This window comes from Trichosurus vulpecula, chromosome 8, assembly GCF_011100635.1.
Source record: "Trichosurus vulpecula isolate mTriVul1 chromosome 8, mTriVul1.pri, whole genome shotgun sequence".
NCBI classification, from domain to species: domain Eukaryota; kingdom Metazoa; phylum Chordata; class Mammalia; order Diprotodontia; family Phalangeridae; genus Trichosurus; species Trichosurus vulpecula.
The window spans coordinates 172,510,872-172,582,960 of NC_050580.1; the positions used below are offsets into that span (position 1 = coordinate 172,510,872).

Here is a 72,089-nt window from a genome sequence, read left to right on the forward strand (position 1 = left end):
ACCATCCACCGCACAATTTCCAAATTGATATTAATTTTAAAATGCATATTGCTATTTTTGATTTTTATGGCATTTTCATTTCTAAATATATGCCTCTCCTCTCCTAAGAAGTTTAAAAGGAAAAAAAAGGAACAAAAGCTGAGAAAAAAGCAGTTCAGCAAAACTCTCCAGCACTTAAGTAGGACAGCACATGTGATTTTCTATACCTATAGTCCCCTATCTCTTCTACATTTTCTCATCTCTTCAGGGACGAGCTCAATAATTATGATTGTGTAGTGTTTGATTCTGTTTTTTTGTTCTTTATATTTACATCGTTGTAGTCTTTGTGTTATCCCCCCGCCAATTCTGCTTACTTAAAGCTCTGCATCATTTAGTAAAGGGAATCATATATTTCTCTGAATGATCAGAGCAATTTCTTAGAGCACAGTAATATTTTACTACATTAATGTATCACAATTTGTTTAGCCTTTCCCCAATGGATAGGCATCTACTTTGTTTCCAGTTATTTGCTACCATAGATAATTCTATAATGAATATTTTGGTACATAAAGCCTTTGTTTCTTTCTTTGGCCTTTTTGGGATATATGCCTAGTAGCAGAAACTCTGGATCAAAGGTTATGGACCATTCCTCATTGTTTTCCAGGTCAGGTAGACCAATGTGCAGGTCCACCAGAAATGTATCTGTTTTTCCGCAGCCCCGCTAACCCTATTTTCACCTTTTATAGTTTTTGTCAATTTTCTAGGTGTATGAAACCTCAGAGTTGTTTTGGCATGTATTTTTCTTGTTATTAGTGACTTGAGATCAGTCTTTCATAGAATTGTTAATGGGCCATCAGTTCCCAAGTCCTGCTTATCCTTTAGGGGATGGCTCTTGGTTTTATATATTCATGATAGTTCCATATACATTTTGGATATCAGATCCTTATTAGAGTTATTTGAGGCAAAGATTTTTTTCTCAACTGTTGGCTTTCCTTTTTGTACTAGTTGCACTGATTTTATTAGCAGGGAAAAAAAAACTTTTCATTTTTCATCCAAATAAAATAATCTAGTTTTTTTTTCTTTTCTCATCAGCTATATCCCTTGCTCAATTAAGAACTCCTTAGCCACAGCTATGAAAGCTATCTGCTCTGATTCACTGCTACTTTTTTATGTGACCTTTAATATTCTGGTCATTTAGGTATTTTGAGTTTGTTGTGTAATATATTAGTTCAAGTCTAATCTCTGCCAAACTGCTTTCCAGTTTTCCCAGCAGTTCTGATCAAAAAGGGAGTTGTTCTTCAAGTAATTTATGTTCTTACATTTGTAACGATGTGATATTCTTCAAGCACAATGTCTGACGACGTAACTCCCCTCTCCTGGAAGCTGTAGCAGTCCCTTATCGCCTCTACGATGAAATACAAACTTCTCCGTATCACATTTAAAGCAGGCCTGCATGCTTGTGGCCCATGCAAGGATTTCAGGGGGCCCATGAAAAATGGTGAGGATGTAACTATGGCTCTGGTCATCCTCAGGCCCCAAGGCTGTGCTCGGACGGAGCCAATAGGGTTCACTGGCCCTTTAAGAAGAAGTGTTTAAGAGGCCTAATACCCTTGGGAAGGCCTGCACAACATACCATTCTGTACTCCATTGCTTTGGTGGGGCTGCAAGTGCCCACGGGCCGTATATTGGGCAGGCTTGATTTAGAGCTTCTCAATCTGGCTCCAATCTGTGTCCAGATGGATTTCACATTACTCCCTCGTGAGCACTCTGTATTCCGGTAAAACTGGCCCACTTATTTACCCACATATGCCGTCTTGTAGCTAGGTGGCCCAGTGGACGGAGCACTGGGCCTGGAGTTAGGAAGAACCGAGTTCAAATCTGGACTTCGACACTTAATAGTTGTATGACCACCCTCCCCCCACGCTTCCGTTCCCTCATCTATAAAGTGGAGATAATAATCGCTCCTACCTCGTAGTGTTGTTGTAAGGATTAAATGAGTTAACATAATGTAAAAGCATATTATAAGCTATATATAATATACATATATGACTGTATATAAAATTTGTACTTATACTTTCATATATGCCATGTGAATGCTAGCTATTCATATCAGAAAATGAACTTGGAGACACCCTAAAGAACCAGTAAACAAATTGGCAGTTGATTGTGAAGAAAAAAATCTATTAAAGCTATGATATGTAAATTCTCAAAAATTGTTGAGACAAATACGTTCCAAATACCTAAACTAGGAAAAGATATATATGTTCCTAATATGTCCTAAAGAGACAAATATGTTCCTATTACCTAAACTAAGAAAAGCACAGACATATTGATCAATATCCATGATGAAAAAATTTAAATAGAATCCTACCAAATAGACTCTAGCAATATGTATATATTCATGTTTGTGTGTATACACATATATATGTATAGGTCTATGTGTGTATGCTATACACACATATATACCATACAATACTGTATACATATTCATGTATGTATACATATGTGCATATATGCATACATGTGTCTACATGTATACACATATTTGTAATCTATGTGCACATGTATGTGTGTATACATGCATGAATGTATGTATATGCATGTGTTAGGTAGATAGATGTAAATTCAGTGGGGTCAAGTTGGAATTATCCCAGGGATACAAATATGGTTCAAAATTAGGAAAACATTTAGCACAATTATTTTAAAAAACAAAATCATAGCACATAATTATATCAATTAAATAGATGTGGAAAAAGTCTTTGACAAAGAATGAAATTCATTTGCCTTAAAAACCTTTAAAAGTATATTTATAAAAATCTTATGGGGCAGCTAGATGGCGCAGTGAGTAGAGCACCGGCCCTGGAGTCAGGAGGACCTGAGTTCAAATCCGGCCTCAGACACTTGACATATGTACTAGCTGTGTGACCTTGGGCAAGTCACTTAACCCCGATTGCCCTGCCAAAAAGCAAAAAAAAAAAAAATCTTATGTAATAGGTGGCTCAAAGCCCATTTGCATAAGACTTTCCTCATTGTTGGAATTTGATTATTTAATGCTCCACGACTTTGTTGGGGACAGATTTGGTGTGAGCTGGGAAGAAGAGAGATTCTGGGTCTTCTGGGTTCCAGTTTTCAGAGAGAAAAGATATGTGGTTCCAGACCCTCTTCAAGATTTCTGAAGAGAAAGAAAGACTGAGGAGCCAGCAACCTCAATCATGTCCCTGTTCCCAGATTTCTTCACTTTCCCTTGCACAAGATCTTGGACTTTCTTGTTTGAGATGAGTTCTTTCTCTCCCCAAAAGAGACCTCATTTACTCTGTGTTTTATCTAGTAAAAATTCTCCCATATATACTTTCTCTGATATTTTTTTGCTATCAATTTAGATAAATAGTTTTTTTTTTTCTATTTGCTATGTGTGTTCATTGTGGAACAGGGATCCGGTGGAAAGGGAGTCAAACCTTGGATATATAATTTGAGGCCCTCCTTCTCTGTTAAGGGATAGTGATCAGAAGTACAGCTTCAACATTGAACCAAAATTATTTCCCCTAGACTGAAAATATTTAAGGGAGCAGATGGGTAGAATTCTAGCCCCGTAGCCCTCTCTAAGAAGAGCAGGGTGACCAACCTCTGGCACTTGCATGCTGTTTATCCCCTACTAGGAAGAATCAAAGTCTCCCTATGAGAAGGTTAAGGGGAGGAGATTCTAGAGATGACTCTTCTTGTCTCCCTTTGAGCCAAATGTAGGGCAGATGCATGTGGGCACATAAAACCTACACAGTCAAATCAATACCTACATGCCCCTTTATAGTCCAACACTTACAAAACACTTTAAAATTGAAGAATCATTCAAATAATTTGAAAGACATTCATTATTCATGACTGGAATGGATCAATATAATAATTATAACGTTGAAACTATTTAGATTGATTACTGCATCAATTAGTCTACCAAAGGGATCTAGAGAAAGACAAAGTTTATTTGGAGGAATAAAAAGTCTAGATTTTCAAAAGCAATAATGAAAATAGTAGGTATGGATGGGGAATGATCATCAAAGCTATTCAGTGGTACAGTGGTTCCCAAAGTAGGTGATACTCCCCCTGGGGTGTGCTGGAATGATCCAGGGGGATAGTAGTAGCCTCAAGTGCAATGGGAAGGCATTGAATAAAAATAAGGGGGTGGTGGAAGCATAAGGGAAGAAGAAAAGACAAGAAAATTTTGAAAAAACCTTCATACATGTTTCATTTGTTGTGTAACAGAGTTAAAGTCATAGTGATTACATTGTTTTCCAAACAAACACAAAACGCAAGTTCTAACCTATCTGGTCAAGTCTGCCAACAGGTCTTAACAAGCAGGTGTTGGCAGGTGCATGTGTCATGTATTGTTGGAAACTGCAGCATGCATTGGCAGGAATATGTGCATGTGATGACTTGTTTACAGTGTGATACTACCAAGTTACATGACACAATATTGCATCATCAAAATTTCAATGCAGGAAAAACCCCACAAATTTACATTAATTAATTAATATATTAATTTAATTAATAATTATTATTTAATTAGTAATTAATACAAATTATTAAATTTAAAATGCATTATTTAAATATATATTTCTGAAATGATGTAAATTTAAAAAAAAAACATTAAAGGGTTAAAGAAAGTAGATTTCTAGTGGAGGGGTCCTGAGTAATTTGATGAACCCTAAAACATTTGGAAATAAATTGATCTAAAAGAAAGTCACCAATAAAACTTAATTTTTACAATAATATATTTAAAGTCCTTTGCAAACTTTGAGGTGCTATATAAATTTCAATTGGTATCAAGCCACTCTAACCCTTCACCATCAGTTAAATTATGAGTAATACTTCTGATTCTCCCTAACCCACTTCTACTCCCATTGTCTCACTTCTTGGATAAAAAATCATAAATCTCTTGATTTATCATGCCAGTGTCTATATGTTCTACTGGAGTGACAGGGACAAAGGCAGAAATAAGAAAAAGTAGGGGGATAATCTATGAAGAGGAAAACATGGGGGATAAAAAAGACACACAGGATAGTCTCTTGGTAAAAGAGATTTATGCCCAGAAAACCAATGAAAATGGCAAGTGGCTCTCCGGAGGGATTTCACAGACTGCTAGACAGACCTTTAGGGAGCCCTGTAGCCCCTGACATTAAGTCTTATGTGGAGAGAAGCTTTCTACACACTTCCTCAATGATTGGAGAATCTAAGACTTGACTTTAAGTCTTAACTTTAGAAGGTTCAAATGGCAAATGTACTGAAACTGTGTTGATAAGTTCTCCTGCATACCTTTCATCTTCTCACATTCCACTGGTACTGAATTGGAAGTCCTGTTAGAAGGGCTCATAGGGGTGTTTTGTAAATATGTCTTGAGTATCTTTCCCTTAATCCAAAACTAATTTAAGACTTTTTTTATACTCGCTGGTTTTTCTTCCCCCAACATAGTAGCTTATCTTTTCTTTTCTCCTTTCTCTTTCTTTCTTCCTTTTTTTTTGGAGGAGGGAAGGCAGGGCATTTGGGGTTAAGTGAGTTGCCCAAGGTCACACAGCTTTACTAGCTATGTGTATCAAGTGTCCAAGGCTGGATTTGAACTCATGTCCTCCTGACTCCAAGGCTGGTGCTCTACTCACTGCACCACCTAGCTGGCCCTTTTTCTGTTCCACCATTCTCTAACATATACAAGATCATCTTTCTGTTTGCTGCCAAGATATTTAAGGCCATTGTTTGTTTTTATTTTATTAAACATTTCCAGCTACAGAACCACATTCTCTCGCCTTCCACTGGTCAGCTGAATGCCCTAAAATGTCCACAAGGTGTTCGGCTCACCCAGTGCCTCTTTTTACGCACTGTATGATACTTTCAGCTACAGTGTTCCAGAATTGCTGATTTGCTGAACTCCTGGGCACCTTCCTCTTCTCCTCTCCCCTGATTTATTGCCGCATAAGCTTTCTGTGGCTTCCTTTATTTTCATAGGATCATAGATTTAAAGCTAGAAGGAATATTAGAGGCCATTGAGTCCAAATCTTCATTTTACAGATGGGGAATCTGAGCCACAGAATTATGTGACTTGCTCAGGGTTATACAGTTTCCTTAGCCTAAAAGGGCCAGGGTCTCCCATTGCATCGTGGGTCGTCTCCAGTCATCTTGATGAATATCTGGTCACTGGATCCAGATGGATCTGGAGGAGAAAGTGAGGCTGGTGACCCTGCACAGCCCTCCCTCACTCAAATCATAGCCAAATGCAAGTCATGTCATCATTTCCCTGATGTCATGGTCCTCTTTGAAAACAAAGGACAAACACAACAACAGTTTGTAAGTTTCTTACTTAGGCCTTTCTGATTCTAGGGCCCTATCCATTAAGTCACTTCAATGCCCTCATTTTACATTAAAAAGAAACTGAGGCCCAAGGAGGTTAAATAACTGAGCCAACTTGACCTGAGCTGCCCAGGCTACTTCCAGAGATTCATATACTCTGTTAAAAGACGTTGAGATAATGTAAAAATTCCTTAGTCTCCATTAGGGCCTCAAGGGGCCACTGAACCAGGAAGAGTGGGTCATTCAGTAGACCTTTACAAAATGTCTTTGCCTTTTGGCACTCTTTTCCCATTTGCTAAGTGTATGGAGGTTCTTTGGAAGCTTTCTTGTATGTCCTGTAGTCATGGGAGAAGAGCTCCTTTTATTCCTACCAGCCATGTTGGTTTCTTGAATGTGGCGGTGGATAAATGTGCTCTTTAGGTGAGCCTCAGCTTAGACCTTGAGCCCTGGATGTCTCTGCTTCTTTATATTTCTTTCCCTGAGTATAGGTGACAACTTCACAGTGATCCTGAGATAGATATTCCCAGCCTTGGAGAAAACCTTCTGAGTTTGAGAGTTTGGGTGCTCCTGGCCTCCTCAGTAGAAACTTATTGGCAGCAGGCAGGGTTTTTTGCAATGATGCTTTTTTTTTTTTTGAGAAGATGACCATTAATAGGGGAATGAGCTCAAGCTAATCAGAAGACATGGACCTTGAGGGAGTTACATGGACAGCAAAGAGCTGAGGTGAAAGTGAAATGAATATTCAATAGTCCTTCACAAATATTTCATTTTTGAAAGCTTTAAGTATCAACCTATGAAGAGAGTATAATAGAGGTTATAGGCTACTATTTCATAATTAAACTTTCTCAGTGTGAGCTTATGAATCTTCTGTGTTTTAAACATTTCTTTTGTTTTTGTAAAGGAAATAAATAACTGTCCTATACCTGACCGACATTATACATTGAATACCTTTCTTGTCTCTTTTGGGGAAATCCTAGACATGATCTAAACCTAAGCTTTCAATTATATTCCCTGGGACTTGGGGATAGAGATTATAAAGAATGAGAGACAACAATAAAAAAGAGTCTGACTCTTGTCTTTAGAAGCCAGGTTGGTGGGGTGGAACCAAGATGGCGGCTGGAAAGCAGGGACTAGCATGAGCTCCCCGCCAAGTCCCTCCAAAAACCTATAAAAAATGGCTTGGAACCAATTCTAGAACTGCAGAACCCACAAAATAGCGGAGGGAAGCAGGCCTCCAGCCCAGCACAGCCTGGATGGTTGCTAGGTGAGGTCTTTCGTGCATGGAGCTGGGAGCTGGGAGTGGAGCAGAGCCCAGGATGGGCCATGTGGACCAACCAGAACAGGAGTGGGCCCTAGCACCCTGAATCAGTGAGCTGTGGCAGTTGCCAGACTTCTCAACCCACAACCACCAAAGACAACAGAGAAGAACTGTAGAACCCACAAAATAGCAGAGGGAAGCAGGGCTCTAGCCCAGGACAGCCTGGATGGTCTCTGGGTGAGGTCTATCCTGCACGGAGCTGGGAGTGGAGTAGAGTGGAGCAGAGCCCAGCGTGGGCAGCGTGGACCAACCAGACCAGGAGCCAGGAGGAGCGTGCCCTAGCTCCCTGAATCAGTGAGCTGCGGCAGTTACCAGACTTCCCAACCCACAAACACCAAAGACAACAGAGAAGGTTAGTGGGAAAAGCTGCTAGAGACAGGGGGATAGAGTTCGCACTGCCCCGGGGGCAGCAGTGGATGTGGGGCAGCTACAGAACTACATCTGCAGTTGCTTCAGGCCCCAGGCCCACCTGGTGGGAGGAATTAAGTGGTGGATCAGAGCAGGAGTGCACAGCCTGCTGAAGATCTAAGTCCAGTCCGGGTTGGGGGTTCTTGGGGAAGGAGGAGTGCTGGTGTGGCAGAGCTGGCGCATTCCCCCAAGCTTGGAACATAGGACTGTTTATTCTACAAGCAGTCATACCCTGATGAAAAACTCAAGGGTCAAGTACGTTGGCTGGGAACATGGCCAGGCAGCGAAAACGCAACCAGATTCAGTCTCAGACTTTGGAATTTTTCTTTGGTGACAAAGACCAAAACATACAGCCAGAAGAAGTCAACAAAGTCAAAGATCCTACAACAAAAAGCCTCCAAGAAAAACACGAACTGGTCTCAGGCCATGGAAGAGCTCAAAAAAGGATTTGGAAAAGCAAGTTAGAGAAGTAGAGGAAAAATTGGGAAGAGAAATGAGAAGGATGCGAGAAAACCATGAAAAACAAGTCAATGACTTGCTAAAGGAGACCCAAAAAAATACTGAAAAATATACTGAAGAAAGCAACACCTTAAAAAATAGACTATCTCAAATGGCAAAAGAGCTCCAAAAAGCCAATGAGGAGAAGAATGCCTTGAAAGGCTGAGTTAGCCAAATGGAAGAGTTAGCCAAAAGACCACTGAAGAAAATACTACCTTAAAAATTAGATTGGAGCAAGTGGAAGCTGGTGACTTGATGAGAAATCAAGATATTATAAAACAGAACCAAAGGAATGAAAAAGTGGAAGACAATGTGAAATATCTCATTGGAAAAACCACTGACCTGGAAAATAGATCCAGGAGAGATAATTTAAAAATTATTGGACTACCTGAAAGCCATGATCAAAAAAAGAGCCTAGATATCATCTTTCAAGAAATTATCAAGGAGAACTGCTCTGATATTCTAGAGCCACAGGGCAAAATAGAAATTGAAAGAATCCACTGATCGCCTCCTCAAATAGATCCCAAAAAGAAATCTCCTAGGAATATTGTCACCAAAGTCCAGAGCTCCCAGATCAAGGAGAAAATACTGCAAGCAGCCAGAAAGAAACAATTTGAGTATTGTAGAAACATAATCGGAATAATCCAAGATCTAGCAGCTTCTAGATTAAGAGATCGAAGGGCTTGGAATACGATATTCCGGAGGTCAGTGGAGCTAGGATTAAAACCTAGAATCACCTACCTAGCAAAACTGAGTATAATGCTCCAAGGCAAAATATGGATTTTCAATAAAATAGAGGACTTTCAAGCTTTCTCAGTGAAAAGACCAGAACTGAATAGAAAATTTGACTTTCAAACACAAGAATCAAGAGAAGCATGAAAAGGTAATCAAGAAAAAGAAATTGCAAGGGCCTTACTAAAGTTGAACTGTTTTGTTTACATTCCTACATGGGAAGATGATGTGTATGATTCATGAGACCTCAGTATTAGGGTAGCTGAAGGGAATATTCATATATATATATATATATGTGTTTATGTATATATATATATGTATATGTATATGTGAGTGCGTCTGTATGTAAGCCATGTTGGCCCAGGCCTGAACCAGTCTACATGAGTCCAGAACTTAGGAGTTTTTAGTGTGAGAGGCACCTGTTTCAACAATCCAGGTAGCAGCTGCTGTGGGGGTGTAAAATCAACAACAACCAGCTCACAGAATGCTGCAAAAGCCCAGGTTCTTTTGATCTGCTTTACTAAGGAGAGCAACATTAATGGGTTAACAAGCTTACTTTAATCAGGCATACAAATACCATTCACTTAGTTCAGGCGGAAAAGCCAGCACCCTGAACGTCAGATCAAATACAAACACATTACAAACATAGACAGGCCAAATACAATTCATAGTTACCAACGTCTGAGTTCAGCCAGACAAGGGCTGGCCCAGAGTCACGAGCACCACCACAGCTGTGGGTCAGAGCCCCGAAAAAGAGAAAGCCAACCTCTGGTTTTATATCTTTTTCAGGGTCAGGGGTGAGTCACACATGCGACTCACCCGTGTGACCTAAAATCTTCATAAAGAGGCGAATTAAACCCATGTGGTCTAAAAGCCTCTGATGTCACAAGCATGTCACTCAAACCCATGTAAACTAGGCTTTCCCTTGAGGCAAGAAGGTCACCAAGGACTCCTAGTTTAATCAAGGAAATAAAGGCCAAACTCTTCAAGGGCACTTGGTTGAACTAAGTGCTGAGAGCCCATTTTGATCGCCAATACAGCACCTCAAACCTCTGAGCCCAAAAGCAGTTCTGTTGCTATAATTCCACTGTGCCACCTCCTCCTTGGTTCTGTTAATGTAGAAAAATCTTTTCAATCATCTTAGATGTTATATTCCTATAAGTTTAAGTCTAATTAATCTCTGTATAATGACTAAAATTGCTTTGTATTCTCAAGAGTGAATGCAAAATACAATGCTTTGCTCTTAGGAAAAAAAAAGAAATATAATACATTAGTCTTATCCTCTGGAATACCATAATCTAGTCTGGGAAACAGAATGTACACACACACACACACTCACACACACACACAGAGGTACCGTTGGCCTTAAAGTTGGGATGGAACTCTGAGATCCTCAAGACCAATTCCTCACTTTACAGATTTGGAAACTGAAGGCAGGAGAGGCATTCATGATATTATCAGGATCTAGTGTCTGTTCCTTCTGCTACATCACTTTGCCCGATAAATTCCAACTGAATGATGTTGTGTGGTTTTTTTTTTTTTTGGAGGCAATTGGAATTAAGCAACACGGCTGGGGTTACACGGCTAGTAAGTGTCTGAGGCCGGATTTGAACTCAGGTCCTCCTAACTCCAGAGGTAGTGCTCTATCCATTGCACTATCTAGCTATTCTCCTCCCCTCCTTCCACGAAATTGAATGTTTAAAGACAGAAGGGGCCACAAAACTCACGAAGTGGCTAGAAAGAGGCAGCCACGGACGGTTTTGTGGAAAAAAAGCAGAATCAAAACTTGACCTTCAAGCATTAGAATGCCTTGTATACCTGGAGTGAGAAGGAGGAAACATTTAAGCCTGGGAGGATGGTAGGAGAAAAGAGAGGAAGTGGAAATATAGACTGACTTCTAGGAGCAATGGAGCAGCTCCCTTTGGCTAGAATTTTGGGCTGTTAGAGGTAAGTTGGGACCACAGTGATTTCCAGACTAAGGAGTCTGAACATTATTTTGTCAGCAATAGAGAGCCCTTGAAGATTTACTTAAGCAGGAAGCAACAGACTCAAAACAGTTTTGTGAAGACTCTCCAAGCTGTAATGTATAGGACATATTGGAGGAGGGGAAGACAATCTTGGTAGCTAGGTCAGTAAAAAGGCTATCGCAGCTGTGACAGATTCTCCAAAATCTTCTCCTTAATCAAGTCCCAGGTTTAGTTCCTTTTGTGATCTTCTCTGTTTTATATTAGAGAGATTCAAAATCCTGAGCATATATAGCTCAGGCTACACTTAGGCAACTACCCTACTCATCAGATCACATGACTGGGAACACCTGAGGTAGAGGTATTTTAAAAACAAACTTTCTAAAGACTGAACAAGAAGGAAAAGGATCAATAGAGGGAGTGGATTGTAGAGGAAAACCATTAGACAAGAACCAGTTCCCACTTCAGTGACTTGTGATCTTTGCAACTCCTAATTTCCCTGGGCCTCAGTTTTCTTGTCTGTTGAATGGGGACAATAAATCACACCACCACCCCTTCACAAGGGTGTTGTATCAGATGAAATAATGTATGTAAAAGTGTTTTGAGGACAGTAAATCTCAATAAAAGTCTAATCTGTGGCTGTAAAACAAAATTTTTGAAACCTGTTTTTGTTTTTTTTTTAACTGAGAGGCAGGATGATGTAGTGGGTAGAGAGTGATCCTCAGAGACAGGAAGACAAAGTTCCACGTCCTGCCTCTGAAGTATATTCAATATATTATCCCAGACAGATCACTTAACCTCTTGGTGCCTTAGGCAACTCTCTTAAGACAAAATGTTGCTAATCTGTATTAATTCTGGGAGTCTTCTCAGTGAGAAGCCACTGTACAAATGACATCACAGGTCTGAACAAATTATTTTAAGCCAGACAACTCTGATCTAGATCTCGTTGCCTCCTCCTGGATGGCACCTCCAATCTTCTCTTTCATGGAACCTCCCCCATGCTAGTTCCATTTCTGCTAATAGAATCTGTTTATCCAGTTACACAGTAAGTATCTGAGGCTGGATTTGACTATAGGTCTTGTGGACTCCAAGCTCAGCTCCCTATCCACTGTGCCACCAGCTACCTTTCAGGATCAGGAAATCAAGACACAAAGAACCCATGCTACTCTGGGGAACCATAGCATTGGGGCCAACATAACCATTTCTAGTTTTTAAAACCTAGAAAAGACCCCATCTAGGTGTAACAGGCAATAATAACAGTGTAGATGATAATTGTCAAAATGACTATGTGGTTCTGTATTACAAAGTATATGAGACTCTCCACATAGAAGGTAGAAGATGTAAACCATTTATTCAGACACCAGACAACCAGATCCCGCAAGCCATTTATCTAGTCAGTCCACTTCATCATAACAGCAAGGAACCCAAAACATTCAATACACAATACAACAGCCTGGAGTCTCACCATCCCCAAACCTCTCTGACTCCCTGCTGGGATCTTCCCCAAGATAAACTTACAGTACAGCTAAGTCAGCCTGTTCAGCTCTAACTATCATGATGGCGGCCATTAGCGGCCATCAGCAGCCATAACTGCTCTCTCCCTCTCTCAGCATTTTCCTGTGACATAACTTCCTTTTCCTTTCAGGAAGCTCCTAGGCTTCCTGTGATGTAAGCAGGTCACATGGCCTATTAAAGGGTGGGAAAGATCTTCAAATCTAAATTGTTACTATGCTAGGCTGCTGTTAATCTCTATTGAATTAGTAAGGGAACTCTGAACCCAAGGAGAGAGAAGAAGGTAGATGTTAACCGCCCCTTTCACACATGTCACTTGTGGTTCTGTTATATTGGAGCTGAATAAGATGTTTGATGTGGGGAGAAATGAAGAGAGCTGAAAAATAACTTTTACTTAATGATAGAGTAAAATATGCATTGTTTGCCTGAGTTCTTCTCCTCCTCTGTCCTTCTGAAAATGAAAAAAAAAACCCTACAAAATCAAATATTTTCTTTTTGTAGAACAGGTAAAGAAAAACTTTAGTGGTAAACCACTATTAATCTAAGCCAATGGTTCTTAGTCTGGGCTCCATTAACTTTTTTTCGTTACATTTTGATAACTGTGTTTCAATATTCTTGGTTTCCTTTGTTTCATTTTACTTGGTTTCCTTTGTAATCCTGCAAATTTTATTTTATTAATATAAAGACATCATTTGGAGGACTCCCCAGGCTTCACCAGATTTCCAAAGGGTCCATGACACAAAAAAGTTGAGAATTCTTTCTCTAAGCTAACTAGGACGTGGAAACAATTGTATAATATGATACACTTGGAGAATTTTTACTGATTCAAAGAAAATGGGGGTCCTAATCAAATTAATACTTTTTAACAAGAGTGAAAAGTGAAGAATTTTTAAAAGCAACATTCGTACTTAAAAGAGGAATCATGTCCGTCAAATATTAGTTATGTTTATTAGTTGAGGATCTGCCTGGACTACTGCAGCAGACTACAGGTTTGTCTCCCTACCTCAAGGCTCTCTGCACTTACAATCCACCCCTCACTCAGCTGTTGAAGTGATCTTCCTAAAACACAGGTCTGACCATGCTTACCCCCCTCCCTTCAAAAAACTCCAATGGCTTCTGATCACCTCCAGGATTAAATATAAAATGCTCTTTTGGCTTTCAAAATCCTTCATAACGTGCCCCTGCCCCACTTTCCCCAGCTCCTTATACCCTGCAACTCCTCATGTACTCTGCAATTCAGTGACACCAGCCTCCTTGTTGTTCCCTCTGTGAGAAACCTTCCCCGGATCCCCCTTTAATTGTAGCGCCTTACCTCTATTGATCCTAGTACCTGTGTTGATCATTTCCAATTTATCCTGTATATAGCTTAATTGTACTTGGTTCTTTACATATTGTATCCCCTATTAGACAGAGCTCCTGGAGAGCAGGGACTGTCCTATACCTTTCTTTGTATCCCAGAACTTACCACAGTGCCTGCGCATAGTAGGCACTTAATAATTGTTTATTGACTGAGAGATAATCCATTTCCTTTTCCTGCCAAATGCTATGTCAAAGTATGTCTTGAGAAAAGTGAAAGACTTTTTTGAAACATTTTCTTATCATATTTTAAACAATTTAGACAAACTCTCCCCCCAACCAATAAAGAAGCCAAATTAATACAGTAGTAGGGAACCTGCAGCCTCAAGGCCATACGTGGTCGTCTAGGTCCTTAAGTGCATCCCTTTGACTGAATCCAAACTTCATTCAGTCAAAGGGCTGTGTTTGAGGACCTAGAGGGCCACATGTGGCCTAGAAACCCCATGTTCCCCACCCCGGTCTAATATATGAAAAAAAATTGAAGCCTGAAAATAAATCCCCAACGAGTTAAAAAAAATAGACCCTGAAGATAAAATGGAGGGAGGGGAGTGGATGAGAGGAAACAAGAGTAGGAAAGGGGAAAGGAAGAAGAAGAAGACATGAAAGTTGGAAAGAAAAGAAAAAGTTAAAGGGCAGAAGTGGTAGAGGGGAAAGCCTTTCAGAGAGAGCGGATATTGGTACAGAAAGACATAGGGTCAAAAAAAAAAAGACACGGAGAAATTAAGGAGCATGTTGGAGAAAGGAAGAAGGAAGTACAGCCTAGATAAAGAATGAGGACATGAGGAAGGAAAGAGTTATCATTGAACTAGAGAGCCATATCATGTGTCTTTGTTGAGGCAAAATTTTGAAGTTGACATCCAGAATTTGGGAAACTACTCTATTCATCTCCTTTATACCTTCCACACTTCCTCAATTTTCCCCCAATTCTCATAAGCTCAGTTATTTACCAGTCTTTTATTGAAGCTTCCAGTTCATCTAGGGATAACCTAGCACTTTGTTTCTTCTTCAGGGACCAGCTACTTCTAAAAATATAATTATTAATTTCTCTAGCCATCTACCACAACAACTGAGAGTCTCAGTCCCAATTCTTTTCCCACATTACATCCTCACCTTTTTTTCACTAACATTTCCTTTTTTTGACATCTAAAGCCCCAAAGATGTCATCTAGGCAGCATGGCACCAGAAACAATAATGTAATTTCACAGAACTTACAAACATTCCATATATATATATATATATATATATATATATATATATATATATATATATATATATATATATATATATATATATATCCCACCCCCTGCTTCATTATCTAGTGCTAAGTCATTATATATATGCTAAGAGTGTCACTCACCTCTGACTACACTGTCTCTTATATCGAATTGAACTGATCCTTTTCTCCTTCCTATTCCCTAAGCACTTAGCACCCATTTCCTCATTTCTATTCTACAGTCTTGCTTCATGGACTTGTTCTTGGGAGGCCTTAAGTCTATCAGGCTTTTTTATGAAGCTCACGAGAGAGTGAGTTGTCAGGGACAATCTTGTATTACATGCGACTTTCAAAGATAAAATATTTCAAGTGTATGAGACTTTGAGAAGGTTTTTAAAAGAAGCATATACCCATTAGTTTTCTTGAACAGTACAGGTGATGTGTGAGAAATATGTTTTTTGAGGGTTTTTCTTCTATTGAGTTTGAATTTTTGAGTGAGTACAGTATCATGGTTGTAGCCACAGCCAGATTTGACACTGCTCTCTCTGTTGGTGAATTGATTCAGTATTTGTGTATAAACTGGGGAGGACCTATGAGTACTAGCATTGAAAGTTTTTGAAATGTGCTACTAGAATTTTGTAATAACTGATCTAGCCTAAAAACACTTGAACAGCAGAACAAAACTAGACGGGAATGGAGAAATTAAATATAATGGTATCCAAAGCAGAAAAACATTAGGACCATGTGTGAGCAAGAAAATATCCATACCTATGTGGGAAAATGGATCATGAAAAAAAATGCCATTGGCATTTTGGTAGGTTCACATTAGTTATGAGAAGATAGGTACTAAAAAGTGCCTTTTAAATATTTTTGTCCTTTTCCTTCCTTCCATAACTCTCGTTTTCATTAGGAACTTTGTGTTTGAGCCTAGGGGAACATCCAGCTGATATGAGCACATAGAACAAGTTGCCCTCCATCAAAGGGTGGTCACATCCCGGTAAAGGGTCAACACTGGAGATGAAGGATGAACAATACTTGAAAACGGTGTAAATAATATGACCTGGAGGGTGTTTAGGATATAACAGAAGTATAAAATCGGCATGATTTTGCAATATTTAATGTTGGCATCAAGACTGAAGTAAGAACCAGCATGCTATAATGGAAATAGCACTGGATGTGGAACAGAGGAGTCAGTTGGAATACTGGCCTATTGCTTCTTATCTGTGACAGTGGACCTCAGTTTCCTTGTCTTTAATATTAAGGGATTGGACTAGATGGCTTCTAGTTAGAAATTTAAGAGCTTATTGTTCTATGATCCCAAAATTGAGCTCTGGCAGAGGATTGTCATCTCTTGATGAGCTGGGCTCTCCAGAAGAACCTACCAACATTTTTGTCCAGTATGTGAACCATAGTAGATGTTGTGATTTGTTTCCTACAAATATAGATGTTGAATGGATTGTCCCTGAATTATTTGGCAATTTTTACAACAAAGAATCATCAGAGTTAGTGAGAAGATTTTCCTTACTGATTTAATGGTTTAGTTTTTATTTAAGCTCTTCTCTTGGCTCTTAATTGGTGCACGCTGTAATGCTGATCAGAGTGACCTTCTTTACTGATTCTGATAACAGGACCTCCTCTCTTCTCCAGCTCCTTGGAGAAAGTGTATCATTTAGCATTCAGGGTGAATTAGCCACCGGGGACTTTTAGTATATTACTTAACCTCTCTGAGTCTCTGTTTTATCAGCTATTAGATGAGATGACCTCAGTGGTCCCTTTTAGTTTTAAATATATTATCTAATAAGGCAGGGGTTTGTAACCTGGAGTATATGAACTTTAAAGAACTTGATAACTGTTTTTCTTTTTTCCCCAATATTTCTTTATTTGGGGGGAGGGAAGGCAATCGGGGTTAATAGACTTGCCCAGACTCATATAGCTAGTATGTGAGGCCAGATTTGAATTCAGACGCCCCTGACTCCAGGGCCAGCGCTTCATCCACTGTACCACTGAGCTGCCCAGATAACTATATTTCAATATAATTGGTTTCCTTTGTAATCCCTTGTATTTTATTTAAAAGCGTTATTCTGGGAAGGGATCCATAGTCTTCACCATTCTGTCAAAGGGGTCCATGATACACACACACAAAACAAGATTAAAAGCCCCAGTAATAAGACCAAGAGGAGGTCACAATCACTGGTTTTTGTTTTGTTTTTGTTTGTTTAATAATATTTTATTCTTCCAATTACATGTAAAACAATTTTTAACATCTGTTTTTAAAAATTTTGAGTTCCAAATTCTCTCCTTTCCTCCCCTAACCCCCCACAAGATATAGGTTACACATGTGTAGTCATGCAAAACATATTTTTATATTAGTCATATTGTGAAAGAAAACATAGACCAAACACACACACACACACACACACACACACACACACACATACACACACAGTTAAAAATGGAAATGCTTCTTTGATCTGCACTCAGACTCCATCAGCTCTTTCTCTAAAGGTGGATGGTATTTTTCATCATAAGACCTTAGGAATTGTCTTGGATCTTTGTATTGCTAAGAATAGCTAAATCATTCGTGGCTGGTCATTGCACAGTATTGCTGTCACTGTGTACAGTGGTCTTTTGGTTCAACTCATTTCACTTCGCGTCAGTTCATGTTGTCTTTCCAGATTTTACTGAAAGCATCTGGCTCATCGTTTCTTTGTTTTTTATCATTATAGCATTTTTTTTAATTTTTAGCTTACAACACCCGACTCCACATAATTTTGAGTTCCAGATCCTTCTCCCTCCTTCCCCTGCTCCCTCCCCAAGACGGCATGGAATCCCATATAGCTTCCACGTACAACTTCGCACTGAATCAATTTACACACTAGTCAAGTTATGGAGAAGAACCGGGATCAATGAAATGAATCATGCGAAAGAAGATACAAGACCAAAAAAAAAAACACAACAAAACCAACCCAAAAACAAAAACAAAAGAGAGAAAAAGAAAAAAAAGGGGGGGAAGGCTATCATGAAGTGTGCCTCAATCTGCATTCATACTTCATAGTTCTTTCTCTGGATGTAGACAGCACCCCCCCCCCCATCGTGAGTCCCTTGGAGCTGTCCCTGCACCCTGTGTTGCCGAGAAGAGTGAAGTCTGCCAGGACCAGTCCTCACAGAATCCATATATCTGTGGTTGTGTATAATGTTCTCCTGGCTCGCTCCACTCACTCAGCATTATGTCGTGTAGGTTTCTCCAGGTTGTTATGAAGTCCGGATCATCCCCATTTCTTATGGCACAATAGTATTCCATTACCTTCATATACCACAGCTTGTTCAGCCATTCCCCAATTGATGGACATCCCTTTGATTTCCTATTCTTGGCTACCTCAAAAAGAGCCGCTATAAATATCCTTGTACATATGGGTCCTTTTCCCGCTTGTGTGATTTCTTTGGGATACAACCCTAGAAGTGGTATTGCTGGGTCAAAGGGTATGAACATTTTTATAGCCCTTTGGGCATAGTTCCAAATTGCTCTCCAAAATGGCTGGATCAGTTCACAACTCCACCAGCAATGTAACAATGTTCCAATTTTCCCACATCCTCTCCAGCATTTATCATTTTCCTGTTTTGTTATTTTAGCCAATCTGACAGGAGAGATGTGGTATCTAAGAGTTGTTTTGATTTGCATTTCTCTAATTAGTAGTGATTTCGAGCATTTTTTCATATGCCTATAGATGTCTTTAATTTCTTCCTCTGAAAACTGTCTCTTCATATCCTTTGACCACTTTTCAGTTGGGGAATGACTTGTATTCCTATATATTTGGCTCAGTTCCCTGTATGTTTTAGAAATGAGGCCTTTATCAGAGACACTAGTTGTAAAGATTTTCTCCCAATTTTCTGCTTCCCTCCTAATTTTTGTTGCATTGGCATTTTTTTGTACAAAAACATTTCAATTTAACATAATCAAAATTATCCATTTTGCATTTTGTAATGCTCTCTATCTGTTGTTGGGTCATGAATTCTTTTCTTTTCCATAAATCTGATAAGTAAGCTATTCCTTGCTCTCCCAAATTACTTATAGTATCAGCCTTTACTCCTAAATAATGAACCCATTTTGGCTTTATTTTAGTATATGGTGTAAGATATTGGTCTATGCCCAGTTTCTGCCCTACCATTTTCCAATTTTCCCAGCAGTTTTTGTGAAATAGTGAATTATTAGCCCAGAAGCTGGCCTCTTTGGGTTTATCAAAGAGTAAATTGCTATAGTCATTGACTTCTCCACCTTGTGTACCTAACCTATTCCACTGATCCACAACTCTGTTTCTTATCCAGTACCAGGTAGTTTTGATGACTGCTGCTCTATAGTACAGTTTAATATCTGGTATGGCTAGGCCACCTTCTCTAGCATTTCTTTTCATCAATACCTTAGATATTCTAGACCTCTTGTTCTTCCAGATGAATTTTGTTATTATTTTATCCAGCTCTGTAAAATAATTTTTTGGTAGTTCAATTGGTATGGCACTGAATAGATAGATTAATTTAGGTAAAATTGTCATTTTTATTATATTAGCTCGGCCTAACCATGTGGCTCATCATTTCTGATAGCACAATAGTATTCCATCGCAATCATATACCGCAACTTGTTCAGCCATCCCCCAATTAATGGACATCTCCTCAATTTCGAATTCTTTGCCATCACAAAAAGAGCTGCTATAAATATTTTAGTACAAATTGGTCCTTTCCCCTTTTGTCTGATCTCTTTGGGATACAGGCCTAGGGCTGGATCAAATAATATGCACACTTAAAAGCCCTTTAGGCATAGTTTCAAATTGCTCTCCAGAATTGCTCTGGTCTTTTAATCAGAATGCTTAAAAGTACTCTATTTCATTAAGGATTATACTGTCTTACTGGGTAGGTGATTCTTATTTGTAATCTGATGTCTTCTGCCTTTTGGAATATCATATTCCAAGCCCTCTGATCCTGTGTTATCTTGACTATGGCTTCACAATATTTGAATTGTGTCTTTCGGGTTGCTTGCAGTATTTGTTCCTTGATCGGGAATTTGGCTGTAATATTTCTGAGAGTTTTCCTCTCTTTCAGGAGGTCAGTGGATTCTTTCAATTTCTATTTTACTCTCTGTTTCTCAGATATCAGAGCATTTTTCCTTGATAATTCCTATGATGTCAAGGCTCTTCTTTGGTCATGGTTTTCAGGTAGCCCAATAATTCCTAAATTATATCTTCTCAATCTGTTTGCCAGGACAGTAGTTTTCCCAATGAGCTATTTCACATTTTCTTCCATTTTTTCCATTCTTTTGGTTTTCTTTTATTGTTTCTTGATATCTCATGGAGTCATTAACTTCCACTTGCCCAATTCTAATTTTTAAGGAATTATTTTCTTCAGTGAGCTTTTGTACCTCCTTTCCAATTTGGCTAAGTCCACTTTTATTTTTATTTTACCAGAACACAAATACAGAATAGAGAAAAGAAACAAAAACATATCATAAACTTAAATATTGAAACTTAAATTCAAAGTAAGAAAAAAAAACATGTCATGTGCATAGCAGAACATGAGAGGATTCAAAATATATAACAATAAATTTTCATTTCAAGAAAGCCTATATGATAAATAATATACCTTGTATTGAGAATTGTCCATCTTTTCTTTGCTTCCTTGTGTTTTCTTTTGTTCTCTGCTGTGCACTTTTTAGCTTTGTTCTTTTTTGCCCTCCACCCATCCCCCAGAAGGCTACAGTATGTAGATGTTTCTTAATATATATACATACACATACAGATATATACATACCTGTACATATATACATGCGTAGACATATACTTTCCCAAACATACTCTACTCCTGATCTTTGTTTTTATGTTTGTACATATCTCTTGTTTCCTATCCCTCCTGCCTCCTCTACTTTACTTCTACCCACTACATTGCCTTCCTATTACCAACCCCTCTCCACCAACCACCCTGCCCTCTTATTACTTACCTTCCCCCCTCCAAGGATCCCTTCCCTATCCTCCCATTCCCATTAATCTAAACACCCTTTACCTATTCCCTCATTCTCCCCTTTAAAAATCCCTCGCTTGTCCTAATCCCTCTGTTGTCCTCTCCCCCTCACTATACCCCTACCATTTTATTTCTTCTAAATTTAGAAAACTTCTATACTCTTGTAAATATGTATGTATTGTTCCCTCTTAAACCCATTCCAGATGTAAGTAGGTTACCAGAACTACCAGTCTTCCTGCCCCATCTAAATCCTCTGTATCCTTTCTTCTTCTTGCACCTCTTTTGTATAAAATAGTTACTCTTTTTAGCTGTTTCTAAATGGTTTTACTTTTTAAATTCATATCATAGTCAGGTTTATCCCCCTCTTTCTTATGAGCTTGGTAATTGTTAATAAAAATCTTAGACATACATTTTGCCTTTTATGTTACATAAAATGTAAACAGTCTGTCCTTATGAATCCCTTATAGTCAGTCTTTGGTATGTATCTTATGTTTCTCTTGGTTCTTGTATGTCAAATCTTCTATTAAGTTGAGGATTTTTTAAAACAAAGTCTTGAAAGTCTGAGGGTTTGTCAAATGTCCATTTTTTTCATTCAAGATAATACTTAAATTTGAAGGGTATGATATTTTTGGCTGGAGCCCCAGATCTTTTGTTCTTTGATATATTGTGTTCCAAGACCTGCAGTCTTTTAATGTCTCTGCTGCTAGGTCTTGTGTAATTCTGATTGTGGCACCATCATATTTAAATTGTTTTAATCTTGATACTTTTAATATTTTATCCTTGAATTGGAGGTTTCAGAATTTGACTATGATATTCCTATGAGTTTTCCTCATAGGGTCTCTTTTCAGTGGTGTTCAATGGATTTTCTCTATTTCTACTTCCCTGCCTTGTTCTAATGCTTCTGGACAATTTTCTTTAATTATTTCTTTTATTATTGTATCAATATTCTTTTTTTGATCATAACTTGCAGTTACTCCAATTATTTTTATATTTTCTCTTCTTGATCTAGTCTCCAAATCTGATGTTTTTCTTATAAGATGTTTCACTTTCTCTTCTGTTTTTTTTTCATTATTCATGTTTTGTTTAATTATTTCTTGATCTCTTAGAATTTCACTGGCTTCTCTTTGCCCAATTCTAATTTTCAAGGTGTGATTTTCTTCCTGGAGATTCTGGATCTCCTTTTTTAATTGGTTGACTTTCCTTTCTTAACCTTCTTGTTTTTCTTGGATTATTTTTATTTTTAGTTTTTCCTCCATCTCTGTCAATTGATTTTTAAAGTCTTTTTAAAGATCTTCTATAAATTCTTTTTGGCAAGTGACCATTTGACATTGCTCTTTAGGGGTTTCTTTACTTCAATATCCTCCTCTGAAGATGAACCCCAGTCACACCTATTCCCATAATAGGTTTCTATGGTTGGATTCTTTTTCCTTTGCCTGTGCATTTTTTTTTTGTGGTAATAACTTGATTTTTGTAATCACCTCTAGCCTTGGGGTATGGGAAATGGTGCCTCTTGTCCCAGATCTTCAATTCTCCCCTCTAGCCTGGAACCAAAGCCAAACTTCCAACCTCCTGTAAGTGCCCACAGCCAGGTGCTTTCTGCCCCACTGCTTCTGCACTCACTGGGTGTGTGCTGGTTCCTTCTCACCCCCACTGCTTCTTACAGTACAGCTGTGTCTGGCATTCCTCATCAGTAGAGGTTCCTGCAATCTTCCTGGGCCCAAACGCACAACTCCCCTCATTGCTATCCTGGGGTACAAAGTTCCAGTGGCTGGGGCAGAGACAGCCTCTCAAACCAACTAACCCCAGGGCTTGCCTCATTGTTAAAAAGGAACCTAGCCTGGAGGTGTTTACTCCTCTCAGGGATCAAACTTGGTCCTGGGATTTTTCTTCAGATCTTCTTAAACTGTCCCAGAAAGATCCTGGTTATACCCCTATTCTTCTTTGTCTCCATCCACACTTTGTTCACCCTAATGTGATATTTTAACTCTTTTGTAGGGGGAAATCTTGACAGCTTGGAATTTTCTGACCTATTCCACCATCTTCCCAGAATCCTCTCCCTCTAAGTCTACTTTTTTTCAAAGAATTGTTTTCTTCTTTGAATTTGTGTTATATCTTTTTCCATTTTTCTGTGAACTCTTTTTTATTATTTTTATTTGCATCACTCTCATTGCTTTGCCCAGTTTTTCTCTGCTTCTCTTATTCTATTTTTTAAAGTTGTTTTTGAGCTTGTTCTGGATTTTTTTTTTGATTGACTTCAATTCACATTTTTCTTTTAGGCTTTGCTTGTAGCTGTTTTGACATTGTTGTCCTTTTTTAAGTTTGTGCTTTGATCTACCCTGTCACTATAGTAAGTTTCTATAGTCAGATTATTTTTCATTGTTTGCTCATTTCCCCAGCCTATTGCTTGACTTTTAACTTTATGTTAAGATTCGGTTCTGCTCCTGAGGTAGAGAAGACCCTGTTCCAATCTTCAAGTTTTTCATCCTGCTGTTTTCAGAGCTAATTCTGGTGACTTGTAAGTTTTCATTTCTTCCACATTGGTATGATCTAAGGAGATGTATGGTCACTGCTCTCCTGGCTTGTGCTCTGGTCTGTGAGTGACCACAAAGACTCTTTTCCACCCTGAAACTGTGATCAGGGTCTTTGCTGCCTTGCTGCTGTGAACACTCCTAGCGTGCTGGTGTTCCTCTTTGCCCTGGGACTGCAACCCTGGCCTGCAACCCAGATCTCCATTTGGATGTTGCCACTGCTGATTCAGTTACCTTCCCCCAATGCTTGCATTGGTTTTCCAGGGCATTGTCTACCGCTGGCTTGCCAGGGTACTGGCACTGGACTGTGATCCACTCTTATTCCAATAAGACAGACCTTTCCTATCAACCTTCTAAGTGTCTTGGGATGGGAAATTGTTTTACCTGTCCTTTTGTTGGTCCTGCCACTCCAGAACTCATTTTGAGGTGTTATTTTAAAGTTATTTGGATGGGAATTTGGGAGAACTAAGCTGAGCCCCTGTCTTTCCTCCACCCTCATGGCTCCACATACCGACCACCCTTCCCCACCCATCATCTCATAATCATTGTTGGTAGAGAAAATAACTACAATTTTAGAGATCCCATATCCTGGAATTACTAAAAATATTTCAACATGAGACCAAGATATGGGCTGATCAGGAAATTTTCCCAAGGAGAGTTAAGGCAGAGACAAGAGATGAGGAAGTACCCTGCCATATAGGGATTGATCAATTTTACTTCCCTCAGGTTTCCATATTTAAGCCTGGTCTCAGAAAATCTGAAGATGACTTTGGTTATCATTACCTTTGATTTCTCAACTGAGTGAATTCATGCAAAATATTTGGCATCTGTTCAATCTTGCTCCTATTCACACCACTCTTTCTTATTCACATCCTCTTTCTTCAAATCCCCAAACCGCTTTGATTTACTTTTCAATCTCAGCTTGGAAGTTGCCAGTTTCTCTGGAACTAGGACTTTGTGCCTTCTTCAGTTGCTGTAGTAATTTTGTTCCACTTACAATCCTTTAAAGATTATTATCAACCTCTCTTCTCCATAATACCCATTGAGTTTCTACCTTTCATCTTCCCCATATTTTATACACAACATTTTCTTCAGGATACTCTTGTCTCTTCCTTCAATTACCTACCACTCAAGTCACATCTCCATTTTAGTAAGAATTAAAGGAGACCGTAGGAGTCCACATTTTTTAAACATTGGTTTTACCCACCCTTTCTCAGCATGTTACCAGCTTTAATCTCCTTCCCAGTTCTACAAGACTCAAAGCTTCAGGGAGAAGATAGGACTTGAGATTTTCTGGGCTTAAGGGCCTGATAAGCAAGAATAAGCCTCCCAACAATTTCTGAAGCAAATGTTAGGGACAAAAGAATCCTCAAATGACAGCACCAACAGAGACAATTTAATTCTTACTGGAAATGAACCCTTTCTCAGCCACCAGACATGCCCTAGTCTAACAAAACAAATTTGGTTATTTGTTATTACCTTTAAAAAATATTGACTTTTTAATATTACAGTCACTTTCTATTCCATTGTCCCCATAATAAAACTCTACGTTGTAACAAAGAGCCACACAGTTAAAACAAATGACACATTGATATTGTCTGGCAACATATGCCTCATTCTGTACTTGTACTTTACCACTTATCTACCAAGAAGAGAGAAGTAAGATTTGTCATCAATTCTCTGAAGTCAGAATTGTTGATTAAATTTACCTCTGTTCTTTCAGCAGTGTTTTACATTATTGTAATCACCTTATATACTGTTGTCTTGGTTCTACCTACTTCTCTCTGGATCAGTTTGTATAATTCTTCCTCAGTTTCTTTGTTTACATATTCAAAATTTCTTAGGGCACAATAATAATATTCCGTTTCATTTATATGCCATAATTTGTTCAGCCATTCCACAACTGATGGGCGACCCTTTTGTTTATGATCTTTTGTGATTCCAAAATGTGGTATGAATATTTTTGGCATATATAGAAACTTTCACTCTATCATTTGACTTCCTTGGAGTAGATGGCTAATAGTGGTATCATGGAATCAAAGAGTACAAGCAATTTATTTCCTTTGATAGCACAATTCCAAATTGTTTCATATAAGAGTTGGACCAATGAACAGCTCCATTAGCAGTGTATTTTTGTGCCTTACTTCCTATGACCTCTCCAACATTGACTTACATATTTTATCATTTTTCCAATATGCTATCTAAGAGTTAATTTGTCTTTTCATTACCATTATTTATTTGGAATATGTTTGCATGTTATGAATAACTTACATTTCTTAATTTGAAAACTAATTGTTTATATCCTTTGACCACTTATCTATTGCTTATCTTCCCTTCAGCTACCTCCTGTCAATCACTATAAAAAAAAAACCAACCACTTCCAGAGAAGGCTCTCATGCCGCTGCTGCAGCCATGTCTCTTGTGATCCCCGAGAAGTTCCAGCACATTTTGAGAGTGCTCAACACCAACATCGATGGATGGCGGAAAATAGCTTTTGCCATCACAGCCATCAGGGGTGTGGGTTGAAGATACGCTCATGTAGTACTGAGGAAAGCAGACGTTGACCTCACCAAGAGGGCTGGTGAGCTCACTGAAGATGAGGTGGAGCGTGTGATCACCATCATGCAGAATCCCCGGCAATACAAGATTCCAGACTGGTTCCTTAACAGGCAGAAGGATGTAAAGGATGGAAAATACAGCCAGGCTCTGGCCAACGGTCCGGACAACAAGCTGCGTGAAGATCTGGAGCGACTGAAGAAGATTCAGGCACATCGTGGGCTTCGGCACTTCTGGGGTCTCTGGGTTAGAGGCCAGCACACCAAGACTACAGGCCGCAGGGGTCGCACTGTCGGTGTGTCCAAGAAGAAGTAAACAATTTCACTGGCCTTGTCTATTAATAAATAAGTTTATAACAAAAAAAAAAAAACAACCAAACTCCAGTGGCTCCCTATTGCCTCTAAGATCAAACACAAAATCCACAAAATCCCCTTTCATAATTTGGCTCCAGCCTACCTTTCCAGGCTTATTACACATTTCTTTTCCTTTATAAATATTACATTTTATACAAACTGGTCTGGTTGCTGTTCCTTCAACTTCTTTTTCATAACTGTGCATAGGCTGTCCTCCATGTAATAGGGGAATGTACTCACTCCAACCTCTTAGAATCAATAGCCTCTTTCAAAATTCATTTCAAAAATCTCTGCCTATAGCTAAACTGTGGCATATGATTATGATGGAATATTACTGTGCTACAAGAAATAACAAGTAGGATGATTTCAGAAAAACCTGAAAAGACTTACATGAACTGATGCAAAGTGAAGTGAGCAAAACCAGGAGAACATTGTAAACAGTGACAGCAGCAATATTGCATGTGAATGACTTAGCTATTCTTAGCAATACAGTGATCCGAGACATTCCCAAAGGACTCATGATGGAGCATGTGATCCTCCAGAGAAAGAACTAATATTGACAAAATACAGACTGAAGTATGCCATTTCTTTCTATCTCTCTCCTTGTACAATATGACTAATATGTAAATGTTTTACATGATTGCACATGTATAATAACCTATATTGGATTGCTTACTGTCTCAGGGAGGGAGGAGGTCAGGGAGGGAGAGAAGGATAGAATTTGGAGCTCAAAACTTTTTTTAAAAAATGTTTAAAAATTGTTTTAACATGTAATTGAGGGAAAAGAAAATATTTTTTTAAAAATCTCTGTCATATATAGCTCTTTTCAGTCTCTCCAATTGCTAGTTCCTCTCCAACCCCCATGAACTTGCAGTATTGCATATATCATATATCTGTGTGTGTGTGTGTGTGTGTTTGTTGTTTTCCAAAAGAAGCTCTTTGAGAGCAGGAATTATTTCATTTCTGTTTTTGCATCCCAATAGGGGTACTTGGCACATAAAGTCACTTAATACATTCTTCTGGATGGATTTTGTCTATAGTCACCTCATGTATTCCTCTTCTCCCCTTCCACACACCCCTCTTAGATCCTTCCCTCTTCTCCCCCCCCCCCACCTCGCCATCGCCATCTCATTGTATAGAGTTGGAGTAGTGACAAGGAGGGATTGAAAAACCAGAGCTCTGGAGAAGAGTTTAGACATTATGAAGTTCAGCTTGTGCTTTTTTACACATGAGGAATCTGAATCTTGGAGAAATTGGTTGATATTCTCTAGATACCACACGTTGTCAGTGGTAAGCCCCAAGCTAGAAAAAAGATCTCTTAAAGTCATCCTACGCTACTTCTATTTTTACTGTACAGTGTTTGCAATTTTTGAAAGTCTACATCAGGTACGAATTTGAGATGTCCTTCACATTGATCACCATTATCAAAATATTTTTAATCATTTCTCAAAGAAAAGATTTGAATCATTGAAAGGCAAGTCTGTTGATTGCTTTGGGCAGGTCATTAGATTCTCAGTGAAATCCAACAGGCATCATACAAAGGTTTCTTTAATTACAGTGGAATTCTTTGATGATTACCAGATTTTAGGGCTGGAAGTGGCCTTGACCGTAAAGTCCAAGCTCCTAGTCCAGTTGAGGAAATCAAGGCTGAGATGACAGAAATGACTTGCTTGCGGTCACATCTAACAAGTGAAAGAGGAGGTTTTCAAACCCAGGCTTTTGTACTCCCAAGTTCAGTGTTCTTTCCACTATCCATTTTACCTGTTTCCTTTGTAAAAGTTCATGCTTACCTTTACACACAGGACCAAAGAAGAATCTGGGCTTTGACCAAGGGAAAAAAAATGTAAGGACTGTCAACTGGATCACAGCCAGGAGTACCATAAAAATCCTTCAGGAATCTCAGATAATTAGGAAATTTTGAATTTTTCATGAATGTAACTTTATTCCCACTTAAAAAACAGCTTTCATTGTCACAGAGGTAAAATTCAGTAGGACAAATAGAAACCCAAAAGGAAATATGAATTGTATAAAATTCCATATTTATTTCCATTGTGGCTGAATGAGTTGTCCTTGGTCTTTGGAAACCTTGTCCTGGGTCAGATGAGATGAGCAAAAAATGGAAAGACAAGGAATTTCTCTGGAACAAACTACCTTCTTCCTCTACTCCTGCACAATCTAAATAGAAATGTCTTTCCCCCTACAGAATTCTTACCATGCAGACCTTAGAGGATCTTCTTGGATGAATATGCCCTTGAAATTGTACTTTTACTTCCATTTGACCAAATAACGACATCTGTCCTCATCCATTCGTTCTCTACCTGCTACCTGTCTTTGTCATCACTCAGAATCATTAGTTGACTTGAGTTCTGTCACTCAAAGGTCAAAGACTTAGAGCTGGAAGGGACCTCAGATGCCATCTACTTCAACCAGATCATTTTACAGATACAGATACTAAGGCTTAGCATGGTTAAGTCACTTCCTAGGGTCATTAAATGACTTGTCCAGGGTTATACAGATAATATGTGTCAGAAATAAACTAGGTCATAGGATCATGTGTAGCAAGGTGCATGGTGGACAAAGTGCTGGGCCTGGAGTCAGGGAGACTCTTCTTCCTGCGTTCAAATCTGACCTCAGTCACTTACCAGTTATATGACCGTGGAAAAGTTACTTAACCCTGTTTGCCTCAATTTCCTTATCTGTAAAATAAGCTTGAGAAGTAAACTATTCCTTGCTCTCCCAAATTACTTATAGTATCAGCCTTTACTCCTAAATCATGAACCCATTTTGACTTTATTTTGGTATATGGTGTAAGATATTGGTCTATGCCCAGTTTCTGTCCTACCATTTTCCAATTTTCCCAGCAGTTTTTGTGAAATAGTGAATTATTAGCCCAGAAGCTGGCCTCTTTGGGTTTATCAAAGAGTAGATTACTATAGTTGTTGACTTCTCCGTCTTGTATTCCTATCCTATTCCACTGATCCACACCTCTGTTTTTTAGCCAGTACCAGGTAGTTTTGATGACTGCTGCTCTGTAGTACAGTTTAATATCTGGTATGGCTAGGCCACCTTCTCTAGAATGTCTTTTCATTAATACCCTAGATATTCTAGACCTCTTGTTTTTCCAGATGAATTTTGTTATTATTTTGTCCAGCTCAGTAAAATAATTTTTTGGTAGTCAATTGGTATGGCACTGAATAAATAGATTAATTTAGGTAAAATTGTCATTTTTATTATATTAGCGCGGCCTAACCATGAGCAACTGATATCTTTCCATTTATTCAGATCTGACTTTATTCGCGTGAAAAGTGTTTCATAGTTATGTTCATATAGGCCCTGGGTTTGTCTTGGCAAATAGACTCCCAAATATTTTATAGTGTCTACAGTAACTTTGAATGGAATTTCTCTTTCTAACAAGAGAAAGAGAGCATTACAAAATGCAAAATGGATAATTTTGATTATGTCAAATTTAAAGGTTTTTGTACAAAAAAAGCCAATGCAACAAAAATTAGGAGGGAAGCAGAAAATTGGGAGAAAATCTTTATAACTAGTATCTCTGATAAAGGCCTCATTTCTAAAATATACAGGGAACTGAGCCAAATATATAGGAATACAAGCCATTCCCCAATTGAGAAATGGTCAAAGGATATGAAGAGACAGTTTTCAGAGGAAGAAATTAAAGATATCTATAGGCATATGAAAAAATGCTCTAAATCACTGATTAGAGAAATGCAAATCAAAACAACTCTTAGATACCACACCTCTCCTGTCAGATTGGCTAAAATAACAAAACAGGAAAATGATGAATGCTGGAAAGGATGTGGGAAAATTGGAACATTGTTACATTGCTGGTGGAGTTGTGAACTGATCCAGCCATTTTGGAGAGCAATTTGGAACTATGCCCAAAGGGCTACAAAAATGTTCATACCCTTTGACCCAGCAATACCACTTCTAGGGTTGTATCCCAAAGAAATCACACAAGCGGGAAAAGGACCCATATGTACAAGGATATTTATAGCGGCTCTTTTTGAGGTAGCCAAGAATAGGAAATCAAAGGGATGCCCATCAATTGGGGAATGGCTGAACAAGCTGTGGTATATGAAGGTAATGGAATACTATTGTGCCATAAGAAATGGGTATGATACGAACTTCATAACAACCTGGAAAAACCTATATGACATAATGCTGAGTGAGCGGAGCGGAGCCAGGAGAACACTGTACACAGCCACAGATATATGGATTCCGTGAGGACCAACCCTGACAGACTTCGCTCCTCTCAGTAACACAAAGTGCAGGCACAACTCCAAAGGACTCACAATGGAGAATGCTATCTACATGCAGAGAAAGAACTATGAAGTTTGAATGCAGATTGAGGCACAGTTCATGCTCGTCTTTTTCTCTTGTCTTTTGTTTTTGTTTTTGGGTTGTTTTTTTATTTATTTATTTTTTTTGGTTCTGTTTCTGCTCTCTCATTATTTATTCCATTGGTCGTAATTCTTCTCCTCAACTTGACTAGTGTATAAATTAATTCAACGCGAAGTCATTCGTGGTAGTTATATGAGATTCCATGCCGTCTTGGGGAGGGAGGGGGGAGGGAGGAGAGAAAATCTGGAACTCAAAATTATGTAGAACCATCTGTTGTAAACTAAAAATAAAAATAAATTAAAAAAATAAGCTTGAGAAGGAAATGGCAAACTACTCCAATATCTTTGCCAAGAAAACCCCAAATGGGTCACAAAGTGTCAGACATAACTGAAGCAACTCAACAACAACACCAACAACATAGAATCATAGTTCTACCATATTGTTCAGTAATTTGGATCCATTTTTGTTTAGTTTTTTTTTCATTCATTTAATAAATCAATGTGCTGTAGTAGAAATCAAAGCAGCATGGTACAGTCAAAGGATCTATGTCCAAATCCTGCCTCCGATGCTTACTATCTAGGCCACTTGGGTAAGTCATGTAATCTCCCTGGGTCTCCGTTTCCTCTTCTATAAAATGTGGGTATTGGACTACATAGCATCTAATACCCATTTGTAGATCACTGATGATATGATTTTTGGATCTGAGTTATCAAAGCGATGAAGAATTGGAATGCTAAAATATAGTCCAAGCAATGGTACTCTGTTGCTCAGGAGAATGATTGCTCAGGGGTCATAATAAAAATAATGACAGTAGTTTTGTGGTTAGGGCATGAAGCCCTATAAACCCCCAGATTAGTTCAATCTAGGGTTTTGAAATATGATAAAAATAAAATATCACCATGTGAAAAATGAAAACTGATTAAAATCAATATGAGGTTGATGAAATCAGCCAGCTAGAGCAGTGACCTTCCCCGAAGGATTATTTATATAAAAGTCCTCAATTGTCCTAAGTTGTCTCCAGAAATTATAATAGGGAGGCACCTAAAGCATGCTAACCTAAAATATGTAATAATCTACTGTGAGCTACTCAATTGTGTTATAATATACACAGGATAATGTTATAACAGTAGAGATTCAGCTTGAACCATGTCTAAAAAAAAAGGAGAGTCTTCAAGTGGGAATTTTTCGTTTTTAGCCAGCATTGATTCTGGATTACGAAAATCAGTTTTGGGGAGAGAAATAACTCAGAATGGGAAAGAGCAATTTATCAAGCTCCTCAAGTTTGATGGAAACATGGGAAGATCAAATGTCTTGCATTCTCAGGATATACTCCTCCAGCAATCTAATTCTTATATTTTGGTCTCATGAGTGGCTTTACTCTCATGAAGGAATGCCCTGTGCAAGCAACTGTTACCACGAATTCTTTTGACAGACGTATATTTGAATAAACTGGCACCCAGGTTTATCAGTTGGATTCTTATGTATTTGGCCAGTGTAAATTTGTTCCCCAAACCCTGAGAACTTTTGATTTGACAAAAGGGAATTCCTCAGTATTTAGGCAACTAGCATTTATTAAGTGCCTACTATATACCAGACACTGTGCTAAGTGCCAAGGGTACAAAGAAGAGCAAAACCAGTCCCAGTTCTCAAAGAGTTCATAGTCTAATGGTGGCTGCAGAGTTCAAGGTCAGGCCTTCAACCTGAAGTGAACCCCATTAGACTTCTGCCACTAGAAGAGGCTTAGCTGGAGCCAGCTTCTTACTGCAGAGCAGGCCTCTTAGTTTCAACACCAAACATTTATGTAGTGAGATGGTTGAAAGCATATTGACAAACATTATCACACATGAGATCCCAGATTTAGAAATGCAAGGGGCCTTGAATGTCACTGAGTCCAAGTTCCTTATTAATTGACTTGGTTCAGCCATGTAATTTCTCTGAGCCTCAGTTTCCTCATCTCTAAAAGGAACCAAGTGGTTGTGGTCATTTGGTTCACTGTACAGATGAGGGCACTGAGGCTTAACGAGATTAAATTACTTAGCCATGCTCAAACAGGTATTAAGTAACAGAGCCAGGATTAGAACTTGGATCCCCTGACTCCAAACCCAGCTGCTCTTTCCTGTGTATTACAATGTCTGTCACCCAAGTGTTCCTCATGCTATCCATGTGAAATAGGTTTTCTACAGAAAATGAAACGGAATCTTAGTGACTTGTCATTTAGGATATGATAATTGGGAGAATAGGGGAAAATCATCTTCTCACCACTGTTCAATACTTGTATGCATAAAATTATGCATAAAATTAATGGGTTAAGACTTGAATATATCTTGGCCCTAGGTCAGATGAGACAGGAAGAAAAATGGAAAGACAAGGAATTAACTTGGAACAAATTCTCACCCCCAGCACAGTTTAATGGTGATGTCTACAGCCCTCCAGAAACGGGGAAATGAAGAGGATTTTCAAAGACAGATAATTGACAGAAACTTGGCAACACCGAAATTGTTTAATATTAAAGGCCCAGCTTCTGATCTCTTTTGTTTACTTTTGCTTCTGACACCAGAAAATACCCAAGGAATGGACACTTTATGTTTCTTCCAGCTGACTTCCTCCTAGCCTCCAGGCCTGAAATGATTGTTAATGATTAAAAACACACATGCGTTCACCAAGTATATATATTATATTTACACGTGTATATATTTACTATGTCTAGGTCATATAAACGCAGATTACCCTGGAGCCCACTGCCCAGAGGCCAGGTAGGTTACATTTCACTCTTCTCCCAGGAATTCTCCAGTACCCGTAAGGAGGTTTGAGGTATGTCTAAGGCTCTCTGCAAGTGACTCTAGCCCCTACCAATGGTATTTCTCCCAATTATAGGCAATGGTCCCTTGCACCCCAATTCCATTTATCCCCTAACAGATTAACTCTTACACAGAAATATTTACTTCAGAACACGTAATTACAAATGTATAAACTTACTCTTCCAACATATGATAGGTATGCCACTTCAGTCTCTGGAAAGGGGAAGGGATTACATAGAGATCCTAGTTTGGTTTCCATAGTTAGTTCAAATCTGCCTCATGCTCAAGTTCTAGGCACCCTAGCTTCTTAGGGCTTCCATGTTGGGCGGGCTGGCTGGCTGTACTATTCCACCTTTAATCCCAGCTCCATTGTTTCCATTGTTTGAACTCCTATGCCCAGTGGGGATAACCAAGGGCACCTGAAACTGAAGAGGACAAACAAAACAGAGACAAACACCCCCAGACCCATTAAAAGAAAGGGAAGAGGGGAAAGAAATCCTTCCCTCTCTTTAGTTCAATTCATGGCACCCCTATGGTCCTCACCCTCTGGCCTCAGTACATGAGTGCCCAAAAATCACAGCAGAAAAAGAGAGTGAGTGTCTCAGTTTCACCAATTTTAAAGACATAGGTAGACAAACAAAAGAAGCTATCCCTACCTATGTAGTAGGATACTCACAGAGCTCTAGTTAAGCAAATTGGGCAAGCTCATAAGTCTCCTTAAGGGCATCTCCGTGTTAAAAGAGCAGGGGATGCCCACAGAAGCCTGCGTTACACATGTGTATATGTGTATGTGTTTATATACATGAATATATGCATGTGTATATACACACACGTACATTTATAACACAAGCCCTTTGGTATGAGACTCTCTCCTCATTGGTGATAATGCCCTGCACCTGGATGAAGGATGGAGCAGAGCTGATGGGATCAAGAGAGAAGAGAGGCTCGCATTCTTCATGCTAAAGAGACAATAGATATAAATATCTACATATACATATACACACACATAAATAATATGCAAACCCTATTCCACTGACTAGGCCAAACCTGGAGAGCATCAGGGGTTCTCAAGGGCATGTCCTTGGTCTGCAAAATCTGGTAGCACTTCACAAGCTGTAAGGGCATAATTTAGGGGTGTGGTAATGGAATAAAATCACAGGTCCAGTCTCTCTCTCTCCTCTCTTTTCTTTTCTCTTCTCTCTGTTTCTCCTCTCCTCATACATAACACACGGTTTAATATCACTATATGTCAATACATCAATCACTATATCTCTCTCTACAGACATTACACCCATATACATAGAATTGTGTGTATATATTTATATATTCATATATGTACATACATTTGTACATATGGAGAGAGAGTCCCAAAAATTTTAGAGCAATTTTCAATTTTAACTGCTTAAAACTGCCCTGAAACTTTTGGGAAACTCTGTGTTTGTGGGAGATGTATTGTGTGTCTGTATATATGTACACACATATATGCTATATGTTATATATATATATATATATTGCATATATATGTATATATATATATATAGGGAGTAATACTTTGAGGAGAAAGGGGGATAGGCCAGCCAAATCATATAGTACCAAAGCCAGGAATGTTTTAAAAAAATTTTCCAGTATTTGTTTCATATGTGTGGGTATATGCACATGGACACAAATATGTATATGTGCAAATAATCCTATGTGTATTGAGTATATACATGAATGTACACATACACAAATATAGTTTTGGACTTATAATTTAATTGGGGGTAATATAGCTACTCTTGGTATGGAAATGTCTTCTAATGATGCAGATTGGCAACTCATTTCTAACTCTTGGTTTCCCAGGGCACTGAGAAGGTAAGAGAAGGATCCAACATCACACAACCAGTATGTTTTAGTGGCCCAGGCAACTCTCAAAGACCAAATATTGTAGATGATCTGCCAATATGCATTACTAGAGGGCATTTCCATATTAGGAGTGGCTTGTTACATTGGTTAATTTTTATCTTATTACTTTTATGTTTAGTTCATTTTTCCATTTGAAGTAGAAGGTTAATGGCAAGTAATTAAGGTGCAAAAACAAAATATATGTTGCAGCAATAGGTAGGTGGTGTAGTGGATAGAATACTCAACTTGGAGTCACGAAGATCTGTGTCCAAATCCTGCTTCACACCCTCATTGGGTCACCCTGGGTAAATCACTTAACTGCTGTCTGCCTCTGTTTTCTCATCTGTTAGATGGGGATAATGATAATGCCTACCTCATATTTAAAGTGCTTTGCAAACTTTAAGAGCTATATAAATATTATACTAGCCAGTTAACTCCTAGCTAGACTGCTTTCTAGTTTGATAAGAAATTCTTATTGAATCCAGGGTTCCTTCCCAATACTTTGTGTTTTGGTGTTTATCAAATAGAATGCTGTTATGGCTATTTGTTTCTGGATGTTACTTATCCTGTAGGATCTGGGGCAGTTTCTTCAAATTCCTTTAGGGCTCTTTAGTGAAAGATCTCCACAGGGAAGGAGAAGAAGTGAATGGAGCAGCCTGCTCCCAATGTGGACACTTAGACAGAGGGAGATGGGTATTTTATAATCCCTATGGCCCAAGATGCTGTCTTAGAGAAAGTCTTCTTCTTTCCCTTCACAATTCTCCTATCGAGTACTCAGGACTGAGGGAGAGGTAGGGGAGAGTTGCGACTGAGAGACTATCACTGTTGGTTTGGACAACGATGATCAAGCCCTCTCCTAAATGTAATTAGTTACTGGAAAATTTCATTAATTCTGAAATTTGTCTCCCTTAGAAGACAAATTAGCAAAATGAGGTTCCTTGTGTGGACCTTGCAGAAAGAGATTGAGAACAATGAGAAGGAAAGGGAAAAAACAGGGCCAAGGAGAGGTAGAGGAATAGAAACAAGGAGTAGGAAGTGGTGAAAGTGAAATTTTCAAAGAAAAATCCGGAAGAGGAACAGAGCAGGTTTTCAGAGAGAAGATTGGAGTAGAAATGTAAGGAGGCAGATAAGGAGACAGAGGGGACTAAGGATAAGGATGTAGAATCAGGAATGTAGAAGAAATAGGTGAAGAATGGGCAGCTGGGAAGGGGTAGGACCAAAAAAAAAAAGCCAAACTAGGAAGCCGGACATACTATATGCTTCAGTTAAAGCTTAAGTGAAAAGACCCTTATAATGGAAATATTATAATATGAGGAGGGCAAATAGGATTAGAAAAGGAGGTATAAAAATAAGATCTACCAAAGAGATACTATGTCCCTTAAACACATATGGGTATAAACTTATTTGCTTTCAAACATCCCTGAAGCTTTCCATTTTCTACTCTTAACACTCTTCTTTCTTAGGCTCAGAAAATCCCTAAAACCAATATTAATCTTTCTTAGTCTCCATACTCACCCACTGAATCTCTATCTACTTTCTTCTCTTTTGTCTAAAGCTTTTCTGTGGGATTCTCCCATCTATCTATACCTTGAATAAGCCCCAAGAATCACTAGGATTGAGATACCCTTCAGGATGGCAGTTGATGGGAATCTCAGAATTCTACGTTTTTGAAATGTTGATTTCCAACCCTTTTCCCAGTACATTCCAGATTCAGATCTCTTCTTCAGTCTCTGAAGGGAGGGAAGAGGGGGTTAGACCAGGAAAGGCAGCATGTCCCAGGCTCTGCTTGGTGTCTCTGTCCCCTTCCTATAACAGAAGAAATCTGTTAACGTGTGTGCTTGGCCATGTGACTGAGTGTTCAAATGATCAGAATGATATCCTTTTAGAGCTACTGAAAGGGAGCTTACAGAAAATCTATCAATCTTATTAATGAGGCAAGAGATTCAGAGATCAACTGATTTCCCTAAGGTCATTCAGCTATTTATTGACCCAAAGTTCCCTCTTTTCTCAAAAACACAGGCTCTTTTTTCCCCCTCTCCCAGTTACATTCTCCATCTCCTAGTGCTCGTGGCTCTACTCATTCCTTTCAGCCAGATCATATTGCCCTTGGACTCTGAGATTGTGGCTATCTCCTGATCCTCTTCCTGTCACTGTGGTTGTTGGCCCGTTTTGTTGCTTCAGCTGCAATGTGTGTTGCATTAACAATCCTCTTTGGGCGGTGATGGTGGATTGAAGTGGGTGTTGTCATGGGATGGGTGAATCTGCCCACTGGGCTAACCAGCTGAGATTGTTTCAAGGGTGAGTCACCTCGAGGTGATTCCTAGTGTCTTCTGTACTCTGGGTTGGGATTTGACAACAAGTTCCCTGTTGATGACCAAAATCTCCTCTTGGCTTATCTCTTTGAGAGGTCATTTTCTGTAGTCCTCAATGGCAGTTCTAATACTGATGACTGGGCCTTGGTTTGACAATACCCTCTTTTGGTTTCCTTTTCTTTGGGCTTCTCACAGAACTCTTCCTTTGGGGGTGATTAAAGTGGTCAATTTCTCCTCTTTGGAAATCTGCACAAATAGTCTTTTTAGCAGGTTAGGTGTCCATTTCCTGTCCCATGGTGGTAATGCTACTGCTGGGGACAGCCCCCATAGCAATTTTTCCTGATAGCTCTGATTCCTAGATCCAGGGCTTCTCTGAATAGGCCCAAATCAGCTTCCAACTTCACAGCTGCATCTATCATAGCATGACATAGGTGTAGTATGGACACCTGACCCATTTGTCCTCCCTGAGACAACCTTCTGATTGGAGGAGACACAGGGCTTCTTGTACACAAATAAGGAGAGGCTGAGAAAGAATCTTCCTTCATTCTCGCTTCTGCTTCAAAGGGGTAGTAACTGGCAGGGCTATCCTTAGGGGACTCTGTGCTCGGAGGGTCAAGACAAGAGCGAAGAAGGTAACTTTGTTCCTATGCTCCTGACAACTCTCCCCTCCCCCACCCCATCAGTTTGTTTCACCAACAGTTGCTCATCTTTCTTCTGCCTGGAAAACGTGAGAGCCAGGGCAGAGAAGACAAGATCAAGGCAGAGCGGAGGCTCAAGATTCTATTGAACCAATCTGCAAGAACAGATTGTACCAGAAGCACCAGGGCTCAACCAATCCCAGTTTGCCTTTCCAGCATTAGTAAGGGAATTCTGAATTCAAGCGAGGAGAGAGGGAACAAAATACCAACAAAATTTACGTGTCTTTCATATCCATGAATTCTGGTTCATTTGGTCCTTCCTTGCAATGAGATTTGTCGTGACCCTTCTTGGAGTGTTTGTTGTGGGGAAGTAGAAGGAAAATTGAAAGGTAATTACTACCTAGTGACAGAACAAGAAACCTGTAAAACTTAGCTCAGTTCTCTTCTCTTTTTATTTTGAATTACTCTTCAAAAACTCATTTCATACTTGACCAGAATATCATTGCACTTTTTGTGTCTGAAGAGTACATATAGCTACCAAATCCCAAAGATTAGATTTTACAACCTCTTGCCTTCCACCACTACTGGGTCCTTGCCTATCTTCTCCTTTGTGCCCACAGCTTTTTCTTGGGACCCCCCCCCCCCCATATGCACTTAACTCAACTCAATTACCTCTGGAGTTCTGATCCTATCTCTAGGTGGCAGAAAATCTCAGGATTCTACCATTTTGAAACACTGATTTATAAACCTTTCCTAGTATATTCCATATTTAGGTCTCTTTGCAAGAAATTTTGGGAGTCCCTAGGTTCATGGCCCTTTTGGATTTGCTCTAGTCTCTTAGGAGTTACAATTGAGGATTTTTTGAAGAATACCAACTCTTGGGAGGGGTTTGGGTGGGCAGCTCTAGAGGTACAGTAATTTTTAACAGTTCCCTTATCCTCCCTCTGAGCCAGACATTCCCTGGTCCTCCAAACTCCACCCTCCACCCCAGCTTTTCTTTTCCACATCTTCCTTCTCCAGCTTCTCTTCCATTCCATTCCAATCCATAATAGTCTTTGACTACATGTATTTCACTCTGCTCATTCACTCTTGTCTCATAGCTTTTTCCTTTCCTATGTTCCCAACACACAGAGCTCTTAATAACAGAGGTTATAAAATCACTAAGTTCATGGAAACTTTAAGGGTTGCCTGGCCAACCCTTATTTTCTCATTGAGGACACTGAATTAGTAAAAAAAAAAAAGTTAATTTAGCCAATATCATAGATGTAGTGTCAAAGCCAAGACCAGACCAGAATTCAAGTTTCTCAATGTCTACCTCCTCCATTTCTCTCTCTCTCTCTCTCTCTCTCTCTCTCTCTCTCTCTCTCTCTCTCTCTCTCTCAATCTCTCTCTCCCTCTCTCTCTCTCTCAATCTCTCTCTCTCACACACACACATATGCACACACACAATTTTAATTTTAAAAGTTTAAATTCTGTATGGATTTTAGGTATTCTTTTTTAAGTATTCTTTTCATCACTGACAATGTTTTAAAATATATATTCTGTTGTGCCCAGCATTTTTGAGTTTAGCCTCCCAGTTCTTGAAAAGAATATCTTTTGACTGCCTTGTGGGGCTGATTAGATTCATTATTAATGCCATCAAACAGAAACTACAGAAAGATACCCCATCTTCTTGTTAACTTAATTCAGTCCACACTCCCTCTGCTCTGTTCACTCAGCATGAACCAAATGCGTTTCTTTTCCTGTTGGGTTCCTTAGGAAAGGATCTCTCTTCCTGCATCTCACCTGAAGTTCTTGGGGGTGATCATAAGGATGGAAGGGAAAGGCCAGGGATGGTAAAAGGAAGAAGTTAGAAAAGCAAGAAACTAGAACAAAAGGTCAGAATAAGAATCATAGAATTTCAGAGTTGGAAGGGAACTCAGTGGCCATCAAGTCCAACTCCTAACTGAAAAAGAATCCTGTCTACAACATACCTAGTCTTTGTTGACTTCTGATGGTGGGGAACTCACTCCTTCCAGAGGGAGCCCATTCTTGGATAGTTTTAATCACCAGGAAGCTTTTCTTAATATCAAGACCAAATTTTACCTCTTTGTAATTTCTACTCTTTGCTCTCCTACCCTTCTGCCCCCTGGGGCCAAGAATAACACTGTATAATCTGTATTCTCTGTGGAAACCCATTAAATGCAATTGTGTCACCGATAAGTCTTGTTCTAGGGATTGCTAGATGTCCATAAGCCACACAAAGCTCTCCACCCTAGTTGCTTTCTTTGGAGTACAGAACTGAACCCAATACTCCAGATGTAATCAAGATAAAAAGGAAATCTAGGACTGTGGAATGCTGATTGCACAGCGGAAGAGAAGGAAGACACCGAAGAAAAGTCAGGTGTACGTAAGGATCGTTGAAGTAATAAGTCACACTCCTTACCTCTGACATTCAAAATAAATCTCCATTCTGATATCTCATCATGACATGGTGTTTTGAAGGCTCTGCCAGTGGAGAATGAGATGGACAGGCAGCACTAAAAGCTGGAAAGGATTTTGAGTATGAGTCAGGTAATGTCTGTCCTTCAGAGAATGATGGAGTTAAGTTCAGAGAAGTGTTCATTTCCAGAGAGCTGGATAAGAGATGAATTTTTCAGGCCACAGAAACTCATGAAGACCATCCACTAAGGAGCAGAGAGGGCTGCTGTTTGCACTGATAGAGTACTCAAACAGATAAGATCACAGATGAAATTATGAGAAGAGAGTAGAGCGGTGCGAAAGAGATCTGGATTTCAAGTCAAAAGATCTGGGTTCAGATTGAGACTTTACTATTTACTACTCCTTGTATGGCTTGAGCAAGACACTTAACCTCTTTTGGCTTCAGATAGGTTAAGATGACCTCAGTGCTCCCTTTCTGTTTTTAATCTATGGTCTGCGAAGGCCAAAAGTAGTTCAAAATGCTATTGGTGCAGGGATAAAATCATAAATCTCTGAAGTAATTAAAATAACATTTTGAAAGTGGAATACAGATATAGACTGATTAATGAAGTTTTCCAGAGTGTGTAAGGTAAAAAGTAAGGAATATAAAGCCAGAGGGAAAGGAGTTTGAAGGAGTCCCACCAAAACAAATCTCGCTTCTTTCCTCTTTCTGCCTTAGCCCAAGCCTGCCCCACTCCACCCCGGCAAACTCAAAAAATACTTTTGCTATTATTTGCTGTGGATACTAGAGTGAAGAATCAATGTAAAACATTTAAATCGATTTAATTCTGCTCCGACTCCAGAACTCTACCTCCCAATGCCCAAATCTCAACCTCTTCATGAATTTTTCAACCTTGGACTCAGTCTTCTAGTTTCTTTATGGATATCCTTGAATTTTGTGTCTTTTGGGGACCTGGCAAACAGTAAGTTCCAAAGATTGCAATTTCTAACCTCTCATTATACACCACATCCAAAGAACATCTACAATTCCCTTTCTATACCCTTTATATAAAGTTTTTTTTCTTCTTCTGAGATACCTCCTAAGAACCAAGGATTCACTTCTCTGCTGGAATAACAGTTAATGGAAACCTTAATGTTCCTTCTTTTTAAAGCATTACTTTGCAAATCCATATCTTCAACACATTCCTGATTTAGACTTTTCCTTCTTAACTCTATACTCAATGCCTCAAGTAAGAGACAAGACTTTTGATTTTCTAGATATATGAGAACAAGCCTCTCAGTATTTTCTACTGCAGATATTGTGGACAATGAAAGAGCTTGGGGAAATGACTCTTGCTAATTGTACCATCCATACTCTGCCTAAAGATGTGGCATGCTCCAACAAAACATGGGTCCTCTTCTTCCTTATCTTCCTTCCTCTTTTTTGCTAACCTTTTGTTCATCTGACATTACTCTCATCCAGATACGATCTTGTAAGGTCTCAACTCTGACCAATTACCTCATCTACTTCCCTTGCCACATGCTGCCTCCCACTCTTCTCTTTCTACCTCCTTTTTCCATCACTTGAAGTAGGAGTAATTAGTAACGAAGAGAGGTCATAATCATAGAATAAGAGATGGTCACCAAATCCAAACTGTTCTTTAATGCATGAGAAAACAGAGGACTGGAGAAGTTCATTGACATCATCCTCCAAGTAAGTCAGTGGTACAGACAAGACTAGTAACTAGCTTTTCTACTTCTCTTATATCACTGTGCTTTCCACTACTCAAATAAGAGTTTGCAATTTAAAAAAAATCTAAGTCCAGTACTATTTGGGATATCCTTTCCGTTGGGGAGGATCATAAAACATTCCATTTAAGCCATTGCTTAGAGCAAAAATCTAAGCCACTGAAAATCACATCAATTGACTGTTCTGTATGGCCCAATAGATTCTCAATAAAAATGGTATCAGACATTCATCAAAACCAAATCTCCCCTCATAATGGTCCTGGAATTCACAGCTAATGATCAGATTTTATATCTGAAAGGGACTTTAGAGATCATCTAGTACCAGTGTTCTTTTACATATTAAGAAATTGAGACCCAGACAGGGGAAGTACTAATGAGTATAACTATTAAGTAGTACAACAGTAACTCAAACCAAGGTCTTTGAACTCCAAGACCAATTTTCTTTCCACTTCACACTCTTATCTGACTCCTTTGCAAATGTTGATAGCTGCCATGCCTCACAGGATCAGAGAAATTGACTATGTCCAGTAAGGACAAATAGAGACTGGCAGCTGGATTGCATCCCGTGGCAATGCAAAAACTTCAGGATTCTTTAATGAGATAATTCTGGAATTCTGATTTGTTCATTACAATGAATTTGTCAAAAATGTCTTTGGTTCTGGAGTAAAATTCAGTCTGACACATGAAAGAGTGCTTTCGAAACAGGACTTCAGGAGCCACTTAGTTTATAAGACTTCTTGTGTATTTCTGTCAGAGTCAAATGACATACTCCTGTCTTTGAAAACTTGGCCTAGGTCAAATCAGGGGAGAAAGAAATATCAAAGACAATAGATATCCCTATAATGAACTTCCACTGAATAATACAGTCCAAAAGGAGGTTCCCAGAATGCTTCAGAATTCTCACAGTTCAGGTGAAAGATGATCCTGGATTGAATCATCCCTGTATTTACATTTCTTCAAATCTTTCTCTAACAGAATAATCACATGCATCCTCATCTATTTGTCCTTCATTCTCTCTCTCTCATCTTCATCATTTCTCAAAACCATAAGTTCTTTTATGCCTAGTCATTTAGTTAGCTCCAAAAAGGAGATTTCTACATCCACAGGTTGACTCCAACTATAGAAAAATATGGAGTCAAACTGATATTTGTATTTGGGGAGCCAAAGTAATGGGGAGCTTATTATCAGAAAAATACCTTTTAGAATGGAAAACACTGTTGCTCAGAAAGAGTTCTCAGAAATTAAAACATTAACTCTAATTTAAATGTAGTTAGAATGTCAGCTTCTTGAGGGTAGAGACTGTTGCATTCACGTCTTTGTATCCCTAGAGCTTAGCACTATGCCTGGTTCTTGGTATGAGATTAATTCTATTTCTATTGACTAAAAAATTCTTGTTGATTGGTCAATGAATAAAGTCCAGTAAACTACAAAGCAGGTATCTCCAAGTGTTTCAGAACTTGGTAAAAATAAAAGTCACACTATGTACAAAATGAAAGCTAATATAAATCAATATAAAATTATTGACATTAACAAGAATGGAGCATTGACCCTGCCTAAAATCACAGAATCCCATAGTTGGAAAGAGGCCTCAGATGCCATCCAGGCCAAGTCATATATGAGAAAATAACCCCATTTATAACATTCCTCACAAGTAACTGCCTAAGCCTTCCCTTGAAGACCTCTAGTAAGTAAGAAGACTTTTGCCTCCTGTGATAGTCCATTCTGCTTTTGAAATTAGCCTCTACATTTCACATTAGCTTCAGCTCATCATTCTACCCTTTTGAAACCCTTTTGGATTCCAATCCAGTCATCCTAACATTCTCAATATCCTCCCTCTCCAAGCTCTGCATCCTCTGTAATTATGATAAGCATATAAGCATATTTCTATGTCTTACTCTAGGTCTTAGATAAAAATATTAAACAACTTAGAACCAAAGTTATATCCTTGGGGAACTCCACTTTCAGGGTCTAGGATTTCAAATAGGTCTAAATCTACCTAACTACTTCCTGAATTCTCTCATCTCCCCTCCACACATCAATATCTTTTACGTCTTCACCAATGCTTTACTCCTTTGTTTCAGTCTTGGAGGTTAAAGTGGCTCTTCTGGACAAAGCTAATGTGTTTCTTCTCTTTGCCAAGGCTAACCCCCTGTGTCTTGTCACCTTTGCACCATTCCCTCTGGCTTCCTTTGGTAGTTTACCCTATCTAATCTTTAAGCTCTCTCCCTTTGCTGATGAAGCTAGGATGGCACCAGTCTGAAATGTAATAAAGTAAAGTATACCGTGTAAGATATATCATGTGTAAGATATGTCATAACAGTAGAACCAGAGTCTAAATATTGACTTGAAAAGAGAGAGCCCCAAAGTAAGAATTTGTCAGTGTTTATTCAACATTGATTCTATACACCCAACATCAGTTCTTAAAGAGAGAAATAACTCAGAATGGAGGATTTTTACCATGTTGGACAACCCTATGAAAATGTCCCTTAAGGGTCTAAAACTTCCTCAAACATATACATTTTACATGGATTTATATGAGAAATAAGTGTTTTATACAGAAAACTGTCTCCAATTCTCATGCCTGTAATAATATTCTACTGTTGATTAAAAGAAAATTAGCATCCTGGATTATCAGCCTTTTGTGATTTTTTTTAATCATGTAAATCTGATTCTCAGATGGTGATCATCTCTGATCAAGCTAATACAATGGAGTTCCTAAGGCTGCAGAGTGGAAGGTCAAGTCTCAATTTAGGGGGAAGCCAATAGGTTTCTTGCCAGTATGAGAACGGTTTGAACAGCCAGCTTCTCACTCTTTAGACTATCTGTCTTTAACGCCTTATATATTTGTATAGCAAAGGTTTCAAAAATATTTTTACATTGAGTGCTCCAGAACAACCATGGATACTGTAGGTTTCTTTTAGCTAACTTGAAAATAATGAAAAAATCCTCACCATAATTTTCAAATCATTCATTCCTGATATATATATACATTTATTATATATATATAATATACATATATCATACATATTTCACATATGTGTATGTATATATAAATTACTTACCTCTTATTGAGGTAATTGCCAAGGGGTGTGCCAGTGATATTTAAGGTTTGGTAGATCCTTAGAAATTGAAAAGATATAAAATGCAGGTCTGGTGATTATGTTTTTGAATCACAGAATCTCAGAGTTGGAAAGGACCTTCTGGGTTGTCTAGTCCAAACTGTACTTGAACAAGACTTCCCTTAAACAGTACTTTCTCTGTGTCAGATCAGAGCAGTCAATTTCACTGAAACTCATCATCAGAAGAATGTCAACCGGTGCTGCTATTTTGACCACAGTAAATTCATGGAGATGGTCGATAGGGGTGTGGATAGAGGTGGTGAGTCTGAATTTGTGAAGAGATTACCTATACAATGGAAAGTGGTGAACCTTGGAGCATTAGAGGACTCTAGAAAAGGACACACGCACACAACGTACATGGTACTAAGTCGCAATCTTAGAACCGGAAGGTCCTCAGAGGTCATAGGATCATAGGATCATAGATTTAGAGCTGGAAGAGAGCTTGGAGGCCATCTAGTCCAACCAACCCCTTGATTTTACAGATAAGGGGACTGAGGCCCATGGAGATGAAATGATTTGTCCAAGTTTTAACGAGGACTAAGTCTCAGAATCAGTATTTGAACCCAGGTCCTCTGACTTCCAAATCACACTTTTTCTGCTGTTGTACAGGCCAACTAGTACAACCTGTACCTGCATAAGAATCACCTCCATAACTCTCCTAGCCCCAAGTTAGAGACCATCCTTTGTTTTGTTCAATTTCTATCCCTTTGGGACTGCAGGGAGGACAAAGACCTGTGTTTTGGTCATAACTATGTCCTTCATTACAGAACAAAAGAAAACAAAGTACTTTCCTTTCTCCTGGGGATCATTTGAGAACAAAGAGAGGATATGCTATTTACTCATCCTGTTTGCCTTCACAACTCTGGCTTGAAATGACTTATCTTTTGAACAGTGCTTTTATAGGCTTACTGGATTGTAGGTTAGAGTTAGAAGGCACGTAAAAGGCCCTGTAGTCCAAATCCCTTGTTTCACAGATGAGGAAACTGAGGCCTGGAAATAGTTTAAATAACTCGACAGAGGTTACACAGGTAACCAACAACCGAGCTGGGATTCAAATCCCCTGACTCCAAATCCAGTGCTCTTCCCACTGTACCTTTCGGACTCCATGGTCTTGGACAAAAGGCTAATTAATCAATATTACTGATTAGAGTCACAAACAGTTCATGATGTCTAACATCCTTCCCTGAACTGTTTCTTCTAGGAATATCATACTCCCCTTACCTGGACTTGTGGCCATTGCAGAATCCTCAGGGACTGTTGCCTTCTCTTCTTGGCCCCACTACCCAGAGCGAAGTGGTGACATGCCGGGGCCCACATCATCACTCTGAGATGTACAAATATTCCTGGTATGTGGATGGAATTGAAGATGCTAGACCCCTCCTGGACAGTGGTCTTTGACAAAGAACTCTAGGACTGTTCAAATTAGTGAGAGTTAGGTTCCGGTTCCTCAACCTTCATGGACTGACCTGAACATATTAACTGCTTACTGTCATGAGAGCAGGCAGACTCAGAGCAGACCCCAAGCTGTTAAGTCTGGATAACTGGGAAAACAGCAGGGGGGATGGAGTCAGAGCCCACATCCATCACATCATATCACAGATGAACTAAAGTATAACTGCCCAAAAGATGGCATCGCTAAAAGAAAGAGACATGATAAGGGGGAAAGAATCTGGGGGGCAAGTATTGTTACTTAGCCGAGCTCTGGTTCTCTAGGTAAATGTTTCTTCACAAATCTGTCCCAAAAGCTAAACTCACATTGACATTTTCCATGGCATAGAGGATCTTCCCACGCTTCCTCTCTATCTGTTTCTCCTCTTTTCTCCTCTTTAGTCAACTTAGTACATTCTTAATGCCTGAATGTTGCTATTAGCTAAGGGAAATTTTTATTTGTACACTTGAGATGATGAAGGTTGCCTGAAGACCCTGCCATGGATACTCATAAGGATCCACTGGGTTCAATAGCATCAAAGTCCCCAGAGGCCATCTAGTCCAGCCCATATCTGTACAGGAATCCCCTCTAGAGAATCCAGAACAAGGAGTCTTCCAGTTTTCTCTTGAAGACTTCAATCAATGGGAACCTATTCATTATCTCTTGAGGCAGCATATTCTATGTTTGGACAACTCTAATTCTGTGACTGCAGAGTAGTTTTCTACTCTGAGGCATTCTGAGGCTCACCCCTTGCCTGGACTTACAGGGCAGCCATTTCTTCTCCCTCAGCCTTTACTTGTTCGGCCTCCTGTTTCATTCTCCTCCTTGGTCATCTCAGGCTGTGAGCATGAGAAGTTGAGTTTTCTGCCCTCCCCAGAGCTTTGGGAGTCAGAATAGTGTTTAGGGGAAGCACCCCTACCAGCCTGGCAACCTCTGACAAGGAAGGGAAGTATCCCTGGCTGTGCTTGGCTTCCATATGCTCCTTCATGGGAGCTAACCAGGGTATCTGTAGCTTAAGTCTGCCATCTCCTGATCTCAAATGATGAGAATGATGGGGCTTTACAACTCTTCTGGCTATGAAATAATAGTTAACCTGGAGTTGTCTTTTTAAAGTTGAAGAAACCGAGATTTTTAAAAAAAATGAACCCAAGGTCACAGATTTACTTAGGCCATGAGCTTGCCTCCCTTTCCAAAAAGGAAGGGCTCAGATTCTCTCTCCTGGCCACTCTATAGGCCTGGTTTCCTGGTGACCCTGCCTGTTCTTCTCTTCTTCCAGAGGGTGATGTTCTTCAGATTCCTCTGCTGCTGCTGCTGTTGCTGCTGCTATTCCTGCCCTTGGGTCCCCCTGATTCTTTATTACTGTCACAGATGATCTTGGGCTCTTTGGTGTCTCTTCAGCTTCATTGGGTGTTGAGGCATCTGGTAGTTGGTGACTGGTGGTGAGTAAAGGTGACAGAGGGTGAATGTCCTCATGGAAGGGCACTAGGCTCACAACCCACAGCTTGGACTGACAATGATGATGCTGGTCCTCCAGTCAATGATGTCAAGGCAGAGCTTGATAAATTGGGTCCACCTTATTGATGATTCCAGTCGTGGGCCTGAAACCAGAGCTGTTCCTTAAAGAACTTTCCTCTGATCTTTTTCTAGCTCTCTTTGACTCTTTAAAGTGACTTCACATGATATCCCACAGCCAAAATATGCTGCACTGTCTTCAAAGCAGGGGCCAGAAGTCAGTAACTGAGGCAATTGAGAAGACTTGACTTCTCTTCTCTTCTCCTCTCTCTCTCTCTCTGGAAACCCAGATGTTTCTTCCTTTTGGGAGTCCTCACGGGCTCATCCTCCATCTCCTGGGAAGTCCTGACTGGGTGCCTCACAAGGACCTGTTTTCCTTTTTGGAAGGGTCCAGATGGTTCTTTCTTCACAGTGGACTCCTCTTTCTTCATCAGAAAATTTGGTATCAATGCTCTGATACAATTGGGGCTGAAGGTGGGAGGGACATAATGTTAGTTTCCTTTGACAGCTCCACCTCATATATCCATGGCTTTTTCCCCTGGGCTCAGAAAGTACTTGACGTCTGTCCTTTCACAGCTATGCCTTCACTGTCCTGACACAACAGTGATGAGCATTCCTTGTTCAAGTGGTCTCTGCTGAGTTGACCTTGGTGTAAGAGGAGACATGAGGCTTTTTTTTAGAAAGTAAGGAGTGGTTGCTCTATCATAGTTCTACCTCATACAGGATCAGGACAAGGGCAAGGCTGGTGCTGGTGGCTTTGATTGCTTAGGATCCAGGCTGAGATGGAGTTTCTTCTGTTCCTGAGGCCTCCAAGATGCCAATGAAAATCCCAACCATTTCACTTTTTTCTCTTATCAGCTGCTTCCTCTCCTTTTCCATGGAAGTCCTCTTTGAGCACAGGGAAATCAGGGCAGAAAAGTTAATAGAGTGACCCTGGGGGAACTTTACAAGGGTAGGTGGTAGTAGTGTGATGAGTAACACAACTTCCAATCCTCAAAACTTAGAACTAAACCAGAACCCATGCATCTATAGTCTCCCTCTACTGAATTAGTAAGGGAATTTCAAACCGAGGGAAGAAAGAAAGAAGTTATCAACCAGCTCTCACCCTTTTCTCTCTTGGAACTTTGGATTCTTCTTTTGTGTCAGAACCGAATATGTGATGGAGTTGACTGGGATGTAGAATATGAGGAGAGAGAAGCTGAGCATCACTTACTGGCAAAAGGAGGAGACCAAACATTGACTAAGTCCTCCTTGAGCAATAGTGGAGAATGCTTTGAAATCAGATGTTTTCATCCTGAGAAACATGCAGGGAAAAGAGAAGGCACTTATAAACCACTTATTATTATGACTTCTGCTGGGACCCAGAAACTGTTTTGTTCTATCATATACCTGGATCAGAATTTTACCTGTTTTGCTGAAAATAGGAGTTCTAAACAAGCCAATGCTCCAAATAAGGACTGTGCTTGTTCTTGCCTTCTTTATGGGCTTTTACATTTCTGAAGACATTGCCCTGCTTCTTCCTTGCCTAGCCCCTTCCCATTTCAAAGGATATAATGTGAATCCTTGAGATGATTTTAGAAGCATTTCTAGAACTATATCATACTGGGACTTTTTGTTAACTCATACAGAGGACTGAATTACCAGCAGAGGGTTAGAGGGAAGAAGAAACAGAATAGAGGTCTTAAACAGGAAAGCAGAGAAAGAAAGTGAAAATTTGAGAGAATAGAGAAAGGAAAGGGCCTTGATAGGAAGAGGGGAAAGGATATCAGAGAGAGAGAGAGAGAGAGAGAGAGAGAGAGAAACAGACAGACAGACAGACAGAGACAGAGACAGAGAGACAGAGAAAATTGGCATAGAGATGCAGGAAGACAAATTTTTTTTAAATGGAAGAGTAGGATGGAAGGGGAAGGAGAGGCCCCAACTTAAGCATGAACAGAGAAGGGTAAAGATCCTTGAAATAGGATGCTACATATTTTCAATAAAGTAAAATGTTGAAGATTCCGTGGAGAATTTTTGGATCTGCTGATTTATATTTACTGCTCTGCCCCACCCCCCTCCATTTTCATAAGTTTCTCAATAAAGTTCCCAGTTTCTCTATGAATGATTCAGAATTTCTTTTTGTTTTCTGCAGGTTCCTTGTACCTATGCAACTCCTAAATACAATAGGTACCATTCTCTCTCATCTCCCACCGATCTCACTCTACCACTCTTCAGTCCTTTTTTATGTTTTATTTACACTTTTCTCTAGGAATATGTACACCAGCAATGGCCCCAAGAATCAATGCTGGTCAGTTCTCTTTGGATAGTGGCTATCTCACCTACTTTTAGAAAGCTTTTCCCAACATATTCTCTATTCAGATCTTTTTTTCTGAGATTAATAGAACTATACATTTAGAATATGAAGGAGCATTTAAAAAGACCATCTAGTCCAACCTGTTCATTTTACAAATGAGGAAAATGAGACACAGAAAAGTTGTGTCTTGCTCAAGGTCACACAAATGGTAAGCGAAAAGACAAGACTAAAATTAAGATCCTCAGACCCTAGAGCCAGTGCTATTTTCATTGTCACCCTACAACCTATATAAGTCAGTGGTATGGTATAGTAGCCAAGGAAGTTATTAGGACCTTCAGCTGCATTAAGATTGACATGGCTTCCAGGAGCTGGGAAGCAACAGTCCTTCTGTACCTTGCTTTTAGAACAAATTTTTTGTGTATTGTATTCAGTTCTGGGGACCACATTTTAGGAAGGCATTGGTAAGCTGGAGAGCATGCAGGATAGGACAACTTGCATGGTGAAGGGTTTTGAGTCCATGCCATATGAGGATGGGCTGAAGAAATTGGGATCGTTTAGCCTGGCTGTGAGAAGCTCAGGAATGTAACAACTACCTTCAAGTACTTAAAAGATTGTTGTGTAGTTGAGGGATTAGACTTGTCCTGTTTGTTTCCCCCAAGAAGACAGAAATAGGAGCAATGAGTGTAAGTTGCAAAGAGAAAAATTTAGGCTTGATGTAAGGAAAAACTTCCTAACAATTCAAACTACTTCCAAGGTGAAACAAACTGCCTCTGCAGGTAGTTGGTTTTCCTTTACAGGGGAAGGCGGGGAGAAGGGGAGGTTGTCAAGCAATGGCTGGATGACCATTTGTCAGATGACATAGAGCAGAAGGAGATTCTTTTTTTGTGTTAGGGTTGGACTGGATGGCCCTGAGCTGCCTTTCACCTCTGAAATTCTGTGATTCCTAATCCTTCTGAAGAGATAAGATAAGACTTGGGATCACTTGGGTCTTAGACTCTGCTGATTAGACATATCCTCTTGATAGTTTTCACTGCAGATCTGGGAACCAAATGCTATTACTATAGAGGTGGAGACAATAAAGTCATTCCTGGGAGCTCACTCACTCTTTCTCTGCCCCAAAACTTTGCCTCATCCACCAAGCCATGAGTCCTATTCGTCTCTGTCTTTTTTTCTTTCCCCCCTCTTTTACTATCTTTACCCACCTTACCTCTGGTCTTGATTTCATTTGCTGAGGATATCACTTCTGCCTAACTTATCTTCTGCATTGAACTAAATTGAATTATATTTCTTTTCCTTGCTACTTCCCATGATCTTGTTTCCTGCTACCCTTTTTTGTCCTATACTTTCACTACCTGGAGCAATACTAGTTAGCAAGAGAGACCGTGGAATCATGGTGCTAGGGACAAACTTAGAACTTATCTAGTCCAAACAGCTCAATTTGAAGATGAGGAAATTGAGTCTAGGAGAAGGGAGTTGGTTTGCCCAAGATCACAAAAGAGGTCAGTGGCTTGGCCAAGATCAGAACCACTATACAAATAAATGTTTGAAAGTTTTCAAATATAAAGCTAGCATGGATTCAAAAGAAACTTTCTAAAAATTAACATGGATTTTTTTTTAAACCTTCATTGTACGTCATGTGCAGAGTAATGATATGAGCTTTAAAAACATGTTATTATCATTCAGGCTTTATAAAACTTGATTCCCTACCCTCTACTGACACCCTCCTACCATAAATAATGGAATATGAATTCATAACTAAACATTTGGGTTTTCCGGCTGGACAAGAGTTTAAAAATTTTTTTGCCCAAATCAATGTTTCTCCACCTCAATTGCATAGGTGGAAAAACTGAGACATAGTGATGGGAAGTAACTTGCCTTTCCTCTACTCTTATTCTACTTCCCCTCCACCTCTTGCCCACCTCCGCACACATCATACAAGTAATGACAGAGTCAGAATTTGAATTTAGGTCCTCTGAACACCAGAATAATTTCCTTTCCCACTGTACCCTGATTTCTTTCCTTCTTCTTCTCTTCCCGTTCAAGGTGATCCAGACTACCTTTTCTGCTTCACTGTGATCCTTCAGGACCATCTTATAGACTCACAAATTCTTTCTCCACCATGGCTCTATTTCTGGGGTGATTAACCTCTAAGGTTTTGTGGAGTCTGAGTGGGCAACATGTGTTCTCCATACAGTAAACATTTTATTTTTATAAAGGATAAAAATTTGGAAAGATTCTACACTAAAAGGTCTTTCATCATTATCCTGGGTATTATTTATATCGCTGTTTTTTCACTAGTACAATAATGTGTCTTTTCTTCCCATGTGTCTCACATAAGATATGAAATAAGTGAGCCTTTTCTACAGAAACTCTAAAATCTACAAGAGCCAAAGGAATTAATCACAAAGTCCTCTCCACAAGCCACAACAGTGTCATGGCACAGGTTCCGTGGTACTCAAGTTAAATGAAAACATGGAATCCCAACATCCCAGGCTAGGAAGGAATGGAGTTCCTCCAAGAGAGAAACTGGAATCATTTTGAAAACTTTTCCTCCTTCACCTCACCAATCTAAACTATGACCATATCCCTTCACATTTTTGCTAATGGAAAAAATGAAACATAGCTTCATAGTATATTGTAGATGAAATGGACCTTAGAGGTCATCTGCTGCAAGCTCCTCATCGGGAAACTAATGCTCACAACGGTAAAGGGGCTTGTCTAAGATCACAACTTCGTTTTTGGCAGTCAGGATTCACATCTGTAGTAGTTCTAAATACTGAGCTTATTGCCCTTTATTCTACAAACAATGATTCCTTTGCAAATATTAACACGATGATACCTCCTACCACCTAAGAAGTTCCTTGGTGACATTTTTGATAAAATAAAAGGCCTAAAGGATTGACTCCAATGGACTCCAGAGAGAATTTTGATGTCTTAGAAAACTGCCGAACAATGTTTTTGTACAACCATGAATCTAACAAAGTTTTCCTTGCTTTCTATGCTAAAGTACAGTATGCCAATAGGATACCTGGAAGTGTAAACAGAATCTGACCTCAAGGACTAATTGGCTCGTAAAATTTAGCATGTGCTAGTCCGAGTCAAATAAGACATCCCAATATTAATTGACATATAAGATTGATCATATGCTATAGTCAAACTCAAGTGATTTATATTTGTTGATGAAAAATGCAGTCTTCTCAGATGATGAGGAATAAAAAAAAAAACACAGACAAAGGATGTCCCTAGACTAACCTGCTTTTTGACCTTTGAATCCAAATGGAGAGAGGTATTTCCCTCTGGAATCTCTTACAGCGATGGAAAACATTATTGGAGTGTGGTTCTGGATGTTTGTCTTATTCAAAAGGAATAAAATAGATAAAAGATGTGTACGAGCAACATTTTATACTAAGAAGATATCCTCATATGAGGAAATTCAGGAAGATGAGGGAGAAGGGATGGCAAAAAGTTTTAGGGTGAAGCTCAATGAAGGGAGAGTGAAAATGTAAATGTGATGGTTGTATACTACATACCACCTCGATGGAAAAAAAAATTAAACGTATGAGGAGTTCTGGAAACACAGGCATGTCAAAGCAGCTATTACAGTACTTTTTGACAAACAGAGGGTTACTGATATAAAGTCTTTTAAATATAAATATTATTTTCATTTTGAACAAGTTAAGATTTGGGGATATTTAGGGGGGCAGAGCCAAGATGGCAGTTGGAAAGCAGGGACTTCCATGAGCTCCCCGCCCAGGTCCCTACAAACACCTATAAAAATGGCTCTGAACAAATTCTAGAAGTGCAGAACCCACAAAATGGTAGAGGGAAGCAGGGATCCAGCCCAGGACAGCCTGGATGGTCCCAGGGTAAGGTCTATCTCATGGAGCTGAGAGCAGAGCAGAAGAGAGCGCAGCTTGGGCTGTGCCCAGGCCAACCCAGACTGGGAGCAGGGCAGAACAGGCTGTAGGGCCCTGAATCAGTGAACTGTGGCAGTTACCAGACTTCTCAACTCACAAACACCAAAGACAACAGAGAAGGTTAGTGGTAAAAACTTCAGGGGACAGAGTGAAAGGAGTTCCCGGTTGGGCCACCACTCTGAGGGCAGTGGAGAAGGTACAGCTACAGAACTACAGCTACAGCTGCTTCTGCCCCCAGGCCCACTTGGTGGGAGGAATTAAGTGTCAGATCAGAGCAGGAGTGCAGAGCCAGCTTAGAACTGAGTGCGGTCTGGGTTGACAGTTCTTGGGGGAGGAGTAGTGCTGGTGTGGCAGAGCTTGCTGTGTAGAAATAGCTCTGAAAACAACAGCGCAGCCCCTCAAGCTTCGGACAAAGTACTATATACTCTATAAGCAGTCATATCCCTACAAAAAACTCAAGGGTAAAGTAAGTTGGCTGGGAACATAGCCAATCAGTGAAAACACACTCAGATTCAGACTCAGACTTTGGAATCTTTCTTGGTGACAAAGAAGACCAAAACATACAGCCAGAAGAAGTCAACAAAGTCAATGAGCCTACATCAAAAGCCTCCTAGAAAAGCATGAACTGGTCTCAGGCCATGGAAGAGCTCAAAAAGGATTTGGAAAAGCAAGTTAGAGAAGTAGAGGAAAAATTGGGAAGAGAGATGAGAGTGATGTGAGAAAACCATGAAAAATGTACAAGTCAATGGCTTGCTAAAGGAGAACCAAAAAAATACTGAAGAAAATAACACCTTAAAAAAAGAGACTAACTCAAATGGCAAAAGAGCTCCAAAAAGCCAATGAGGAGAAGAATGCCTTGAAAGGCAGAATTACCCAAAAGGAAAAGGAGGTCCAAAAGACCACTGAAGAAAATACTACCTTAAAAATGAGATTGGAGCAAGTGGAAGCTAGTGACTTGATGAGAAATCAAGATATTATAAAACAGAACCAAAGAAATGACAAAATGGAAGACAATGTGAACTATCTCATTGGAAAAACCACTGACCTGGAGAATAGATCCAGGAGAGATAATTTAAAAATTATTGGACTACCTGGAAACCATGATCAAAAAAAGAGCCTAGATACCATCTTTCAAGTAATTATCAAGGAGAATGGCCCTGATATTCTAGAGCCAGAGGATAAAATAAAAATTGAAAGAATCCCCTGATTGCTTCCTGAAAAAGATACCAAAAAGAAAACTCCTAGGAATATTGTCACCAAATTCCAGAATTCCCAGGTTAAGGAGAAAATCCTGCAAGCAGCCAGAAAGAAACAATTTGAGTATTGTGGAAAAACAATCAGGATAACACAAGATCTAGCAGCTTCTACATTAAGGAATCAAAGGGCTTGGAATATGATATTCTGGAGCTCAATGGAGCTAGGATTAAAACCAAGAATCACCTACCCAGCAAAACTGACTATCATGCTCCAAGGCAAAATATGAAATTTCAATAAAATAGAGGACTTTCAAGCTTTCTCAGTGAAAAGACCAGAGCTGAATAAAAAATTTGACTTTCAAACACAAGAATCAAGAGAAGCATGAAAAGGTAAACAAGAAAGAGAAATCGTAAGGGACTTACTAAAGTTGAACTGTTTTGTTTACATTCCTACTTGGAAAGATGATGTGTATAATTCATGAGACCTCAGTATTAGGGTAGCTGAAGGGAATATACATATATATAGAGAGACAGAGGGCACAGGGTGAGTTGAATATGAAGGGATGATATCTTAAAAAAAATCAAATTAAGGGATGAGAGAGGAATATATTGAGAGACAGAGAAAGGGAGAGATAGAATGGGGTAAATTATCTCACATAAAAGTGGCAAGAAAAAGCAGTTCTGCAGGAAAGGAAGAGGGGGCAGGTGAGGGGGAATGAGTCAATCTTGCTCTCATTGGATTTGACCTGAGGAGGGAATAACATACACACTCAATTGGGTATCTTACCCCACGTGAAAGAAGGAAGAAGGAGATAAAAAGGGGAGCTGATAGAAGGGAAAGCAGATACAGGGAGGAGGTAATCAAAAGCAAACACTTTTGAAAAGGGACAGAGTCAAGGGAAAAAATTGAATGAAGGGGGATAGGATAGGAAGGAGCAAATTATAGTTAGTCTCTCACAACATGTATATTGTGGAAGGGTTTTACATAATGATACGCATGTGGCCTATGTTGAATTGCTTGCCTTCTTAGGGAGGATGGATGGGGTGGGAAGAGGAGATAGAATTTGGAACTCAAAGTTTTAAAAAACAGATGTTCAAAAAAAAGTTTTTGCATGCAACTAGGAAATAAGATATACAGGCAATGGGGCATAGAAATATATCTTGCCCTACAAGAAAGGAAGGGAAAAGGGGATGGGGGGAGTGGGGTGACAGAAGGGAGGGCTGACTGGGGAACAGGGCAACCAGAATATATGCCATCTTGGAGTGGGGGGGGAGGGCAGAAATGGGGAGAAAATTTGTAATTCAAACTCTTGTGAAAATCAATGCTGAAAACTAAAAATATTAAACAAATAAATAAATAATCCCCCCCAAAAAGATATTTGGGGATATTTAAAAACCACCAGGTATTCAAGATAGTACTGAAAAAGTTCTTTAAAGTTATTTTACACAGATCGGTTTAAAACAAGAAAGGCTGTGATTTTAAGATGAAGAAACTGAGGCACAATGAGATGCTGAGCCACAATGTCAGATCTTCCTGAGTCCACAGCCAGCACCCTCTCCATATACTACCTAGCCACCTAAAGAAGGATTTCCTGAAGAATGATTTGATCAAGGAATTTAAGCAAGATGACTGAGGGAAAGGTTATGAATAAGCCCAACTCTCCTTCATCACCCAAAACAGTGAGACTTTTGCTTGATAAAGCAAAAGAACACAATAAAAGAATGGCAGAGGGAGGGGGAATGGGGAAAAAATCCTTACAGGAAAATTCACCTCAAAAATGAAAAGACTAACAAAAAAAGACTAAGCACGCATGATGCAGTCCTAATGCCATGAATAAATATTGTGAAGCAAAAGAAAGAAGTCTTGGAGAAACTACCATAAGAGACTCCAAATCAAATCTAGATCTTCTGCAAAAACTTTCAGAGTAGTTAGTAAAGTCAATGAAAGGCATGAATAAGGACTTGGTAAATATAAAAAATGAATATAAAGTAAATAAAGGAAGAATACATGAGGCTTCACAGATTGGAAAAAGTAGTGGAAATTCTTACTGAGGGATGTAAGTGCCCAATTGTAAGGCAAAAATACATAAGTGGCAAGTTAATTAAACAAAATTTTAAAACACACATGGATGAAGATTTGTGCAAGGAAAGTTCATAGAGAACAGAGGTTGGTGAGACAAAACAAGAATCATACAGGAAAATTTCTCAGAAGAATCGACAACACAGAGCACTGTTCAGTATCCATAGGATAATTCCAGAAAGCAACCACGAATTAAATTAATCCAGAAATGTAGTAGTCAACTCTAGAGTTTCAGTGACAAAAAGGACATTACAAGCAGCTATGGAAATCAAATATATATTATGACCAAATTGTATCATTCAACAATATTGAGAGAGGACAAGAAATTAAAAGAACACAAGAATATGATATGTTGAAAGCAAGAAAAATCAACCTTCAACCTCCTTCCCCTGTTGTCTATTCATCACACTAGCACAGGACCTCCCAGCATGGTGTGCCCACATCAAAGAAGGAGCAATGCTCTATGAGCAAAGCAGAATTGCAGTAGCTCAAAAGAAACATATGATGCACAGATTTAGAGACATCTCCACTCCAAATGTTCACATAGACTATTTATGCCTGACCTGTGGTAGGGCCTTCTGAGCTCATATTGGTCTGATCAGCCACAGTCAGACACACCTTACCTTGATACCAACACAGTGATGTCATTCTGGTCCTCTTCAAGAATAAAGGACAACACCCAATTCAGCACAGCTGAACATATTCTATTAAAGGAGAAAATTGATTTTTCATAAAAAGAATTCTACAGCTTTCTGGAAAAAATAAACTAGCTTGGAAAGGCTTTTTGATATTCAAACCCATCACAAAGCAGAACCCCAACAAGGTAAAAAAAGACACAAACAAAAAAATCTACACTAAGGGATGAGTAATAGAGTTTTATGTGTTGTAAGAAAAAAGAGAGATTTTGTTTCATTGATATTCTGTCTTCTAAATAGGGACACTGAGGAAATAATAGCCAGGACTTGAGGAGAAATTCCAAAAAAGAGAAAGGGAAGCAGTCAATCTCTAGAAGGAAGGGGGAATATTGGGGAAGAGAGAAGTATTTATTATACCTTAAATTGGAATGCAATTAGTGAAAAATAAACCATCACTGAATAAAAGTGTAACCATGGGGACTGTGTGATACATTATGTTGTTTCTGTGCTGAAGGGAGGAAATATGATATAGACCTTGAAAGGAGGAGAGATTTATGACCCTATTCACTTTGGCAAAAGTTGACAATAGTGTCTTCTTTCCGAAGTGCAATAGTCTCTAGCCAACCCACAGCATTTGCTTATAGGAAATTCATCTTAAGTCTAGGGATGGTTACAGATTTAAGTGAAGGACAGAAATAAAATATGTTATGCTTTGATTTTTTCAAAAAAGGGACTTATAATTATTATTCATGAAGTAGAAAGTCAAATTAGATAGCATATAAAGAGACAAGAAAATCGCATTACTCATAAAGCCACTGTAGAAAATGAAGTTGTTAACCTTAAATATATATTCAATGGATGGCAAATAACCATAAGAATTCAAAATAAAGGCTAACAAATACAAAAAGAGCTATAGAGAATGAAGTAGTAATAGTAGGTGACTTTGACATTCTTCTTTCAGAAATTGAAAACAATAAAAAGAAAATTGAACATCAGTGAAGAAGTCTGAGGCAAGTAGTGTCATCAGAGATTATGAGTAGGGCTTTGAGTTGGGTTTTTGTATTGGGTTTTGAGTAGGGCTTTATTTCTTGAAAACAGAGAGGTGGCTTTTGGATAGAGTGATGACTTTGGAAGTGGACCTAGCTTGGATTAGTTGTAGCAGGGGCAGAGCTGAAGCAAATGATAGTTATAAGTTGGAAATGGATGTCTACAATTGGCAGTTCCAAAGATGGACCTGGACCCTTACCAAAGAACAGATGAGGAGGTGAGAACTTGCCCAAAGAGTGGGTTCCAGGAGGAAACCAAGATCTCAGAAAGTGGTCCCTCCCTACCCAAGGGCTTTGTTCCCTTTGCCTCAATAATGTAGGGGGTTCTTTGGTAGAATTGTTTTTCATTAGTCCATGAGGAATTATGAATATTATTATGTTTTGTTAGTATACATACATATATATACATATATATAATTTATATAGTTAAGCTTTTTTGTTTCATATCTAATGATTTATTTGTATTGTTAATTGAGTCTACACTGAGTCTGGGCTTGAGCCAAGAATATATTTTCCTTACCCTACAATGAACCTGAGCATACTAGAGGAACCCCTAGGATGGTGTGGGAAACCTCTTAAATTTCTGTAGGAGTTCATCCAGGAGTTCATCCTTTTTTTTTCTTTCTGTTCTGAGGTGTAGGCTCATAAGATGAGTGACATAATAGTCAATAATCAATAAACATTTCCAAAACACCTACTATTTAACAAGCATTGTGTTGAGTACAGGGGATAAAAACACAAAAAAAGGAAAAGAAAAGACAGCACCTTCCCTCAGGGAGTATACAATCTAATGTACAAAAGGAAGTTGAAGGGGGTAGGGGTAAAGGAAGGAGGAAAAGGATCAAGTTGGAGAAGTCAGACAGAGATACTGTAAAGGTAACCAGGTAAGAAATGAGGAGACAGTTGAGCTAAACTTCCTCCATTAAATGACATTTTGGAGCTCATGGACCTACCCTCCAATCAGAGAAGCAGAGGGTAATGATGAAGTGGAATACCAAGGCTGCTGAGATTTTATTAGGCAATGAGGTTATCCCAATAATAAACTTATAGGGGGGACTTATAATCATTATTCATGAAATAGAAAGTCAAATTAGATAGCATATAGACAAGAAAATCACATTATTCCACTGTAGAAAATGCCACTGTAGAAAATGAAGTTGTTAACCTAAATATATACTCAATGGATGGCATAATAACCTTAAGAATTCAAAGTAAAGTAAAATACAAAAAGAGTTATAGAGAGTAAAGTGGTACACCAAGAGCACGGTGGAGAAGTCAGTCAGACAAATGCCAAAATAGTGCAGCCAGGTGAGAAATTAAATGCCTGAGCTAAGCTCTCTCCTTAAATGGAAGTTTGTAGTCAAACAGACACAATTGCCTTTCTGTTGGGTCTCGTATGACACATTTAAAAAATCAGTATGTAATGATGTTGAAGTGTTATGCTATGTTTTATTAATGTGTTACCATATATATTGTTAAGGTATTATGGTAGGTTATTGAACTGTGAATGGCCACTATGGGTTGGAGAACTGATGCTTAGTGGCATTAGATGATTGTCAGTTTTGTGAATTGACTATGATAAGATGACCTTGAAGATGTCCATGGTGTGGACTATTTGGTAAGGAAACAAAATACTAGCTGATTTAAAGAACAAAGATAATGTAGAACAGAGGTGTAGCCTTTTGGCCCACAACAGTACCAAGTGTGGCCAGAACGAGATTAAAATGTAATTAGGAAATACTTAACAAACTAAAAATTCAATAGAACATAGATAATATTACCATGTGGTTTTCTAAGTCAATATGAGGCTTCAGTTATCCTTACATACAGTTTAGTGGTCTGTTTTCTATTTGAATTTGATATCATTGATGCAGGTCATAGGTCATTTGAGTTGCCAAAAATGAATAGGCATTCCTAAATCCCCAAAGAGATAATTAGCAAGTGGGTTGATTAGACAATGGTTATCCTACCATTGTCAAACAAGAATTAGTGAACACATTTAACACACTCAATGAAGAGAGTAGGATGGATTGGGAACCTTGGGAACCTTTTTAAGGCCTCTAGTGAAGGGAAGGATAGCAACCAGTGACCCAGGGCCAATTTTACCTTCTCTAGCCATCATCATTATCTCAGTGACAGCAATTAGCATGAGCAGTCCTGGTTGAATGGGGTGTCAATCACCAAGCACAGCGGTGGAGGAACTCAGCATGTAAAGTTTCAGTTACTGGTGCCAGAGTTAAGGGTGGAAGTATAGTGGCATTCCTGCCAACCAGGAGAAGGAACCCTTTTAGATAATGTAGGAGTACCTGAGGACTGAAGAAGAGGGAAGCACTAAACTCTAGTAGGCCTTTGCAAGCTGGGGACCATTTAATTTTTTTTATATCCCCAGCCCCAACACAGTGTCTGGCACATAGTAGGTGCTTAATAAATGTTGACTGACTGCTTGACTAATGGAAAGCTTCAGGAGACCTCCTTGGGTGCTCAGATATTCCTTGTAAATACATTGCCTTGAGGACATGGTATTTCGGTATTTATAGACACTGCACAAGCCCATTTGGTGGTGCTTTGAGTGAATGGGGGAGTATTGTAGTTGAAGTTTTGCAACATCTTTCGAGAAGAGGAAGAAAAGTCTCTAGTTTTATTATGGTTCAATGAGTAGTAAAAAAGAAACAGTACAGTAATCCCTTCTACATTGAGGTTAGGGGAACAGCGTCTCCATGATCTGAAAATCTGCGTAAAATTTTTTGGCTTTCCTTTTGTACCAAAGAAGAAGTCTGAATTATTATGGTATTAAAAGATAAAATATGTTGGTGTTATATAGTACCATACATATATATATATATATATATATATATATATATATATATATATATATATATACATATATATATATATATATATATATATATATATATATATCTGTAAAATTCTGAATTTCTAAACTTTTTCTGTGTTCTCTGCTGGCCTTTGCATGTTGCCTGTGGTTTCTACAAAACTGCCAAAAGATTCCCATTTAATTTCTTTTTGGAGGGGGGAAGGGGGAAGGCAGGGCAATTGGGGTTAAGTGACTTGCCCAAGGTCACACAGCTAGTAAGTGTGTCAAATGTCTGAGGCTGGATTTGAATTAGAATCCCATGACCAGCAAGATGAAGGAATATTTGCTTGCTATAGAGAAATTATAGTTGTATGCACAGGATAAGAAGACAGAACATCTTATATAATTTTCAAAAAAAAATCTCATTTGTCCTAAAAGAAGGAGATTGTATGTAAACAAACTCAGTTTCACCCACATTGACCCTTAGAGGTTACTCAGGGTAAATTTCCAGCACTAGCTTTGTCCTTCGTCACCCAAAAAACTGAGGCTGAGACCTTCTGGAAGCCTAACCTCAGGGGTCTACGAAGCAGTATAAGTGGGAAGGACTGAAGAATAACTAATGATGGGGAACACGAGTGAAAAATAAAGACCAAATGATTGGAAATTAAAAACAATAGCTAAAATGTATATAAAGCTCACTGTGTACCAGAGCCCTGTGCTAAGTGCTTTAAACTTATTATCCCATCTGATCCTTATAACAATTCTGGGAGGTGGGTGATATTCCTATGCCCATTTTACAGATGAAGAAACTGGGACAAACAGAGGCTCAGGGAATTGCTCAGGCTCAGTCACATAGCTAGGAAATGTCTGGGGCCAGATTTGATCTTAATGGAATGGAATGGTAGTGACAAAGAGGAGGATTTTGGTGTTTAAGGAAAAACTTCATAATTAAAATCATAATTAACATTACCCAGCAAAGCAGAATGAGTACCTGCAGAAGTGATGGTTTCCTCCTTACCCGAGTTCTTTGAACAGAAATGGGATGGATGATCACTTGTTTGGAATGTTGTGGGCAGGATTCCTAGCGGGCCTGATGATCTTTCCTACTCTTAGATTCTGGTGTCGTTGCTCCAAAAGAAGGACTAAAAATGTCCAAAGAAAGGCTATAAAGAAATACGCAAAGACTGATGTGCAGTAATGCAGAGTGAAGGAAGCAAAAGCAAGATAATGATATACACAGATTCCAGGGTCATAAACAAATTTAAAAAAAATGATAGGAGAAAAAAATTAGGGAAAAATACAAAAGGATAACCATTGGACTGGAAATAGATGGGACTCTTTGGTCAATATTTTGATAAAATTAATATACATTATTTTAACAATGTGTAATAAGATCTATGTTTTCATCCAGCTTTTAATTCTTGTTTTTATATTTGAATATATGTATATATATATATTTGCTAGTAGTTACTAATTTTATAATGAATTTATAATTATTTATAATGAATTATGTTAATTAAAAAATTGGAGCCAAGGAAGTACACCTGTAGCTTAGAATGTTTAGGAGGCTTTTAGGAATTTCAAGGTGAAAAAGGGATGTGGTTGTGGGTCAGGGCACCAAGATCCAGGGGCAGCAGCAGAAAAGGAGGGAGAGGAAATTGGGGTTCTAGTGAGGCAGATGTCTGGACCTTAGGAGCCAAGGTGACTGACTCAAGGAGGCTTAGAAAGCCTGGTGCCTTGAGCTGGGATTCAGCATAAGGGAATTCAAACCAATTTTAAGAACAAGTACAAAAACTGTGCACATACAGAAGAAGGTAAAGTAGTGACAAGAGAAAGCTGTAGGGTTGAAGGCTGGGTCTCCTTAATCTCTTAGGACTGCTCCTAAGAGGAAGGGTATAATTCTGGAGAGATCACTCTGGTTAGCGAGACCTACTCAAAGCCTAGGAGGGAGGAATTTTTCTTACTTGGTCAAAAGATTTTTAAGCTGTCATTGAAATAAGACTAAGACTTAAAATCCAAATATTTGAAAGGCCTTAGATGTCACCCACTCTGTGGATCCTTCCTGACCCCCACTTGTAGGAATAATCTTTCCTTCCTCAGACTTCATATGGCACTTTATGCGTCTCTTGTACTATCAATTTTTTTTTTCTGAGATCAGGTTTAATTAGATGGTAATTATATGGCACAGAGCTTTTGCATATTTGTATGTGTCATGCTCCCCTCCTGTGGTCAGTGGTTGTTGAATGAATTAATGAATGAACTCTAGGTAGAATGTACACTAGGCATACTAGGGTTATTGCTCAATAAAATCATTATGAAGCAAATTAACTGAAAAGAGTACCATGGCACCTAAATTTAACTTACTCTCTCTTTTTCTCTTCCAATTAGGAACCGGACCAGCTCCTGCTCAGCTGTGACACAGGGAAGAATCCCGCCCCCAAGTCTCTCACCAGAAGATGTTGGGGGGGCTGGGTTCCTACTCTTGGGGCTACTTATTGGGCCCTCTTAGAGTCTCTCTATCCTTTTGATATGAGGGTGAAACTGGGTAAAAGGATCCCAAAAGGGCCTTGATGCTCGCTCCACCAGTTATCATCATTCCAAGCTCTGAATCAGTGGGCTGAAGTCAGTTTCTTACTGGCTCTCTCAGGAATCTCCAGATCAGGGAGATCTCATACAAATCAGCAGATATGGGACACTTGCAAACACAGTGGCCAGAGGCAGCAGGAAGGGTTTCAGGGGTCCCAGGAGCTTCCACAAAGGCATTTCCAAGTCTGACAAGGAGAGAAAATATGTCTAAAGGCTAGAGGGGTCCCTGGAAAGAATTCTTGCCTAGAACCAAGAAAGGGGCTTAATATGCTGTAGGCAAAATTTAAGAGTCATGACCTTATGTATTCCCTAGAGGCACTGAAGTGGCAGTGTAATAGGCATCAGAAAAGAAATAATCTATAGGTCTTTGGGAACAGAATCTTACGACTTTGAAAATGCATGCACTCATGAAAGTTAATGTTAAATTATGTACCTGGTTACCCATTGTACACCGTGCCATAGGTAACTGCCTCTATTACCTACTGTTAGTCCTTGTCCCTTTCCCATTTAATCTCCCTCAAAAACAAATGAGAGATTCTTGGAAGCCTCCAAAATCTCTGTCCTCTGGGTATCTCCTCTATATCTCCATTTATCTTTTACCTTAATGGGCCCCCAATCTTGATCATCCTCAGCAGTCTTGTTCCCATATACTCACTATATGCTCAATCAACTGCAGAAGGAGATTCCTTATGTCTTGAGATAACTGAAAGAAATGAAAAATACACTTGGAGGCAGAAGACGTGGGTTCTGAGGTTTGCCTCTGCCAATCTCTAGCTTGGCACTTGAGAGATCAGTTCCAAACTCTGGCCTCATAGTCCTGGTCTATAAAAGAGATAATGATACCTGCACTATATCACCGAGTTGTTGTGAGACTTTGAGAAAATGGATGCATGCGAAATTCTTTACCCACACATGTCCACAATTCCTCTCTGCAACATCCTTGGCATTTCTGGCCTGCTTGAAGACCTCGAATGAAGAGAAATGCATTATCCCCTACAGCAGCCTTTTCTACTCTGGCATAGCTCTGATTGTTAGGCATTGAGCCCAAATCTTTCTTGGTTCAGATTACACCCTGTGCTCCTACTTCTGCTCTCTGGAGCCCAATCAAACAAGACAACTCCCCTGTTTAAGTGTCTTAAACACCCTTAAGTGTTTAAGGTCATTTTATCCTTCCAGGAATATCTGTTTTGTTTGAATCCTGTCTCCTGCCACCTTTATTCCGTTGGATGACTATACCAGCCAGGAATGAAGTCCCAGGATTACTCAAGAGTAAAAATTTGTAACGGGTAGAAGGGACCTTGGGAGATCAGAGAATCTAGCATCCCTTTTCATAAATGAGACAGACTTCAAATGCTTAAAGACAGCTATCACGTTCCCCCACAACTCTTCTCTAGGCTGACCATCTCCATTCCTTCAACTGAACCTCGTATGGCATGGTCTTGAGACCCTTCACTCTCCTGGGTGCACCGGCACATTGTACAGCCCCAAACTGAATCATACAATTCCTGAAATTGCTGCCTGCACTGAGCTGTTGGAGCCTAGGCACTTTCAATGTAAACTTCATTCTGACTCTGGTAAGGAAAGCGGAGTTTGGGGAGAAAGGAGGGCATGAGGTGGGGGTTGGGGGGGTAGAGTAAAGGGTGAGCATTGCCTGAAATACTTGGGAACCTAACCCTTACCCTGAAATAATGCATTTCAGTAACAACTGGAGGGCAGAACAACCTAATGCCAAGCCAAAGAGCACAAGGACTTTTTACAAGGTCATTTTATCCTTCCAGGAACATCTGTTTTGTTTGAATCCTGTCTCCTGCCACATTTATTCTGTTGGATGACTATACCAGCCAGGAATGAAGTTCCAGGATTACTCAAGAGTAAAAATTTGTAACAGGTGGAAGGGACATTGGGAGATCAGAGAACCTAGCATCCCTTTTCATAAATGAGAAAATTGAGTCTCGTAGAAGTAAAGGGACTTGTTCTAGGTCACACAGCTAGTAAGTAGTAGAGCTAGAACCCCAAAGTGAGACAAAACAATGTTTCAGTGAGCCCATTAATTACTGGACTCCATATTTTTTCCTGAATATGGGGTCCTTACCCTGCTCTTCTTCCTCTCCAGAGCCATAACTGGGAATTCTGGCATCTGGGGCAAATTTAGCTATGGTGCAAGGGATGGGGGTGTAGTTGGGAGTTATAGTCTGGGGGACCACCCCACTGTCCACCCCAGAGCAGCCCTGTAGCTTGACTACCTATCATCCCAGACTGAACATGCTATAGGGAAGCATATCCTGTGCTATGAAGGGGCTGAGGCCATGGGCCTAGAAGGCCAAGGACCCTGACTTGCCCTCTCTGTTCTGGGCAGAAGGTGGTCTAAGGTCCCACATCCCACCCCTGAGCTGCCTTGGAGCTTCACTTCCCTCCTCCCCAGGTGGAATGAAGTCCAAGACATAAGCCCCCTGCCACCCACCCCCTGAAGAAATGAAGTGCCTAAAGGGTCTCATTTCCCTAGGTGGAAATTTATTCACAGGATTCCACCCCTGCCCACTACTCATTTTCAGGCTAACTGGGAGTTGCATTGCCCTTCTTTCTGTCCAAGGCTATACCTCTCCAGCTAATTCTATCCTTGCTAATATTTATTCGAGATCTAACATGCTGGGGACTTGGAATCTTTCTCTCTTCTACTCCTCTCCTCAGGGTGAAGGACTTAAGTGGGAAGGAAACACATCTCTTAGATCTATGCTCCAGTGGCCCTATCCTAGTTCTGTCTCTGTTCCTCTCTTTTGGTTAGTAGGGAACTGTACATGGAGGACATAGCGAGACTTCATTTTGGGGATATCAATAAAAGCACACTATCTTGATCTCACCATCACCAAATTTTCTCCTCTGGTAGTTCTCATTGCAAATAATGAGACTGGCACTCCCACTGGAATCAGGGCTGCTTTCTTTGGGTGCCACTTCCAGCTTCTATTCCCCTGACCCCCAAATTTTCTCATTTACTTCTGGTTTCTCTAAAATGGGACTCTATCTAAGAGGTATTAACATGTAGCCCAAATGTGGTCTGGGAAGATGAGAGCAGCAAACAAGAATAGATAGAGCTCATTCTTAGCCTTTTTTTCACCCACTCTCCCATCCCTTGAGGATGGAGCCTTTTCAGCTTTGTATTGACTGGGCTCATGCTACCTGGACTTGAGCTAAACAGATTCCAATTCTGGGCCATCTTTAGGGTAAGTTGGAAGGGAATGTGTGAAGCCTGTAGCAAGTTGAACATCACAGTGTTGCAGGATCTCATAGTCAGAAGTGAAGCCAGAGACCATCTAGTCCAATCCATACCTGATCCAGAATCCTATACAGAACTAACCAGCAATTATGCAGCCTTCCCTCACTTGTTGGAATTAAGGGAACAGGAATGGGGACCACTAGTCACCAAGGACCAGCCTGAATTTATCAAAAGCAGATCATGTCAGGCCACTACACGAGAAGCATCCTTTAGAGATTGTTTTTGCTATTACTCTTTGATTTATTTTAATCTTCCTCTTCCATAACTTAGTCCACTGTAATTCCTATGCCCACTCTCAAAATCTGGTAGAGTTTAGGTGGAAGTCTATAGGAATGTTCTTTCTCAGAGTCCAAGAGCAAGTATTATGAGAGATACTCTAGCCAAAAGGTTTAATCCCTGGGATCCGCCAGTCTTTGTTTGGAGGCTAATCTCTCCTCTGGAGTGGCTTCTCCCTTTCTTTAATAGTTAGGCTTACTGTAGTCATTCTCATTGATGGTCTCAGGCTATGAGCATAAGAAGCTGAGCTTCTGCTCCCAGGATCCCAAGAGAATAGCAATATTTAGAGGTGATATCTCTGCTCCCACATCACAAGGAAAAAGATGAGAAAAACATGGCCCTGGGTCTACCTGGCTTCTTCCTTCCCACGATTGAGTTTACAGGGAATCTCTCATTTAAGTGATATCTCTTGGCCTTGAATCACAAACATCTTGCAATGAAAAAGAGCTTAGGCAACATCTATTCTAAATGTATGGACAATTAAATTGAAGCTCTTAAATGTTAAGTGACTTGCCCAAAGTTATTCGGGTAGTGAGTTCAAGGAGATTCCAGTTTTGAAATCCTTTCTCTTCCAGTTTCAATGAGAGTGCTTTGATTCTTGTGGCTCTCCTCCCAGGCTGATCATCTTTTTCAGAACCTTTATTCACCTTCTCACCCCTTCTGAGGAAGACCGGAGGCTAGATGACAGAGAACTGTGTTGTAAATTGCTAATTAGAGGGTGACAGTCTCGATCCCTATCCCTCCTGTCTCCTCCCTGCCCTTTATTGGGCTATTTATTTCTCTCTGGGCTCCCACATCAGCACTTCTTTAGTAGGCTAGCTGTTAAATCCCTGACTTTGGTGATGAATGTTCATCATAGATCCAATGGTATTTTCCCCTGATAGCTTTGTCTCATAGATCCAAGCTTTCTCCCAAATTTATCAAACCTCAGTTTCCAGCTTCACAGCCATACCTCTCAAGGGCCTAACACAGGTGTAGTATGCACACCTGCCCCATTTGGCCTCTGCAGAGTTGACTTTGGGCCTGAAGGAGACATGGGGCTTCCTGTATCCAAAATAGGGGGAGACTGTGGGTACTATTTTGTTTCTTCCCAGCTATACCTCATATAAAGCAGGAGTAGGGCTGATGTTGGAGGCTCTACTGTGCTAATGCCCTAGCTGAGGTGGAGTCTTCTGTTCTGGAAGTCTCTGGAAAAAAATAAAATCTGTATCTTCCTTACCAAGCTTTCAGAATCCTATTTTGAACTGCTAATATGAAGGCAAGGCAAACCAAGTGCTGTTACTGTTCTGGGTGACATAGCACAGAAAGCAAACATTCTATTCTCAATCTTACAGGGCCAGGAGATGAACCACATATTCTCAATGGCCCCCTTCATTCAGTTAACGAGGAAATAAAAGGCTTTGCACCAGGAGAAGATTGGGGATGGAAAGTGCTAAATATTCCTCACTATTTCTGACTTGTAATGCCTGAATATAATATTATATTCCATTTTTGGTCGATATATGGATAGGGTCTCATAATGTTTAAAATTAGGAGAAGGTGGCAGGGACTTATCTGAGCTCTCTAAAATTACCCTCCAAATAATTTAAAATAATGCCTTAAAATGAGTACAGGAACAGCAGAACCAACAAAGGGTGGGGCTGAAACAATTTTCCAGCCCAAGACAACTTGCAAGGTTGGCAGGAAAGGCCTGTCTCACTAGGGTATGACTAGAGCACAGTCCTGTGCAGATCACACCAGCACAGGCTTTGTTCCAGAAAGCTAGAAACAGGCTTAGCAGGGCTGGGGAGTCACTGAATTAGCAATGGCGACAGCTTCTGGAGCTCTCAATCCATGGTAAGGGGGTTGGACAACTGGCAGCAAGGAGATTAGGAGGGATCCTTTGCTGGCAGTGGGAGCAGCACTCTGTTATACTGCTCATACGTGGTTCTAGGTTGCAGTTCCAGGGTGAGGAGGAACACTAGCAGGAGCAGGGACCCTGATAACAGTTCCAGGGTAGGAAAGAGTGTTTGTGGTTGCTCACAGACCAGAGCATGGGCCAGGAGGGCAGTGATTACACTTCTTCCTAGATCAGGCCACCATAGAAGAAAGCTTATAGACACTCAGGACTAGCTCTAAGAGCAGCAGCAAGAAAAGCCTGAAGCTTGGAAAAGTACCCCTTCCACCCCAGGAGCAGAGCCCCACTTAAACAAAGTTAAAAGTCAAGAAATAGGCTGGAAAACAAGCAAATAACAAAAACGAACTTGACCATAGAAACTATGATGCCAGAGAAGATCAAAACACAAACTCAGGAAAAAAGGAATAAAAAGAGCTACATGCAAAACGTCAAAGAAAAATATGGATAGATCTCAGGACCAAAAAGAACTCCTGAAAGAGCACAAAAAATTTTTACAAACCAGAGAGGGAGAAGAAAATTTGGGGGAAATGAGAATGATGAAAGAAAATCATGAAAAAGAGTCAACAGCTTGGTAAAAGAAACATGAAAAATTACTGAAGAAAACACTTTAACAGAGGCCAAAAATATACTGAAGAGAACTCTTTGAAAAGCCGAATTGGCCAAATATAAAAAGAGGTAAAAAACTTCTCAGGAAAAAAGAACTCCTTTAAAAGCAGAATTAGAAAAAAATTTTAAAAAAAGATGTGGGAAAAATTTTTTTAAAAAAATACCCAAACCAGGTAGAGTTAAAACAGAGAAAGAAAATTATAGACCAATTTCTCTAATGAATATTGATGCAAAAATTTTAAATAAAATATTAGCAAAAAGATTGCAGCAACTCATTACGAGAATAATACACTATGACCAGGTAGGATTTATTCCAGGAATGCAAGGCTGGTTCAATATTAGGAAAACTATTAGCATAATTGACCATATCAACAACAAAACTAGCAGAAACCATATGATCATCTCAATAGATGCAGAAAAAGCCTTTGACAAAGTACAACACCCATTCCTATTAAAAAACACTAGAAAGCATAGGAATAAGTGGAACCTTCCTCAAAATTATAAATAGCATCTACCTAAAA

General features: G+C 39.4%; 1 pseudogene; it reads left to right on the top strand.

Moving 5' to 3' along the window:
* Positions 1–26,253: 26,253 nt before the first annotated feature.
* On the top strand, positions 26,254–26,712 carry LOC118830214 (annotated as a pseudogene).
* Positions 26,713–72,089: the final 45,377 nt, after the last annotated feature.